General features: G+C 32.4%; 3 protein-coding genes across 10 annotated transcripts in view; 1 reads left to right on the top strand and 2 right to left on the bottom strand.

The window, feature by feature from the left end:
- The window catches only part of LOC111613115 (venom protease-like), a 5440-nt gene extending 4303 nt beyond the window's left edge, over positions 1-1137 (bottom strand). Inside the window, exons 1-4 of the mRNA XM_023354437.1 lie at positions 1016-1137; positions 738-937; positions 330-444; positions 1-42 (exon numbers count right to left, since the gene is read on the bottom strand). The exon at positions 1-42 is cut by the window's left edge and continues 32 nt beyond it. Of these exons, the coding sequence (XP_023210205.1) occupies positions 1-42; positions 330-444; positions 738-937; positions 1016-1103 (445 nt within the window). The 5' untranslated portion in view covers positions 1104-1137. The remainder of the gene's footprint in view (positions 43-329; positions 445-737; positions 938-1015) is intronic.
- A 24264-nt stretch (positions 1138-25401) lies between these two features.
- LOC111613113 (TELO2-interacting protein 2-like) lies at positions 25402-71450 on the bottom strand. Of its 8 annotated transcripts, none has more exons than XR_002754719.1 (9): positions 71225-71450; positions 67204-67344; positions 66808-66920; positions 58918-59000; positions 55771-55844; positions 55377-55463; positions 50189-50316; positions 48863-48904; positions 25419-25524 (listed from the first exon to the last, which is right to left on the bottom strand). XR_002754719.1 is itself a non-coding variant. In XM_023354433.1 (7 exons), the coding sequence occupies exons 2-7, from the start codon at positions 67300-67302 to the stop codon at positions 50239-50241; spliced, it is 534 nt and encodes a 177-aa protein (XP_023210201.1). In that variant the 5' UTR covers positions 67303-67344; positions 71225-71449; the 3' UTR covers positions 49466-50238. The 8 variants fall into 8 exon arrangements, 3 of the variants coding, with proteins under 3 accessions (XP_023210203.1, XP_023210201.1, XP_023210202.1); XR_002754718.1 differs by lacking the exon at positions 25419-25524 and adding an exon at positions 46455-47951 and having other exon boundaries at positions 71225-71449; XR_002754722.1 differs by lacking the exon at positions 25419-25524 and adding an exon at positions 48745-48789.
- On the top strand, positions 33245-42006 carry LOC111613112 (limulus clotting factor C-like). The gene is made up of 7 exons (XM_023354432.1): positions 33245-34140; positions 36028-37191; positions 37314-37429; positions 39006-39097; positions 39185-39462; positions 41525-41679; positions 41748-42006. The coding sequence occupies exons 1-7, from the start codon at positions 34059-34061 to the stop codon at positions 41910-41912; spliced, it is 2052 nt and encodes a 683-aa protein (XP_023210200.1). The 5' UTR covers positions 33245-34058; the 3' UTR covers positions 41913-42006.
- Positions 71451-72089: the final 639 nt, after the last annotated feature.

Here is a 72089-nt window from a genome sequence, read left to right as displayed (position 1 = left end):
ATCCTCCTACGATTCTAGAAATCGTCTTGCTAATTCCGCATTCTGCAAAAATAAAAACGAAGTTGTAATCGAAAGATTTGAACTCACACAATTAAGTTCTCTCTTGAATTTTTTCAAAAATCTTCTATTTATTTTATCGAAATGGCTGAAAGGTTGTATATTTTCAAATTCATTCCGGCCGAAAAAATCTGACGAAGTCATATTGAATTAAAGAAAAACGCCCATAAACCTAAAATCATTTTGTTTCTCGGCCGGAGAAAAGACTTAAACGTGTCACGGATCTATCTTTCGGCCATTTAATCAATAAAAAGTAAAGGAACAATACATACGTTCTAAGGCCGGAACAGTTACGGGTTGAAATGCGGGTGGGTAAGTAAAGATGACAATCGGAACGGAAGTCGGAGTGACCGGAACAGGAGTCGATTGCACCAGCGAAGCTTTTGTCTAAAATGTAAGTATATAATTTTTAACCATCTGATCGTTAATTCAAAGATAAATTTCACTTATGTAAGCCATTCTTTATAGATTTGGCTAATTAATCCGAGCGAAATCTAAAAAGAAATTGTAGCCTAAGTCTCATAACGTTTTTAAAACACGATGTAATTCGCTTATAAATACAGAAGGTAATTTACGAATATTCAAATGGTTTTATAATAAACGGCAGAAATTATCGTTACGAAACTGGTAATTTAGAAATTTTCCTAATAAAATGTTTACCTTTCTTTTCCTAATCTTACCTGGTTCTTAACGGGACAACAGACTCCCGGAATGAGGTAATTTCTCAAACAGAAGGCCCTTCGCAGGTCGAATAACATAAAAGTGCATCTGGCTATGTGGGAACATTCTCCCAACGACCCGTCGACCATTCGACATTCGTTTACTCTTCCGAAGACGTTGTTGACTAGTTGATAAGGCGGCCTCCTCCTGACGACGAAAACTGATAATGAACAGTCAGTTAATGCAAAACGTCTTGGTGGTTTCGTTTCTCTTTAAAACAAAAGACACTTTTACTTACGTTGACGTTCACGGACCGTTTCCGATGACAACGTCGACGTCATTAAAAAGCTAACGGCAACTAGGAGCAAAAAGAGCTCATGGAGCATCTCTTCTTTTTCAAAGCTAAAAATGCAATGCGAAGGAAAATAATTCTATGTAAAAAATAAAACGTTAAAAAAATAATCTGTACGAGACAGCGTTGGTCCGGTTCGATTCGGGGTCGAGGAGTACGGGAGGAGGAGCAGGAGGAAAGGAATGTTTAGTTAAAGCGTTTCGACTAATAGACAATAAAATGGAATCCTATGTAGCGTGCTTTGCTTCGAAACACTCCGGGTCATCGAACCACCTCGACGACGCTAACAGCGAAAATCGAGAGGACCCTACATTTTTTCCTTTTATTTTATTTTTTAACCTTCGAATACACCAGGAGTGGCGAAAGATGATAATCGTCTCGTGTAGCTTTAAAAAATTTTCTCTTAACTTGAATATATTAGTATATTATATTAAAAAAATTAAATTTCGTAAATGTTAGATACGAGAAAATGAAGAGGAGCGACATACCTTTCTCCCAATTCCGTCCACTGTTCGACTTAATAGTCACTTTGACACCGGCAGTGATAATCCGTATTAAAAAGTACTTCTCTTTCTCTTTCCTACAAACGACCGAGTGTTGACCTAGATGTATGCGGCGATGGATATCGGTGTCACTTCACATCTGATATAATTATAATCACGAAAATACAAATAATCTAAGGTCGTATCGAACGAAATTTTCAGTTTTACAATTTGTATAAATCTCTTCCCCTGTGAAAGTGATTAGGATGGAATTACGCACGCGAATAATTTTGGTAAATCGGCTGAAAAGTATATGACCTACCCTATTCGAAATTTTAACCTGTTAGGTTAAAATTTAATTTATTCATCCGTTCGATTGATTCTGTTCTAAAAAACAATACTAATTAAAAAGTCTTCCTCTTTCTAATAACAAATAAATAAGTATTTAAAAATTGGGTGACATATTTTTATATTCTTCGTTTTGTCGGTCGTTTAGGGAAATTCCTTAAAAATATTTGGCTAAATATAAATATTTAATTGATTTTTATATTTATCAGGCTCGGATTGCTTGTAAATAACATTTAAATTTAATATATGGCTTAAATATGTTTGTAACTTTAGTCGTCTCTTCCCTTCTTCAAAATTGCCGAATCGGTATTTTTGAATAATTTAAGAAATGAGGGGAATGTCTTTATTAAAGAAGAATACGAAATGGAGGGAAAGTCACTCGGATGGTGATATGAAATGTCGATAGCTTTAAGAAAGGTTAAAGTCGAAGAGAAACGAAAGAAAAAGGAACCATTCTTCGTATCCGTGATTATTCTTGCGATAACTAAACAAAAGCGAACTTTTCAAAGCTATTAAATAAATAAAAAAAATGTCTTTCGCTCGTAAGAACTTTTCATAAAATTTATTCGACCTCGACCGACAGGAGACGATTCAGATAAAAAGTCTAAGGAATATTTTCATGCAAAAAACAGCTAACAAATAAAGTGGAAAAGTAGAATGATCGACTGCTTGTCTTTTTTTAAACGACACAGTTTAAATTATTATTATTATTATTATTGCAGTATCGGCGAAAAAAATTATTCAGTAGTTTTTGAAAATAGAATTTAAATACTTTTAAAAATTAAAGACTCTCTTAAGTAGTAGTAGTAGTAGCAATTAACTAATTTCTACAATAATATCATTATTAAAAGAATAAAGAGTATAGAGTCTGGTATACGAAGCAATGGAGATAACGCTTTTCCGCCTCTTTCGTTCCGTCCGAATTTCATATTTTACTTCAAATAATTTAGATAATATTTCTGATAATTCTTTCTGCTTTTTCGAAAAAGAAAAATTATTATTATTATTAGATGTCGATGGTCATAGGAAACTTACGTTCTGTAGATGGTATCCTTGGCTCGAAAGATTGTTTCGACTCTGTTCCTAGGCTACTTATAAGCCTAGGAACCGAGTCGAAATGTGATCTAAGTAACCACGTCGTTCGAATATGCATCAGTACATTTTTTTTCTTGTTTTAGTTCAACAGTATGGAAGGATTGATGTTCCTAACTCGACTCCTTAAATCCACTATGATCCACTATAAATTATCAAAATGGATGATTTACATCCATTTTGATAATTTATCCGAAATGAGAACTTTATGGCCAAGCGGTATCTTCCAAATTCTAATTTTGTTTTTTTTGTGCGTGTTTTTATGGTATAAAAAACTTCAAATAATGTCTTAGGCTATTTCAGAAATAAAAAAAGTGATAATGTTCGGTCAATTCTTCGTAACCCTGAAGAACGTATTCAGGTGAAATTCATAATAATCTATATAAAAATAATGTCGCATGTCGTAAATACTTTCGAAACTTCTACGAGGATAAGGACAAAGGAGCCGAAATTTGCTTGTTTTTGTTACTTATACTAGATCGTCAATTACGAAATAGACTACTGTGGATTCACCAGTGGCTAAATGAATAAAGCCACTGAACCTTTTTTTTTTTACTCTTTCCGCTCTGTGGGCACTAAGAGGGCCTCTTTTTGCAAACACATTATGGGTTCGGCCAGGCTCACAATGGGGCTGCCGGGTGGTGAGGGACGGGGTCCGACATATCCGAACGGACCACCCCCGAAAAATTCCTGGGAATTTTTCGACCCATTCGGATTCGAACCCGGGTCCTCCAGAGCGGTAGGCTGCCACCTTGACCGCTCGGTAGTTAGTTTGTCGCGATTTCGTACCTGACCAACTGGCTAGCTACTACAGTTTTCGAAATTTTCTTCACGTGTCCAACACCTAAATAGGAGTCACTGTCCCGCATAAAGTCCTCCCGAGAGTCACACTTGACAGATCACGTGTTGCGTTGTCATATTCAGTCACACTAAATCAAAAACTTTGTGCAGTCGTTGGAGTATGTAACAAAATTAAATTAACATTTCGCAGCCGGGATGGCCGAGGAAGGTAAGACGACAGACTACCACTATGAGAGATCCTGCACCGAATCCAGGCGAGTAATACCAGTAATAATTCAAGTTGATATGTTCCAGACATGTCGGCCCTCGTTCCTCAGCCCCATTGTAAGCCTCGCCTAACTCACAATAATCATAGAAAAAGACCTCCTTAATGCCCAGAGATTATAAAGATAAGAAAGGGGAAAAATAAACAAAAACACTCTCGCGACCAATGTGACGTGCATATAGGCTAGTTTCTAAATTTAACTTCATATTATCAATTTTCTTGTTGTAAGTATCGTACCGATGATGTAAAGTATAATGTTGTATGATGAAATCATTTACAACGAATTAAGTAAGGGAAATCTTAAACTTAATCATAAGACACTAACGTGAAAGTTTACAATCTCCAATTTTTATGCTTTTCTTTAAATGTTTTAAAACAAGACAACTGTAGATGTTATGTAAGTCCCATTGTTGACTCCTTCTCTGGTTCAACGAATGAACCCACTAATGCTTATGCTTGCACTAATGTAAAACACGAAAACATATATGCTATCGCGTTATTTATAACCATAAACTGCACAGATATATCATCTGTCATCATGCGAGCATCAAGTTTTTGAAGTATGAAAGAAGAGCGCGTTGTGTTTCCACGTTAACAAATATGTTTAGGTCATGCTTATTTTTACATTTTGAATATTTATGACTTCTTAATTTTTTCGGTAACTTTGTTACATTATTGTTATGTTTAATTTTCATTACAAATGGGCATTTAGAGAATACATTGTTATTTATTAACAGAAAACGCTCACTATTCATCGAACTAATCAACGCTTGCATGTTCTCTGTTTCATCGCCGACCACTATATTAATATCTCATAATATTAAATTATATTTTAATTTTATTCTTTAAAGTGCAGTATCGTCCCTCTAGGAATTTCACACGCACTCACTCTATTTAATTATTTCACACGATTCAAGCATTCTTCAACACTTCAAAGTAATTCCTGAAAGTTTTGATAGCGATTTTGTAAATCAAAGATTGTAAAGTACTTCATATGTTTAGGAGTAATACCGCTGTTTGTTACTACGTTTTCATTAATTAAAGGTTCTTCAGATTGTTTGTACAAATGTTGCATCTACTGTAGCAGCTGGTAAATCTAAAACAATTTCTTCCTCTTGATCTTCAACATGGTATTATTTTATTCATGACTGCATTGGGCTTTCGACCAATTCCTTTTTTGTAATCTGCAGTTAAACTATGCTGGNTGTTTTATTGGTGTGGACGGATATGCATTTCGGGCTTAATGCTTCTCTTCAGTCTCTTCCTCTTGATAGTGACAGTCACTATCTCACAGCCCGAAATGCATATCCGTCCACTCCAATAAAACAACCTTTTTCCTCTGAAAGTGTTCCTGTGTGATATGTTCTCAACAGCAACATTGTGCTAAGAAAAAACATATAATAGAGAACAACAAGCAACCAAGATTTATCAAATTTCATGTTGGCTTTCTAACACAATCTTTATATTCTTTTGTTACTGTTTCCAATTTGTTCTTCCACACTTATTGAAATTATGTACTGTACCTTTTAAATATATCATTTAATGAATTTACATTAGTGTCTGAGGCAAGGGCACACAAGTAGCTCTGCTACACTTCTTAAATATCTTTTATTAAGGCGTGATTGAAGGGTATGTCGTTCTTATAGTGTTAGTAATTTATAGAATTCTAATGGGTAGAATTACGATGCGTTACAAGACTCTCTGAAGACAATTAAAACATTTTAAAGTATCTTAAACTAATCTATAATTCAGTGAATCACAAAACTGAAATATTTTTGATAATTTCAAAAAATAACGTAAATTTTTTATTAGGACATATCGCACAGTATCCTGCAAAATAAGTTGGCCCGGCAGTCTGGAGGCCGGATCTGGGCAGCCACACTGTTTCGTAGCATCCATCTAGTAACCATTAGAAACAGCTAATATCCCAAATATAAACGACGATCGATAGTTTGCAATCAATCTGTTATTATAAGAAGAGACTCGTACCTCACTTTTGTTAACTCGCGAGTTTATAGATTATTAGAGAGTTCGTGAATATTGTAATCTATAAACTAGTGAGTAGGGTTTCTCATTTCCCGGTCTTTTGCTTGTCCCGGGATCCCGGGAAATCACGGGATAGAATTAATTATTTTTAAGGTATACAAAATATACCTTAAAAAAATTCTTATAAATGCACACTTTTCTCTCGACAGTTGACTGGTCTATCTGTTTTACCCGGGAAATTTTTCAAAATTTCCCGGGTTAAAAATACAACCGGGATCCCGGGATCCCGGAATCCCGTTTGAGAAACCCTACTAGTGAGTTAACCAAAGCCATGTAGAAAACCTGACGTAATTCATTTCTGACTTTCTGCTTTTCACGCTCCTCAGATCTGTTACCTAATTTTAAGAACCATAATGTTCTCATCAATAACTTAAATCGATATTATTTTAAAATAATTTTGTTTTGTGCTTATTGCAAAATAAATATTATTGAATTTTGAAAAAAATGCACTCTCGCTAATCGAAAAAAATTTAGGTACTTCTGGTATGTTTCAGCCAAAACAATCGCAGATTGTTAAAAAAAATGACAATTTTGTAAAAGTAATATGTACTGTACAGTATTTTTTAACATTTGTTTAAGTACACTTATTTATTTGTAGTCCTTTTTGACTTCCTTTTCTTTACATAAAACACATAAAACATCACTAATTTGAATTCTTCAGTGCATTGAACAATACCACACAATAGCCTAATTAATTATTGTGTAGTATTGTTCAGTATTACAATTTTAGAGGGTTCTTTCTCTCAAATGTATTCCGAAGACAACCAGTTAGGACTTGTAAAATTCGAAGTTCTGGCCCTTCATTTTCTTACGTTTGCCACAGCAAATTGAATATCGCGGTGAAGTGCTATGTACTAAACCTTTGTTTGGAACAGTATAATTTTAATATACGGTTCCAAACAAAAGTTTAGCTTACTTATTACAGTTGTCCATTTTCAAACCTTAGGAAATCAATTATAAGAACCGCTTTTAATGTCCCCTGACATTGATAATGATAAAAATCACTTCAAATTAAAAATGTTCTGTTTTCATGTTAATAAATGTAAGCAATATAAGTAATAATTTTTGATGAAAATCTAACAATATTTTTAAGGAAATTACACTGGAATCTCAGGCTGCTTGATTCAAATTAAACTTTTCTAAGAATTAAATTGGCCATACCCGGAATAGGGAAGATTCTGTTAAATGCATTTCCATTAAAGAGAAGAGATCTTCGTGAGAATATCTGGCATATCCACAAAGCATCTCGTCTTTTCTTACATTAATTTCCGGTCCAATTCTCTCTTCAAGAGTCCAACATTAGACTCTTGGAGCTTCATTACATATTTTGATACACGAAGCTTTCTCTTCTATGTAATATTTGTATTTTCTAACCGTTCTTCTATATTCTGTAAAACGCATAAAATATATTTTCTAGTCGATTCAACATATAAGTTATAACTTCTTTCCAGTACCGTAACGAAGGTTTTGCTATGAAAGATGATCTAAGAGGATGATTCTAAAAAATATAATCAGAATGAAGAAAAATTAAATGTCCTTACCTCTCGCTGCCGACAAATGAGCGTACCTTATATACCCGCAAGTCACATGTTCTAGAATATTCCGAACTATGACTTTTCTCCTGGAACAATCCACAATCGCGTGATGATAAACCAAGCATTCATATTTTAATCACTTTCCAGGCTGTTATATGTAACAGAGTGAAAGTATGTCGATCGGTCAAAAAACAGTCTCCCAAGATTTTTACATTTTTGGACTTAGGGAACCTTGAAACGTCGAGAAATACAAAAAAATTTGAGGTTTTTTACTGTATGTTGGACGTTAGTATGTACAGTACGAGTAGCCTATATTGGGGGCGATTTTGTTTATCCAGTTTGAAGCTTTATAACTCCTACGCCTTTTATCCAAAATTTGTGAAAATTTGCAGGGAGATTTCTGTATTACAGAGATTAATGCTATTAAATCTTGGTTTTTAAAGGTTCAGGAGATATGACAGATGAAAGTCATCTGTCGTATTCTCCTGAACCTCCTGTCATATTAGTATTTACAATTTGTTTTCTTTTTTTTCATTTTTTTAAAAATAAAAGTCATCTCTACCTTCAAAATTAAGCTTTTTGCTATTTTATAATAATTAATAATATAAAAAGGTTTTATTTTAAATAAAATATCATAACAGATGGAGCCACACAATTTTATATGTTTTTGTCAGAAAAGTTACATAACTCTGCTGGATTTTATAATAATTCCTAAAACCTATGGGAGGTATCCAACACCTCCATCATCCCTACACGTAAGTATGCCACACTTCTTTCTTATTCTGATATGGAAATCGAAGTCTGAGAATTACAGGGACTCCGAGAGCTTGTATGGGACCCAGGAGTTTAGCGGGCCTTTTACTTTTTTTCTGAAAAAATGAAACATTCCAGGAAATGCTAGAACAGAAGTGCACTTTACCTGGAATTTTGTTCCTCAACGGTTCTGTAAAAAAGGCTTAAATAAACAGAAATTTGTGCAACTCTAGCAACTGTTTACTAAAATTGTAATACAGTTATTAGACAATTTAAAATTAGTTCGCATTTTAAATTCCAAACTGAAACTTCTTTATAATAATTGTGACGAACCTAAAAGATTTTCTAACCTGCTAACAGATGGAGCCACATTATCAGGCGTACACTCTACATATATTTCTTTACTCTGTGCACTGTTATGTTTCGGTCCCGACAGTTGGCGCTGCAGTCATATCTTCCATTAAATGGCTATACAATGAATCAAGAATTGAAGATTTAATCGTATTTTTTAAAATTTTCTATTCAATTTTAGTTGTTAATATATATATTTTTCATATTCGCGATCCGTAATTTTCGCTTCTATTTATTTAAAAATTTATATGTAAATATTATTTAGTTTCATAAAATTGAATCGAGGCTTTTATGCATTGTCCCAGGATGCAAAAGTGGATACTACAAACGTAATAAAACTCGGCAGAAAATCGCAAAACGGCATTTTTTTTTTTTAAATTTCAGAGAAGGTTGTTGAAATGATGGAACGATTGATTCCAAGAAAAGAGAATTTTAGTTTCGAAAGATTACAAGTGTGATCTTATTTCGATAACAATAAGCAATATAAAGTGAATATCAAGTCTTCGAAGAAACTTGCACGTTTGCTGCAGTAAAATCCTTATGGCAATTCTAATTTTATGTAGTGGCACATTATACAGTAGGAGAAAAAGATGTTTGCATAGAACTCCTAATTGTAAAGGGGATCCGAATGATTTTCGATTTGACTAATGCCGCCTGTTAATGCATAACTGTATTTATTATAAAAATATAATTATTTGAACAGCTGAAAAAGCATAATATTTATTAAATTTTATGCACTCGTATCTAGCTTTTTATATTTTAATGTTTTTTTTTTTATTATTTGTGTACTTTCATAATAATTTTTTATTTATTTGTGTTTTGTCTAACATTGTCAATAGAGGAAAAACAATAAAGTTTTATCAAGCTTTCAGATGTGTGACAATTTCAAGTTTAAAGTTGTTTTGATTGTTATCCAAATAAACCAGTACTCTGCAATTTGTTAATAATACAAAAAAGTCTTGTTCTAGACATGATTAATAGCCTATATGCAGATTCGTACTTTCACACATAGCGGAAGCTTACGTTAACCCGTGGCTATCGTCTTTAATGTCTTGACGTAAATATCATTATTAGTATTAATTTTAAGTTAACGAGAATCTGCATTTTAAGATCTGTATATATCTACATATAGAAAATGTAGGCTTATAACTTGATACTGGTATTCTATATTATTCAAAAGAACAAAGTAAAATAAACTAGCATTTATTACCAAATTGTTTGAAAAAAGTTTAATTTCATATAATTTTTCATTTATATGAGGTGTTCTCAAAAGAGGTAAGTGATTGTATGTAAGTGGTAAAATATTATTTATTTTTATAGAAAAGAAAAACACTTAAAGTTACGCATATATCAAAATATTTTACAGTAAATTTACTACTGTAAAATATTTTACAACTACTATCAAAATATTTTACAGTAGTAAATCTACTGTAAAATATTTTGATCGTTACTGTTTTACTGTTAAAAAATGTTTTTATATAAGTTTTCGAGCTGGTTTATTATTGTTCTGAGCCTTCATGTGTCGAGATAACACTATTTAACCATTGATTAACTGACCTTACGCGCTGTTTTGGAAGGGACATTACCGATTTTTGCTCTATCCCACTGTTTTAGTAAGATTTTTACTTTTTCTCCTTACTTTGAAAAAAAGCACTGTAGTTTGTATATTGTAATCCCATAAAAAATCGGTGGAATCAGCTTAAAAAGTAAAGCTCGGCGAAAACATTTAAATAAAGGAAACCTTTGAAAGTTGTGGCATAAGAATACCGGAACCAGATTTGACAGTGAGATCCAACATTTGAATACGTTACATTATGTCGACTACAACTACAGGAAGTTTTGGATGAAGCAATGTCACCGTGATAATAAATCAAGAAAACAAGCATCGTCACAGGAAAAGCTTTACTTTGTGTCTTAAATTTCATTCACTAATATTGCTCAAAGATGCTCTAATAAGATGCTCTTCGGTCAAATTATTTTAAGTGCAATAATTTTAAGGCACAAAGTAAATATCGAAGCGTTTTTCTATGACGATGTTTGTTTTCAAGATTTTTTATCATGGTGACATTGCTTATTCACACAAAACTTCCTGTAGTTTTAGTCTGTGTAACATACTTCATGTTAAGTCTTATTGTCAAATTTGTTCAATTATTCTTATGCCACAACATCCAAGTTTCCTTTATGTAGATGTTTTAGTTGAGTATTACTTTTCAAGTTAGTTCCACCAGTTTTTTTATATGTTCTAATATGTTAAAATTTTTAAAAATGGGCTATTATTTTATACATACTAAGTATTTTAAAATAAACCTTCAAAAGGATGAACAGGAGGTGACCAGCTCTCTAACAAACTATTAAGCATATGCAGGCTCCTAGAATGTTCGGTTGCTAATCTCTATCTTTGTAAAATGCCGACGAGTAAGTACAAAACGATCCAACGAAATTATTCAAAATTTAAGACGTTAACAATACTTGTCATGGATACTAAATGATTTAAATTTCATCCACATTGGTGTATTGGTCGTGGAGATGTTAAGGGTTAAANAAATCCACTATAATCCACTATAAATTATCAAAATGGATGATTTACATCCATTTTGATAATTTATCCGAAATGAGAACTTTATGGCCAAGCGGTATCTTCCAAATTCTAATTTTGTTTTTTTTGTGCGTGTTTTTATGGTATAAAAAACTTCAAATAATGTCTTAGGCTATTTCAGAAATAAAAAAAGTGATAATGTTCGGTCAATTCTTCGTAACCCTGAAGAACGTATTCAGGTGAAATTCATAATAATCTATATAAAAATAATGTCGCATGTCATAAATACTTTCGAAACTTCTACGAGGATAAGGACAAAGGAGCCGAAATTTGCTTGTTTTTGTTACTTATACTAGATCGTCAATTACGAAATACTTGTGGATTCACCAGTCGCTAAATGAATAAAGCCACTGAACCTTTTTTTTTTTACTCTTTCCGCTCTGTGGGCACTAAGAGGGCCTCTTTTTGCAAACACATTATGGGTTCGGCCAGGCTCACAATGGGGCTGCCGGGTGGTGAGGGACGGGGCCCGACATATCCGAACGGACCACCCCCGAAAAATTCCTGGGAATTTTTCGACCCATTCGGATTCGAACCCGGGTCCTCCAGAGCGGTAGGCTGCCACCTTGACCGCTCGGTAGTTAGTTTGTCGCGATTTCGTACCTGACCAACTGGCTAGCTACTACAGTTTTCGAAATTTTCTTCACGTGTCCAACACCTAAATAGGAGTCACTGTCCCGCATAAAGTCCTCCCGGGAGTCACACTTGACAGATCACGTGTTGCGTTGTCATATTCAGTCACACTAAATCAAAAACTTTGTGCAGTCGTTGGAGTATGTAACAAAATTAAATTAACATTTCGCAGCCGGGATGGCCGAGGAAGGTAAGACGACAGACTACCACTATGAGAGATCCTGCACCGAATCCAGGCGAGTAATACCAGTAATAATTCAAGTTGATATGTTCCAGACATGTCGGCCCTCGTTCCTCAGCCCCATTGTAAGCCTCGCCTAACTCACAATAATCATAGAAAAAGACCTCCTTAATGCCCAGAGATTATAAAGATAAGAAAGGGGAAAAATAAACAAAAACACTCTCGCGACCAATGTGACGTGCATATAGGCTATAGTTTCTAAATTTAACTTCATATTATCAATTTTCTTGTTGTAAGTATCGTACCGATGATGTAAAGTATAATGTTGTATGATGAAATCATTTACAACGAATTAAGTAAGGGAAATCTTAAACTTAATCATAAGACACTAACGTGAAAGTTTACAATCTCCAATTTTTATGCTTTTCTTTAAATGTTTTAAAACAAGACAACTGTAGATGTTATGTAAGTCCCATTGTTGACTCCTTCTCTGGTTCAACGAATGAACCCACTAATGCTTATGCTTGCACTAATGTAAAACACGAAAACATATATGCTATCGCGTTATTTATAACCATAAACTGCACAGATATATCATCTGTCATCATGCGAGCATCAAGTTTTTGAAGTATGAAAGAAGAGCGCGTTGTGTTTCCACGTTAACAAATATGTTTAGGTCATGCTTATTTTTACATTTTGAATATTTATGACTTCTTAATTTTTTCGGTAACTTTGTTACATTATTGTTATGTTTAATTTTCATTACGAATGGGCATTTAGAGAATACATTATTATTTATTAAAAGAAAACGCTCACTATTCATCGAACTAATCAACGCTTGCATGTTCTCTGTTTCATCGCCGACCACTATATTAATATCTCATAATATTAAATTATATTTTAATTTTATTCTTTAAAGTGCAGTATCGTCCCTCTAGGAATTTCACACGCACTCACTCTATTTAATTATTTCACACGATTCAAGCATTCTTCAACACTTCAAAGTAATTCCTGAAAGTTTTGATAGCGATTTTGTAAATCAAAGATTGTAAAGTACTTCATATGTTTAGGAGTAATACCGCTGTTTGTTACTACGTTTTCATTAATTAAAGGTTCTTCAGATTGTTTGTACAAATGTTGCATCTACTGTAGCAGCTGGTAAATCTAAAACAATTTCTTCCTCTTGATCTTCAACATGGTATTATTTTATTCATGACTGCATTGGGCTTTCGACCAATTCCTTTTTTGTAATCTGCAGTTAAACTATGCTGGTTCTTAACTCTTGTTTTAAATACACGACGAGAATCGTCATGTATTTAAAACAAGAATTAACAAACTAGAAACAAGAGTTAAGTGTATGACATATTTTTATTATATAATTTATATTAAACATTAATTTGTCACTTATACTGGTGTCCGGCTCCTTTGTTTGGAGGCTTCCGTAACGCAGTCTTTTTGTTATATCGTTAACAGTTTTGATTATTGTTTATAATATATCAATAGGCAACGTTTAATCCTTATCCTATATACTGTGTCATTTACTTGTGAGATCACATTCCGAGAAAAGACAAAAGCTGTTCGTTAACAATAACGAACAGTTGTTTCAATCTGCCATTTTCTCTTTCATCTCGTTTCCTTTCAATTTCAGACCAGGTCAAATATGCAATAAACAAATAATAAAAAATACGAAACGAAACATAAAAATTCTTATAAATGCATTTAAGAATTTTTATATTTTGCGCATTCAAATTTATATTTTATTTTATATAAAATATAAATTTGAATGCGCAAAATATAAAAATTCTTAAACGCATTTAATTTCATGGTCAACATCGAATTTCATGTATTTTCTTAGCATAATGTTGCTATTGAGAACATATCACACAGGAACACTTTCAGAGGAAAAAGGTTGTTTTATTGGTGTGGACGGATATGCATTTCGGGCTTAATGCTCCTCTTCAGTCACTTCCTCTTGATAGTGACAGTCACTATCTCACAGCCCGAAATGCATATCCGTCCACTCCAATAAAACAACCTTTTTCCTCTGAAAGTGTTCCTGTGTGATATGTTCTCAACAGCAACATTGTGCTAAGAAAAAACATATAATAGAGAACAACAAGCAACCAAGATTTATCAAATTTCATGTTGGCTTTCTAACACAATCTTTGTACAGTATTCCTTTGTTACTGTTTCCAATTTGTTCTTCCACACTTATTGAAATTATGTACTGTACCTTTTAAATATATCATTTAATGAATTTACATTAGTGTCTGAGGCAAGGGCACACAAGTAGCTCTGCTACACTTCTTAAATATCTTTTATTAAGGCGTGATTGAAGGGTATGTCGTTCTTATAGTGTTAGTAATTTATAGAATTCTAATGGGTAGAATTACGATGCGTTACAAGACTCTCTGAAGACAATTAAAACATTTTAAAGTATCTTAAACTAATCTATAATTCAGTGAATCACAAAACTGAAATATTTTTGATAATTTCAAAAAATAACGTAAATTTTTTATTAGGACATATCGCACAGTATCCTGCAAAATAAGTTGGCCCGGCAGTCTGGAGGCCGGATCTGGGCAGCCACACTGTTTCGTAGCATCCATCTAGTAACCATGTAACTCTGCCATTAGAAACAGCTAATATCCCAAATATAAACGACGATCGATAGTTTGCAATCAATCTGTTATTATAAGAAGAGACTCGTACCTCACTTTTGTTAACTCGCGAGTTTATAGATTATTAGAGAGTTCGTGAATATTGTAATCTATAAACTAGTGAGTAGGGTTTCTCATTTCCCGGTCTTTTGCTTGTCCCGGGATCCCGGGAAATCACGGGATAGAATTAATTATTTTTAAGGTATACAAAATATACCTTAAAAAAATTCTTATAAATGCACACTTTTCTCTCGACAGTTGACTGGTCTATCTGTTTTACCCGGGAAATTTTTCAAAATTTCCCGGGTTAAAAATACAACCGGGATCCCGGGATCCCGGAATCCCGTTTGAGAAACCCTACTAGTGAGTTAACCAAAGCCATGTAGAAAACCTGACGTAATTCATTTCTGACTTTCTGCTTTTCACGCTCCTCAGATCTGTTACCTAATTTTAAGAACCATAATGTTCTCATCAATAACTTAAATCGATATTATTTTAAAATAATTTTGTTTTGTGCTTATTGCAAAATAAATATTATTGAATTTTGAAAAAAATGCACTCTCGCTAATCGAAAAAAATTTAGGTACTTCTGGTATGTTTCAGCCAAAACAATCGCAGATTGTTAAAAAAAAATGACAATTTTGTAAAAGTAATATGTACTGTACAGTATTTTTAACATTTGTTTAAGTACACTTATTTATTTGTAGTCCTTTTTGACTTCCTTTTCTTTACATAAAACACATAAAACATCACTAATTTGAATTCTTCAGTGCATTGAACAATACCACACAATAGCCTAATTAATTATTGTGTAGTATTGTTCAGTATTACAATTTTAGAGGGTTCTTTCTCTCAAATGTATTCCGAAGACAACCAGTTAGGACTTGTAAAATTCGAAGTTCTGGCCCTTCATTTTCTTACGTTTGCCACAGCAAATTGAATATCGCGGTGAAGTGCTATGTACTAAACCTTTGTTTGGAACAGTATAATTTTAATATACGGTTCCAAACAAAAGTTTAGCTTACTTATCACAGTTGTCCATTTTCAAACCTTAGGAAATCAATTATAAGAACCGCTTTTAATGTCCCCTGACATTGATAATGATAAAAATCACTTCAAATTAAAAATGTTCTGTTTTCATGTTAATAAATGTAAGCAATATAAGTAATAATTTTTGATGAAAATCTAACAATATTTTTAAGGAAATTACACTGGAATCTCAGGCTGCTTGATTCAAATTAAACTTTTCTAAGAATTAAATTGGCCATACCCGGAATAGGGAAGATTCTGTTAAATGCATTTCCATTAAAGAGAAGAGATCTTCGTGAGAATATCTGGCATATCCACAAAGCATCTCGTCTTTTCTTACATTAATTTCCGGTCCAATTCTCTCTTCAAGAGTCCAACATTAGACTCTTGGAGCTTCATTACATATTTTGATACACGAAGCTTTCTCTTCTATGTAATATTTGTATTTTCTAACCGTTCTTCTATATTCTGTAAAACGCATAAAATATATTTTCTAGTCGATTCAACATATAAGTTATAACTTCTTTCCAGTACCGTAACGAAGGTTTTGCTATGAAAGATGATCTAAGAGGATGATTCTAAAAAATATAATCAGAATGAAGAAAAATTAAATGTCCTTACCTCTCGCTGCCGACAAATGAGCGTACCTTATATACCCGCAAGTCACATGTTCTAGAATATTCCGAACTATGACTTTTCTCCTGAAACAATCCACAATCGCGTGATGATAAACCAAGCATTCATATTTTAATCACTTTCCAGGCTGTTATATGTAACAGAGTGAAAGTATGTCGATCGGTCAAAAAACAGTCTCCCAAGATTTTTACATTTTTGGACTTAGGGAACCTTGAAACGTCGAGAAATACAAAAAAATTTGAGGTTTTTTACTGTATGTTGGACGTTAGTATGTACAGTACGAGTAGCCTATATTGGGGGCGATTTTGTTTATCCAGTTTGAAGCTTTATAACTCCTACGCCTTTTATCCAAAATTTGTGAAAATTTGCAGGGAGATTTCTGTATTACAGAGATTAATGCTATTAAATCTTGGTTTTTAAAGGTTCAGGAGATATGACAGATGAAAGTCATCTGTCGTATTCTCCTGAACCTCCTGTCATATTAGTATTTACAATTTGTTTTCTTTTTTTTCATTTTTTTAAAAATAAAAGTCATCTCTACCTTCAAAATTAAGCTTTTTGCTATTTTATAATAATTAATAATATAAAAAGGTTTTATTTTAAATAAAATATCATAACAGATGGAGCCACACAATTTTATATGTTTTTGTCAGAAAAGTTACATAACTCTGCTGGATTTTATAATAATTCCTAAAACCTATGGGAGGTATCCAACACCTCCATCATCCCTACACGTAAGTATGCCACACTTCTTTCTTATTCTGATATGGAAATCGAAGTCTGAGAATTACAGGGACTCCGAGAGCTTGTATGGGACCCAGGAGTTTAGCGGGTCTTTTACTTTTTTTCTGAAAAAATGAAACATTCCAGGAAATGCTAGAACAGAAGTGCACTTTACCTGGAATTTTGTTCCTCAACGGTTCTGTAAAAAAGGCTTAAATAAACAGAAATTTGTGCAACTCTAGCAACTGTTTACTAAAATTGTAATACAGTTATTAGACAATTTAAAATTAGTTCGCATTTTAAATTCCAAACTGAAACTTCTTTATAATAATTGTGACGAACCTAAAAGATTTTCTAACCTGCTAACAGATGGAGCCACATTATCAGGCGTACACTCTACATATATTTCTTTACTCTGTGCACTGTTATGTTTCGGTCCCGACAGTTGGCGCTGCAGTCATATCTTCCATTAAATGGCTATACAATGAATCAAGAATTGAAGATTTAATCGTATTTTTTAAAATTTTCTATTCAATTTTAGTTGTTAATATATATATTTTTCATATTCGCGATCCGTAATTTTCGCTTCTATTTATTTAAAAATTTATAATTTATTATAATATGTCATAGAAAATATTATTGAAAGTTAATGACAAATATTATTTCTGCATGATTCGTGTGTTTTACTTTTGCGATCTTTATTTGAAGAGGAAATATTCCTTTTTTGATTCTCGTTCTTGCGCAAGGAATTTTCTGTTTTCTTCACGCATCTAATACCTAAATACGGTCGAGTTTCCCGCAGAAGTTCTCCTTTGTATTGAGTTGGGTTATCTCATCAAACCAAATCAAACCAGAGATAAACTACACTACAATGAAACAAAACGCAGTGTTGAATTCATGGATTAAAAGAAAACCACATATAGGCCTATATAAACATGGCAGACCAAGCGTTGTGCATTGGCATTCTTTATGAAGTATGATCNCATTTTTTTTTTTTAAATTTCAGAGAAGGTTGTTGAAATGATGGAACGATTGATTCCAAGAAAAGAGAATTTTAGTTTCGAAAGATTACAAGTGTGATCTTATTTCGATAACAATAAGCAATATAAAGTGAATATCAAGTCTTCGAAGAAACTTGCACGTTTGCTGCAGTAAAATCCTTATGGCAATTCTAATTTTATGTAGTGGCACATTATACAGTAGGAGAAAAAGATGTTTGCATAGAACTCCTAATTGTAAAGGGGATCCGAATGATTTTCGATTTGACTAATGCCGCCTGTTAATGCATAACTGTATTTATTATAAAAATATAATTATTTGAACAGCTGAAAAAGCATAATATTTATTAAATTTTATGCACTCGTATCTAGCTTTTTATATTTTAATGTTTTTTTTTTATTATTTGTGTACTTTCATAATAATTTTTTATTTATTTGTGTTTTGTCTAACATTGTCAATAGAGGAAAAACAATAAAGTTTTATCAAGCTTTCAGATGTGTGACAATTTCAAGTTTAAAGTTGTTTTGATTGTTATCCAAATAAACCAGTACTCTGCAATTTGTTAATAATACAAAAAAGTCTTGTTCTAGACATGATTAATAGCCTATATGCAGATTCGTACTTTCACACATAGCGGAAGCTTACGTTAACCCGTGGCTATCGTCTTTAATGTCTTGACGTAAATATCATTATTAGTATTAATTTTAAGTTAACGAGAATCTGCATTTTAAGATCTGTATATATCTACATATAGAAAATGTAGGCTTATAACTTGATACTGGTATTCTATATTATTCAAAAGAACAAAGTAAAATAAACTAGCATTTATTACCAAATTGTTTGAAAAAAGTTTAATTTCATATAATTTTTCATTTATATGAGGTGTTCTCAAAAGAGGTAAGTGATTGTATGTAAGTGGTAAAATATTATTTATTTTTATAGAAAAGAAAAACACTTAAAGTTACGCATATATCAAAATATTTTACAGTAAATTTACTACTGTAAAATATTTTACAACTACTATCAAAATATTTTACAGTAGTAAATCTACTGTAAAATATTTTGATCGTTACTGTTTTACTGTTAAAAAATGTTTTTATATAAGTTTTCGAGCTGGTTTATTATTGTTCTGAGCCTTCATGTGTCGAGATAACACTATTTAACCATTGATAAACTGACCTTACGCGCTGTTTTGGAAGGGACATTACCGATTTTTGCTCTATCCCACTGTTTTAGTAAGATTTTTACTTTTTCTCCATACTTTGAAAAAAAGCACTGTAGTTTGTATATTGTAATCCCATAAAAAATCGGTGGAATCAGCTTAAAAAGTAAAGCTCGGCGAAAACATTTAAATAAAGGAAACCTTTGAAAGTTGTGGCATAAGAATACCGGAACCAGATTTGACAGTGAGATCCAACATTTGAATACGTTACATTATGTCGACTACAACTACAGGAAGTTTTGGATGAAGCAATGTCACCGTGATAATAAATCAAGAAAACAAGCATCGTCACAGGAAAAGCTTTACTTTGCGTCTTAAATTTCATTCACTAATATTGCTCAAAGATGCTCTAATGTTCGGTCAAATTATTTTAAGTGCAATAATTTTAAGGCACAAAGTAAATATCGAAGCGTTTTTCTATGACGATGTTTGTTTTCAAGATTTTTTATCATGGTGACATTGCTTATTCACACAAAACTTCCTGTAGTTTTAGTCTGTGTAACATACTTCATGTTAAGTCTTATTGTCAAATTTGTTCAATTATTCTTATGCCACAACATCCAAGTTTCCTTTATGTAGATGTTTTAGTTGAGTATTACTTTTCAAGTTAGTTCCACCAGTTTTTTTATATGTTCTAATATGTTAAAATTTTTAAAAATGGGCTATTATTTTATACATACTAAGTATTTTAAAATAAACCTTCAAAAGGATGAACAGGAGGTGACCAGCTCTCGAACAAACTATTAAGCATATGCAGGCTCCTAGAATGTTCGGTTGCTAATCTCTATCTTTGTAAAATGCCGACGAGTAAGTACAAAACGATCCAACGAAATTATTCAAAATTTAAGACGTTAACAATACTTGTCATGGATACTAAATGTTTTAAATTTCATCCACATTGGTGTATTGGTCGTGGAGATGTTAAGGGTTAAAGTTGGTACTTTAACATTATACGTGTGGCTGAGCTTCACTACAGAGCTCTACTGCGCTCTTTGATCTGTACTCGTGACTTATTAGAAAATGTTTATTCTATATTGATAAGATTCCTAATTTAGAATGGATATTGCTGAGGAAGCTGCCTGGGTGGCAAAAAATGAAGAATATTTTCAGCTAATTTAAGGAACATTTTAACTAAACGAACAGAAATAGATGATTGGTTAATGGTATAAGACAGTGTTTTCAACTTTTATTATCTCACGGCACACTTGAACCTATAATTAAATTTCCGCGGAAAAATCACATGATTTAAAGTTGTGTTTGTAAACATTCTATCGCCATATCACTTGCCACTTAACTTAATTCTTTTTGTCTTTTGTCTATATTTTTTTGTAAATTAAATAAAACAGTATTGCTGTTCTTTAAAATAGCATCGGGTTAGAACAATAGTTATTTGAATTAATAATTTTCATTTACGTAAGAAAAACAATTAACATCAAGCCTTGATTTGAATTTAAAAGTGGCACGATAATTGCCTTTAGAGACTTGCCCAATGTCCCGCTATTTCTAAGTTAAAAAGTTAATTTGAACTAAATATGGTCAATTATAGATACATTTTTGATTAAAAAAATTCATTTTAAATGTAATAACTCGGTGTTATGCACATATAATTTTGCTTATAAATATATATTTTTTACAATAATATCTATACGTTTATTTATTATTACAGTGAAAAACTCGTATAATAAATTTAATGGGTTTTAATTTTGAGTTGCGCACTTATTGTTCTTTGGGTTTCTTTTCAAAATAATTTATTTAATAACTTTCAAACAAGTTTGCGGTACACCTAGGATCCTGTCGAGGAACACCAATGTGTCGCGGTACACTGGTTGAAAAATCATTGGTATAAAGCATAGGCTACTAACAGGTGTGCCGTGAAAGCCACAAGCATGCCGCAAGATGAATAAAAAAAAAACAAACTTTAAAATTTGTAAAAACAATAGTAACAAAATGTAATTCTATAGAGTATCGTAGTCCCAAAATATTGGGAATTACTGGTATAAGATAATGCAGCATGTGGGTGATCTTCCAAAATAAAGATACCTCTCGGGAGGTCTTTTATGGAAAAAAATGACTTCTATTTGGGTTTTAGACAGGCGAAAAACACCCGAAAAATTCTACGCAGCAGCTCATTGGCGAGGCGCGAATCCATGACAAACTACCCAAATGTTCGATAGCTTTATCTATACTGCCGACGATGGACATAGAAACAGATAAAATTCGATTAGTCCATCAATGGGCGCTAATAAAGACAATAATAACCAAACACTTGGAGAAATGGGATGAAAAAAAAATTGAGGTAGCTGAAGAACGAATCAAAATATTTACTGAAATACAGTGGTGCCTTGATTGAAAATTTAATTCGATGGCCGTTCGAACTCTGAATTGATGGAAATCTGTTCCCAGACCCTAAACAATACTAATTTTGATAAAACTTAAACAGCAAATGAACATGATTAAATAATCAATTAAAGCATGAAAAGAATAAATAAAATACACAAATACTGAGTAATGAAAATTGCATTCCTGGTCGCACACCGTCGACTTCGGCATCTTAAATATGGCTGCTAGATTCACTACACTGTACCGCTTTCGTACTTGGTGATAAGTTCCTTTTTCACCTCGATAGTCGAAACTAAAACCTTCCTCTTAGACTTCGTTATTTCCACACACTTCTTGGATGCCATGTTTAATGGGTAGGGAATATAAACATTATGAAGTTTTCATCTAAATTTCAAGATACAGTATTTTGGTGAAATAACTGGAAACATTTACTTTCGTTTGTCACTTTTTATGTAATAGAAAAATAATAAATTCTTGTTCATTTAATTAAACACTAAAATTTCTTCTTTGTTAATCCAATCTTCCTTGGAAAGTTGCAGATTATCTTGCTAAAGTGAAACCTTCAATTTTTTCCCCACTTTACCCATAATATAGATAAACCCAAATTTTAAATTTTGTTCTTGCTTCATTCATTAATTTCTGGATTAGGTCAGCTATATCCGCTTGTGACTTGGTTAAAGTGCGCTTTATACGGATAAAGTTCAACTTAATAAATCAAAATACTTGGATACAACATTTATCAAGTCAATCTTAGCTAAACTTGATTCATGGACTTTTGCCGTAGCATAGGCATATTGAATGTCATTTAATACGAATTTAATACGAATTGTTCTGAATTTTTTGCATATTACTCTTTCAATTCGTTAGAAATTAAATAGCAAATTCATTCGAATGACTGAAATTTCGCTTATGCTTCAGAAGCTCATAAACTATTTTCTGGTAAAATTTCGACAGAATGAATCAGAAAGAGAAAATCGCAAGTGAAAAGTGAAGTTATTTTCGCTTTCGCACGATCTAAACAAAAATAAAGATTGAACCACTCGAAAAAATTGGGTATTAGTTACAACTGATCAGGTTTTGGTACAGCCAATATGGCACACCCAACGCTCTCTTTCTCTTCCCTCGTTGGTCCATGTTTATGGACCACTCGCGTATGTCATAGATAAAAATAGAAAGCCAAAATTTAATAGTAAATAGCAAATTCCAAAAAATATACAATTTAATTTTTATTAACTATTATTAATATATTTTGTTTGCTGACAACAGCCTGCCCGACTGGCTGATGTGGCAAGATATATGAGATATTCAAGATAACAAGATATGCGCCACAAACCAGAAGGATCAGTATACAAAAAGTTTTATATATGGCCCAACCTCTATAACAATAACAACTAACGAACGGTTGCAACTGTCTACTTACAGATATGCGGGCATTTAAAATGAACCGGAAATCTAGAGAGCATTCTTCAAACTAGAGGATATTTTCTGGGAAATGCTGAAATATGGGAATTTCGAATATCGGCGCCCCAACAAAAACTAACAAGACAAAGGGACAGGGGTCAAAATACGAAACGGTCTCGTACAATATCGCGCGCCTGGTCATGTCAGGCTGGCTTACCGGATCTTAACGTGTAAGATCCAGTCTTGCAAAGAATGTCGCGAGAGGCCAACAAATCGCGTCCATTTTTTTAATTATCGCGAGGACAAGAGTGTGACTCACGTACAGAAACGAACGACTGAATAATTTTAAAAGTGTCAATCTTTGCCGTCGCGGAAGCGATAGGATAAAGATTACCCAAACAAGAAAGCCGTTTAGTCCATGTCACAAACATCACGCAGGAGGATAGCATTTAAACTATGGCAGGTTTGTTGTATTTATTATCCGAATTTGATATTAACTTGTCAAATTTACAGCAAAAAGTAATCGTAATCGTATAGTTATACTATAGACACTAAAGTTTTGGATATCCCTTCAATCTATTTAGAAATATTTTTTCTCACCCAAATTCGCCTCTATTCGTTCTCGATTATATTCGCTGATATAATCGAAAGTAGAAAACGAAAATTCAATTAATACACATCATTTTTATTGACGACGACGGTACGTTTCAACTTTCCGTAATCCGGATTCCGCCTGTGGGTGCATTCGATGCGGAAAGACGAAGGAACGGCAATTTTACAGCTAACCGTTTCCTCACGAGAATATAGGCCCAACGGATGCCACATACTATTATTAGTCTTCGTTTTACGACGACGGCCTGACTCACGATTTCAATTTATTCGAAACCCTCGTCTACTGTTACGTATGTTAGTAATAAGACTGATAATTCCGTTAACATTACTCTGTCAAATCGCCACTAATATTCATTAAGCTGTGTTCAGAATAGCAAGGTTCGTGTAAGATACAGTCGACCCCCCTATAAAGCTGTAGATACATTCCATTTTATAAGAATTTCGCGTTGTAGGAATCCTTAAATATTTGAGCCAATCACAGCCCGGCACGTGTGCAGTTTACGGACTACGGCTGTTTGAAAGATTTTCTTCTATAAAATTAATCGATTCTAGAGTAATTTGACTCAACATTTTCAAAACACATTTTTTCGGAATAATCCGTATAAACTATGCTATAAACAAAAAATTGTAGGATTACTTACCGAGTGTGCACCGTTCGACGACGCCATTGCTTAAGATTGTTTCTGTCGCGGAGCAGCGCACTAAACGGTGGGCGCGTTTTCTGATAAGTTATTTTTCTGCGAAAAATTCGTTGAACTTTGGAGACATCATTAATAGAAATAATTTTTATGGCCGTTCAATAAGAAATGTTTTTTTCACAAGAAAAATATAAAATTACAGTACTTTATTAGACTTACAGTATCTAATTTATATACTGTACAGACGATAGTAAACTCAACTTACCCGCCTAAACTCTCCGTAGGGTGTAAGAAGTTCGGCTGCTCGTCAACCATTGGTCCATATTCGAACAATCCTGTCGCGACACGAGTCGGCGATCGATGACGTTTACCGCATTTTACGAGTCCCTTTTAGTGTCTTTATACGAATACGGTCGCAATTTTTTCACCGCGATTTACGAATCCGCATTATATGAACCCGCGTTATATGGGGGTCTACTGTATTTATGATTTTGAGAAATGAAATTCGAATTTAAAAAATTACTTCATTGCTAAACAATTTATTTCTCTACTTAACTGAAATTATAAAACACTTATTTCTTATTTCGTGTTAATTAATGGTCTGGTAAAATCGCGTAGCCTATTGTCGTACAGACTACGCGATAGCGGCAGTATGACGCCAGATGAGATTATCTGAAGCAACTTTTGTCACATAGTGTTCTTCTTACTTGATCTTCAATGAATATTTTATTTAAGTCGAAACACAAATTCCTCATTTCTTATAGTAAATCGATCGTTTGGAATTATTCTCTATCAAGCTAGGAAACATTTTGAAAAACAACCGCGTATCGATATTAATATACAATCGTCCATCTTGTTTAATTCTCTGTATTTCAGAAGAAAGACGATTGCAGATTTCGTAAAGATCCTGTATTCCGGAGAAAATACATTACAGAACTGCAGTTTTACATATAAATAGATCACCGAATTTTAAAGCAATCGGCACGTAGCTCGTGACGTAAGTCTTCTCTCTCCTCTGTCAGAGGCGACAAGTGAGGCTGAGGTTGTCTCCTTGGCAGAGGCTGTCGGAAGTATCGGTCGTCGATGGACCAAAATACAGTATATTCAATTTCCTGGCAAGAGTAAAAATAGTTAAATTAAAAATAATGCATGAGAATTAGTTTCTTCGGTAAAAAATAAAGTATTTTTTTTTAAGAGTGAAAACTTTTATGGAAAGGAGCCAATCGAGTTGAAACTGACGACGTGTTTCAAAGAAAGCTGCAGATAAATTATTTTTCGTTCTTAATCCCATGATTCCGACACCGTTGGATATAATTCACGCTTCGTAGGTCCAAACTGGATTATATTTTATTAATAATACATGAGACTTAAAACACTGTTAAATCAAACATTGACATTTTTCTGACATACTTTTATCTATTACAACAACAACTATAACTATTTAAAAATTTATAATTTATTATAATATGTCATAGAAAATATTATTGAAAGTTAATGACAAATATTATTTCTGCATGATTCGTGTGTTTTACTTTTGCGATCTTTATTTGAAGAGGAAATATTCCTTTTTTGATTCTCGTTCTTGCGCAAGGAATTTTCTGTTTTCTTCACGCATCTAATACCTAAATACGGTCGAGTTTCCCGCAGAAGTTCTCCTTTGTATTGAGTTGGGTTATCTCATCAAACCAAATCAAACCAGAGATAAACTACACTACAATGAAACAAAACGCAGTGTTGAATTCATGGATTAAAAGAAAACCACATATAGGCCTATATAAACATGGCAGACCAAGCGTTGTGCATTGGCATTCTTTATGAAGTATGATCGATCAGGAATCACGGTAGTGACTCCCCGCCAAGTAAAAAAGTCACTGACTGACTATATATACAGGAATCAGAACTGCCGATTTTCGGGGATCGATTCTCCGTCCCCAAATAGCTGATGTTATTCCGAATAGCTCGTTCCAAAGAAAATTGTTTTCCTAGGTAGTGTGCAAAATTTCAAGATTTCCTGTAAAGCGGTTGCCGAAATATAAGCAATTGAAAAGTGCAAAAATAGCCAAAAAAGCTGCATTTTCTTCTTTTTGTTCATCTGGCACTGCATACGCTCGTAGCATAAAAACTAATAAGTCTAGAAAGCTCAAATTTTAAACTTAAACCTTTCTCGTTATCAGTGAGGTGTTAGCCAAACTTCCGGGTCGATAGGTCAAAGTTCACGGGAATTTCTCATAGAGATAATTCAGTTTTACGACTTAATTTTATTCTTATAAAGATAAAATTGCATGAAAGCAAATTAATTTTTTTTCAAAGTGTTATTCAGAATTACAAAAGCTCAAATTTATGCCAATTAAAACTTTTTATAACAATTTTTCTAAATGACGTATCGAAAGCGTTCGATTGGCAGCGCATTTGGTCAGAGACTCGTTCAGTTGCCGAGTGCCGACTGAATCATATGTCATCGTCTTACGTCTTGATGTAATAATACAATTATTAAACAAACACAATTGATATCCAAACGAACACATCCGAGATGTAAAAAAAAACACAACTCCATATAAAAATTTATTACAATTTGGCAGGCAATTTAGACGACGGTCAAAATTTTTCTTTGGTAAAGATAAGCTTGGAGATTGGAAGCGATACCCACAAGATTTTCACCCAAACTATCATTTTCTATATTTCACCTCCAAGCGCTAAGCTTATCTTTACCAAAGAAAAATTTTCACTATCGTCTAAATTGTCATAAATTTTTACTTGGCGTAATTTTTTATATTTCAGATGTTTTTGTTTGGATATACCCGTACGGAATTCATTTATTGTATTTACAAAAAGAAAAAAAAACACTCAAATTACTGATCTTGTTCTCGATTTACAGTAAATTCGATGAAATGCTTCACGCATTCCACAATTCCAAGCCATAATGTATGATTTTCAGATCTTTGCATTTGTGACAGTACTAACTGTTTTAACAACTCTTTCTGAAATAATGTCTTTTCTTGACTATAAATTGGTTTTGCGTTAGTTTGATTGGATAGCGCAACGCGATATGAGGAGACGATCTACCAATGGAGAACTATGGAAAACTGGATCCTATTTATATGTGAAGAAAATCCTAAAATTCTACGGGGCCAGCCATCAGTCAGGCGCGAACTCGTGACCAGTGCTCGTAGTTTTATTCACTCGGATACCGGTATCCCGATTATCTGTCTTTCTCCCCTCCTTATTTTCGTCATTGAAGGCAGTGATCTGATTTAAATAACAGATTCATTACTCGTGAAAGTGTGGTCATATTATTTCTAAAACAGAACAACGAAGTATAAACTGTGAGATTTTTGAATGGTTTCATTTCTTCTGGAATATATTTTATTTTGTCTAAACGATAAGTTTTTTTTTTTTTTTTCAAGAAGTACATAACTTTTACGCTATGTGCTTTAGATTTAGCCAAAATTAGGAAATTTTCTGTCCTTGCCCGATTCCATTCTTAGGTGAAGACAGTATTGTGCCGGTGGCTGACGTAAACAGTTTGCTGGTTCAAAAAGTATCCTCTGAAATAAACACAGCCAAATGAATCGAAATCTATCTGCCAAAATAAATATGGCAGCATTTTTGATGCTATTTTGATGCAGTTGATTAATTAAGTTGATTCGAAAAAGGAAGTTTGATCTATGAGACATCGTAACTTCAGAAAAAGCAAAATCACATTTAAATATATAATAAAATCAATGATACGGAAATAAAATAAACAAAAATTTTAGTATCCATATAAAGATGCTGCAACACAAACGAAAAAAACTACAACTGATTTTATTCTTTACATCTTTATAATTTAACGATGTGAACAGAGGAAAGTGTCAAACGAGTATCTTAATTTACAAAAGTAACGAGTAACGAATAGTAATAATATTGAACCTATTCGATTGTCGTCAACTAATTTTTATTACATTAACATGTCATTTAATAACCGTATCAGCGATTACAAAGAACGTCAAATTTCTAACTTTAAGGAAGTCGAAACATCTGTTCATTTTATTAATATTTCGGTACATTTAGACGAGAAGACACGAAGATTATAATGAAGCAGGCGGATTTCCCTCTCGTCCTAGATTATTTCGAACAAAGAAAAGAATATAATTTATCTTTCAAAAAGTATTAAAAGTTGAACAAAGAGGGTTCGGAGCCAGTTTTTCTACTAAAGTCTATTCCCACGCTAAGACGCGGCTTACAAAAAATACACCCAAGCAAAAGTTTTCCAGACATTTAAAAAATTACAAAGCACGTTACGTTTATCTTTCAAATTTTTCTTCTTTTCTCTCGAAGCTAAAAGAAAAAAAAATGTAAGAAATAAATTCGACTAACAGAAACAAAATATCATACCTAAACAATCAGATATTTAGAAAACGATAGAGAATATGTACTGTACAGTTCTTTACACAGCGTATATAATCAGTCATTGACATTGTAAGCAGTTTTCAATTTTAAAGAAGAAAACTTAGCAGCTTGGAATTTCCTATCACTAACAGTCGGCAGTCTACTAGAGTGATAAATAAGAACTTCGTGAAGCTGCAAATTTCGCGAATAAAATGAAGCAGGAAGAAAAACTCTGCATATTAACAGATTTACCATATAAATAACACCGAAAAATATTTACTGATACTGCGAAAGCTGCCTTACAATTAAACAATGCTTTAGTTATAAGTATAAGCCTAAATATTTAAAACACTTTCTTATACTTCTTCAATTAATTAACAGATTTTAAGTAAAACCCTTTTGTTCTTTATAATAATTATTTACATATATAATGTGCATCTTTTATTTAGTGCAGAATTTGTATTATATGAATGAAACACAAATTCCACCCTTTTTTAAAATTCGTATTANCGCTGCAGTCATATCTTCCATTAAATGGCTATACAATGAATCAAGAATTGAAGATTTAATCGTATTTTTTAAAATTTTCTATTCAATTTTAGTTGTTAATATATATATTTTTCATATTCGCGATCCGTAATTTTCGCTTCTATTTATTTAAAAATTTATATGTAAATATTATTTAGTTTCATAAAATTGAATCGAGGCTTTTATGCATTGTCCCAGGATGCAAAAGTGGATACTACAAACGTAATAAAACTCGGCAGAAAATCGCAAAACGGCATATTTTTTTTTAAATTTCAGAGAAGGTTGTTGAAATGATGGAACGATTGATTCCAAGAAAAGAGAATTTTAGTTTCGAAAGATTACAAGTGTGATCTTATTTCGATAACAATAAGCAATATAAAGTGAATATCAAGTCTTCGAAGAAACTTGCACGTTTGCTGCAGTAAAATCCTTATGGCAATTCTAATTTTACGTAGTGGCACATTATACAGTAGGAGAAAAAGATGTTTGCATAGAACTCCTAATTGTAAAGGGGATCCGAATGATTTTCGATTTGACTAATGCCGCCTGTTAATGCATAAGTGTATTTATTATAAAAATATAATTATTTGAACAGCTGAAAAAGCATAATATTTANCAGATTTTAAGTAAAACCCTTTTGTTCTTTATAATAATTATTTACATATATAATGTGCATCTTTCATTTAGTGCAGAATTTGTATTATATGAATGAAACACAAATTCCACCCTTTTTTAAAATTCGTATTAAAATCTATTATTCTAGAAAGCTGTTCTTTATTAATCTCTCCGTAGAATAGTAAATTAACAAATTACAGAATAGAATTAATATATATATAAATGAACTCTTTTTTTCTTAACTGCATTACACCGAAATGCAGACATTTTTAATATTCCACAGAAGGATAAAAGGCGAAATACTGTAAACGGGAATACTTTTTCATTATAAACTAAATAAGAAAGTGCTTCAATCGTCGACGTTACTCGAATTAGTTCTTTTTAAAACTTAACAAAACTGCTGACACCACATATAAAATTAAACACGTTTTAATCGTCTAGTTTTAATTATTTTTAAAAACAGAATAAAATTTAGCCTTAGAATGCGAGAATCAGATATCAATTAACTTATGTATAAAGTAAAGGCAAGGTTTAATTTTAAGGAAATTTTTATGCGACTACTCAACTTCGCTCGACTTATTGAAATTTTATCTTCTTTTACTTACTTATCTTGAAACAATGGCTAATACTTTCTCTTTAGACAATGGGGAAAAAGCGCCTAGGGAATATTCTCGCATCCCGTGCGATAAAATTCATCACTGATTTAAAGAATTTTCTAATTGTAAATTATTATTTATAAAACGATCTATATCGGGATAACACGTATTCGATTAACAGGAAAATTATTTTTCCCGTAACAAAAAATTGCGACGTTTACAAATGAGAATGAAATTAAATAGATTAGAAAATATGGTAACAAATATTAATATAAAGTAACAATTAATTCCAATAGTTCCCATTACATTTTCAGAAACGAAGCGCCACTATCCGAACGGTCGAAAATATTACACACGTAGTACTCCGTGCGCTGATAATTATAAGGACCGATAACCCACGATAGAATACGTCAAAGAATACCGCTTGCCACCGATATCCATCATTTTCAATGATCCCTTATCAGCGAAGTAATCATTCTTTCCCCAACATCGTATAACAATAGCGTGGTCTTTAATTTCCAGATGCCGTCCGTACATCGAGAAACCAAAGACCACAAAGGTTACTCTGTAATAAACCTAATCTGGAGTGTCTGGTTTAGAACCGAGTTAGTTGCCTTCGTCTGGTTCTAGTTTACGCTCACGTACAGTACATCTTGATAGATTTACAACTTTTGCTTAACCCGCCGCAGCCATATTATTTCCAAGCTGGTCGAAGTGCGTTACGTAATTTCCACTCGATTTTCCTATCGAAGGGATTTTAATCGTGACGGTAAACGCCGAAATTATTAAATTTAACTCGTAAACAGTTGGTAAATCGTCTCTGCTAATTAATTCAGAAACGCTTCTTAATGTTGTGCATGGATTTCGGCGAAATACTAGAAAAAATAAATTAAAGAAGCGGAACGAAAAGATTCGATTCGTTTGATCGATGACGAAAATTAATAATTATATCATCAATCTTAATAGTTTATTGCAATAAATATCTTGCAATCTTAATAAAAAGATTCAATAATATGTCATACTAATAGCTTATTAATATATTATCAAAGTAAGATCCTTACATTAACCAAGCGTTTGGATAGAGAAAGGATATAAATTCTCACTTCTTCCATCAAGGAAATACACCGAGTTGGATCGGGTTACCGGTACAAAATGTCCGAAATAATAAGACCGGGATATCGCGAAAACTAACAGTTTAAACTAAAATACTAGAGGTTTATTCAGCAATCTAAGGAAATGGTGAAATACCTTAAAACAATTGTATATTTTTAAATAAGTAAGGAACGACAGAGAATCTTGGCAGTTTTATCAACGTTTCCGATGGGCAAATGCAATGACGTCAAAAACGAATCGTTTCTACTTGCGTAATTATTTAATCGGACAAATTAGACAGACATTCGCCCGGTTGGCAGACGTTACTTCGGAGCCGGAGGTCACAACCCGCGTATAGCGAATAACCGTCAATAATAGCGGAGCTAAGACATGGTAGGGAATTCAAAACGATTGTCTATTCTTTACTCGGCTCTATAATTAGAGGTAGAAGAAGTAGTCGTATAGAAAGAGGTGTAGGACGGAGAATCGCGGCGAAGAAGAAAAGTCTTTTGAATGAGAGTTACTCCGTTTGCCAGACGGCAGAGGCAATGACCCAATAGCTAACAGGTTAGGTTAGCCGAAGTAGACGGCTTGGTGATGATCCTCTTCTTTTTGTTTCTTGTTCTACATTCGACCGGACGTCAATGAAAATCGTAGCGCATTCAACGGTTACTGGCGATTCTCTTTCTATTCCCCCATCGTCATCAATGACGACTTTCAATCCATTTTACTCCGAAGTGGTCAATTAAAAAAATATAACTGGGATCTACACAGATAAGACGTCTGTTTTCAACACTAATAGTTTCCCCGGCCGCTTACTCCAAAAATATTTATAATTTAATTAATAAATGTGCGTGTAAAATCAATTTCTATAGTAAGCGCACTACGCAGGTAAGCAGTCACTCACGTAACAGTATCAGAGTACCGTTCGATTCGTATTTCGTTTCTACCTCTTCCTGTTAATTTACATGCATTACGTGACGTGACGTTCACGTTTCCAGGTAACCAAATTCGCCAGATAAAAATACGATTTTTGCTTTTAATATTTGACAAACAATCACTAACGTATTAATTAACATTCCCTTTTATTAGTACTAAATATCTCGCCTTATAATTTGAAAAAAATCTTCATACAATAGTTAGCAGTTCCCTGAAAATTAGAAAGTAAATACATTTCTTTCGTCATCAATAGTTAAAAAAAATGCAAATATTGCATTTCCGGTGTTTTTATTCTTTTACGATCTTCGACAATTACTTTTACAAAATAGTTCGATGCAAAGTCTCTAGCAACAAGGCAAAATCAAGACCGTTTTGTTCAGAAGAAATGATTAGATACGGTTCAGGATAAGCCTTTACTGTATGTCGGGATAATTCGACTAATCTTAACAGAGTTGTTCGTTGCGTGTGAACATAAATTCTTCTTCTTCGTTCCGTTTTATTCATTAAATCTCCGCGAAAAAAGACTTTACGGGTCGCGCAGAGACGGCCGAGAATGGCGAAAAAGATAGAGAGTAACGAAACTTCCCATTGGTCGACGGGCGGGTGAGCATGTCGACTTCTCGGACCCTAAATGTTGACGCGGATGGCTTTACGGGTCCGATTTTAAACCGTGGTCCGGGACGTCGCTCCAGTCCTATTTACGTTCTTATCTTCTCCTTAGTTTTTCGACGTTCCGTTTCTACGCTTGCCCCCCAATTTTCCATGCAGTTTATCCTCCTCTCGTTTTACGTCTCCGCCACTTAGCATCGGGCTGTGGCAATTTCACAATCAGAAATAATCCGGTCCCGTTGCGAAAATACGGATACTTCCGTATGTAAATTTCCTTCTACTTTTTTGCGCGTGCTTGGTAGAATGGGCAAATGGCGTCCATTTCCCGTGAGAAGAGTCCAGATGTTCCACCGTTGGAAACATCGCTCGGCCTAAAAACTTCTCTAAATTATGTGGACGCGTCATGCAATTCGATTTAAAGAATATTTAAATAGAAGACGCCGCTTCCGACTTTTATCCCAAATTTAAATATTACAAACCGCGCCGGTCTCTACCCGTCTGAACAAAATGAAAGAAAGTGGAGGAAAATATTATTTTCCGGCCGGCCGTTTCCCCGGGGTAAGAATTCCCGTAGTACGTGGTACCACGGGCCACATCAGACCGGAGCATCCAAGGAGGGGGCGGGCGTAGAACTGACAGAATATTCCAATTTCCCGCCGGAGACCCATTTCCGACTTCCTAATGGGACGCGGTCGGCCGAATCTCTACTCAAGTCATCGACGGTGGCACCCGACGAGTCATCGACCCGGCTGGTTACCGCTTTCGACCCACCGATGCTAAGCACGTGATGTCGACACAACTCCGTATATATAGATGATCCGTTAAATCACGTGTTAGGCTCGGGGTGGCGCGTCTTCCGACTCGGTCTCGGTTGGCGACTTGCGTTCTTCGTCGATGCCATGATCTTGCCACTGCTCCTGTTGGGTATCGGCTCGTCCCTACCGGCCGGGTACGGCCTTCGAGGTCCGCAGCTTCCGCCGGGTGAGTGTCTTTCGTCTCTTCTATCTTTAGTGGCCACCGATGCCCCGGTCGCGTTGAATTTCCCTAAAAAAAATCTCATCCAGGGATCATAGTTTAGGGAAGCGCCGCTGCCAACCCGAAGTGATGGAGTTTTCGAGGGATGATCGGTATCGTTCCACTTCCGAAAGTGTCCCCTTATAGGACGGGGATGCCTTCTTTGGTCTCTCTCTCTTTCTTCCACCTATCCATAACTTCACTAATTCGGCCTTTAAAGACTAAAGTTAACCCCGAAGACCGGTTATTTAATTAGTGTATTTTACTCGAGTAGTAAAATGAAAACTTGTGATACGGAGATCTCTTACCAAATTCGTTTCGTCCATCGTCCTTTTCTAAAATTAAATTCTAGCAAGTTTTATTTGTCCATCGAAAATTATTGCCGTCCATGTTAATCGACTGTTCCATTCGACCCCGGTTTGGTCTTGCGTGCGATTGGCGCGTTAATCCGGTAATTCCGGGAATTTAGGTGTTATAACAAAGAGGCATCTTCGGTATCGCGTAAGAACCGACAAACGATGTCAAGGTCTAATTCTCCCATTTTTTCGGTTCCGCTCCGTTGCTTTTCTTCGCCGGATTTTAGCCTCGCCATCGACCTTGCCATTATTTGAAATGGTCTCTTTTAAACCTATTTTATCGTTCGTCGACGTACAACCGTAACGAACGTTTCGGGAGAAAATTTCCAGCAAATTAGCGTGTGACCGAATTTTAAAAAATTCCAAGTAAATCCAACATATTCCCCCCTTGCGTTTCTAAAGCCTAAAACCCGTCCTCCGCTACTTTCTTCTACCAATTATGAATTCTTTAATCTTGGAGTAAGAACTAAGATTTTTACACAATCCATTACACGTTCTAAACCGAAAAACACCTTAAGCAGTGAGAAATCCGACATAACTGATCGAATTGGATGTCCCATAGGGAAATTGGATTAACCCATACTTGCCTTTTTCACTCCGTCGACCGTTTGTCGTCTTTTACAATTACTTCGCTCTTTCTTCGCCACATTTGAGAAAAAAAGTATATTTTAATATTCCGGAAATTGGTCCCGCGGCTGAATCTCATATATCATCCGGATCCATCTGGATTCTGATCGACGGAACCCACCTGCCACCTTCGCCTGCGCCCACTTTCTATAGATCTACCCACGTGACCGATAACGACCATTTCTTTATACCTTTCTTAAATAATTTCAGCGCCGGGACAGTAATATTAATTCGGAAATATTCGATTAAACGTCGAGGAGCATTACGCGTGACCATCTTCCTCGAGTAAGAAAGAAAATATGAATGAACACAAAGTAATGTTAAGTCTCGAAATAATACTCGTTCGTCGCGTTTTAACGTTAGAGTGTCTTAACAGGGGAAACCACTAGTAAACCTTTCTTTAAATTATTTGTGTGTTTTAGATATTTGAAATTTCATTCTCGAGTTCACTTACGCGATCGATGAATCATTGGGATATATACCATGCTTCTCACATGTACTCTATCAGTCCTGGGAAAATGAGGTTGAGGAGGTTGCAAGACCGGATACGCCTCTTTCATGACCACATCGTGCCCGAAGCTAGCTTTCTCACAATTAAGTAATTACGAATCAAACCACGATTCAGTCATCAGAAATACACGTGTTAGGTTAAGACATTAATAAACTGGCAAAAGAGAGTTTCGACAAATTTTACGAAATAAATAAATGTTTATTAATTAATATTTAAGCAAGCTCCTTCACAGTAAAATACAGTAAAACGCCATCCTACCTTTTTAAAATATCAATTTACATACAAAGAAAAATTGGGTAAACTTAACAATGAATTATCGAGGAATATACTACGTTAATTGATTTTTTTTAATATTTATAGGTAATGTAACCATCTGTCCGGGAGAATGTGTTCACAGCTTGGCTGCCATTTTATGCGATCATATTATAGAAGAACTGCCTTGCAACGAAGTTTTTCTAAAATGTTGCGTTTCTAAGGATTTAAAACTTGGAACACCCGTCGAGACGTCTCCACCTCTGCCCGAAGATTATATGGAACCCACGAGAGATCCGGAAGAAATGAATGTAGATCTAACGACTTCCGTATCGGAAGCTATTTTGAAAGAAACGAATGTAACAGATCCTCCACCGTTAAGACAGACTAACGTCACATCGGAATTTCTTTCGGACAGTCCTCTAAACAATCAACGAGAACCGTGTCCGGGACACTGCATAGAAAAACAATACGCCAGATTTTGTAGTAATTTGCTACGAGACTCTATTTGCGAAAGTGGCGTGTGTTGTTCGGTGAGTCCGACTACATCCACGCCTTCAACGAAAACAACGGCTACTCAGTCGTTTCCGTCCAAACAAACGTCCGTATCTTCGACTTCCGGACCTACGTGTCCGGGTAGCTGCGTTTCGCCGATTTTTAGTCTTTTATGCGACGAAGTAATGGAAAATTTCCACTGTCCGAACGAGGGCAGATGCTGCTTAAACAAACCCGAAACTACGGAACAACCGCCTTTTAGACAGTGTCCCGGATCCTGCATCCCTACTTTTCTCAGCGGAGTCTGTAATAAACCTTCGAAATTAATTTTACAAACGTCCGACTGTAATGCCGGAACCATCTGCTGCTTTACTTCCGATGTCAAAGATTCGCCTGCAAACGGACAAAGACCTCCTCTTCCCCCTCCTCCTCCGGTTCGACAGAAACCTTTCCCGCCTCACAGACGCCCGGTTAACCACGTCCCGTCTCCACATCATTCGATTCCTCATCTCAGCACTAAAAACCCGCAAGGCAACGCGGAATTCGAAGAAAATCCGGCAACTTCCAGACCTCTAGAACAACCATTCTGTCCCGGACCCTGTATAGCGTCGTTTTTAAAATTCACGTGTTTCGGTGCTAACGTCGTCCACGTCGGTTTTTTCTGCGCGAAGGTCGGATCCGTATGCTGCGCACCCCTGTCCGAAATACAAAAGTATGAACATCTCGCTCACGCCACCAATTTGCAAAAAGAGTCGAATCCTTCCGAGACTTCGAATCGTAAGTATCGACCGGGAAATTGATTATTGAATTGAAAAAAACCATAACACGGTAGAATGTCGCGAAAAATGGTCATTAATATTCATCAGTTCTTTTTAATGCGATTATTATTATTATTATAGCTCTCGTCGACTTGCGACCATCTCCCTACGTATGTGGATTAAAAGGAACTGAAAGAAGAGAAACCCCCAGGGTTATTGGTGGAACCGATTCTATTCCCGGAGAATGGTGCTGGCAGGTATAAGCATAAATACAAAGCTAACAATTATATCTGTAAACAAATGAAAAGAGGATTTTTCCGTCCTTAAAAACTACGATAACTCGTGCCCTTCTTTATTTTCGAAATCCCATAACTCAAGGAATTAATTTTTTTGAATTTGTATGGAAACTTTTAATCTTTTTAATAGTAATCTGTATGTAACAATTTGCAACGAAGTATATACAAAGTAACGGGTAACGAGAATAATTTTACCTTTATAATGATAGAAATCTTTTAGAACCACTTTTTATAAAAGGAATTTCAAACGTAGGAAACGTAATACTGCATAACAAACTTCTAAAGCACCTTAATTGATACAAAAGCAAATTAAAGTAAACAAATAGGAAGGAACACGATTATTAGTAAATCATTTACAAAAATTTGAATCTCCAAGTATTCGGAAACTAAATTTTACATAAAATTGTTATAAGCATATCTAAAAATCATTTAAGTTATAACTTTTACATGAAATTTACTGTCTAGATAACTAAGCCCGGGACATCTAAACACTAATAATTATTGATTAAAATTAAAAATTGTCGACGGTATCTACACTAAAATATAAATTACATAAAAATCATACGTATCTACACGTCCTAGCCTTAGTTATACCGTATATAAAGTAACTTCATTTGTTTTTCAATCTCTTCCAAAGAAAAACAATTCAGTTTTCTAATTAACAATCATCACAATCAATATTAAGAAGGGGAAAAAATATAGACTCAAAATTGACGTCTACAAACATCCAGGTCAGAAAAAACGGTCGGTAAATATTACATCGAGCGTAAATGAATAAATAATACCATTCGTACGGGCGGATTCTCCCCACACCCAAACGCAATACAAGTAAGTAGAACGAAACAATGTCCTATATCTTAAGTCCCGAAGTAAAGTTCTTTTTTCTTTCGAAGAAAGACTGACGTTTTTAAATAAAAAAAAACAACACCTTTCTTTAAAAAAAATTAATTCGTATTTGAATTATTCGGTACTTTCAAATATATATAAAAGGTCGATAACTTTCGAATGCCGACTATCGAAGCCTATAGATAATGTTCGAGAGAAAATTCCAAGGATCCTATAAATACCCTTAAGTGTCTTTAAAAACTGGTCGGAATGAAAGAACAATAATATACGAGTAGAGAAAGAGAATACAAAACTTCTAAGAAAAGAGGATTTGAGTTTTTTTTTAAAAAACACGAAACAGAAAATATATTCGTATTCTGTTTTTATTCCAAGTCGATTTTAAATTTCCGAGATCCTACAATTAACATTAGTAAATCGAAACATTTTAAAGGCAATAAAGTTTATTTACATAACGAATATACACAAAAATCCACCCTAAATATTCCTTTATTTAGGGTGGATTTTTATGGGTTATCCTTTTCTATTTTAATCCTCTTTTTCCAACCAAAATGTCTGTTTTAAAAGCGAGAATCCAACAGTTATTAAGTGAAACTTAACAGAAGTCAAGTCATTAAGTCATATTTTTTCTATATATTATTTTAAAATAATTTAACACACGTTCTCTTTATAAAATGTATTCGTTTCGTTACAGGTAGCTCTAATTAACGCTCAGAATCAATACCTGTGCGGAGGTGCGCTCATCGGAATCCAATGGGTTTTAACTGCCGCCCATTGCGTCACCAAGTAAATTCGTTAGACAATATTCCGTTCGAAATAGTGGTAAATTCATTTTTAATACTTCTCGAATAACGTCCTAATTTCTCTCCACAGTTTAGTCAGAAATGGGGACGTCATATACGTCAGGATCGGAGACCACGATCTTACAAGTCAATACGGAAGTCGAGGAGCTCGAACGCATCGAGTAGCCACCACTTACGTCCACCACAGCCACAACAGCCAGACACTGGACAACGACATCGCTTTACTCAAGCTGCAGACATCCGTCGACCTCGACACCAGCGCCTGTCTAGTATGTTTACCAGCTAGAGGAGCCAATCGACAGGCTGGAAAAAGATGCATTGTTACCGGCTACGGATATCAAGGCGAAAGTAAGACTCGAATTTATCTTTTCTTCCTTTTTTCATAAATTCATTCCTTAATAACAAAGGAAAGTGTGAGTCATCAATACTAATCTATCAGGCCTTATTTTAGTAGCTCTGTAAATGAATACAATGAACACGATTATCTTGGGTTAATAACTACACGAAGGGTACAATACGAAACTGATTTCGAGACAGACGAAGCTCATCTCGATCAAAAATTTGCATTTGTTAACAGTGAAAAGTTTCCTGAGATTTTTGAGTGGGAATTAAATGAAATCGAAATTAAATGGACTAGAAGAAGGTATACATTGATTTAGAAACTTATAGCAGAATTTTATATCATATACATGCATAATCTTACAGGTGTTCCAATCAAGGCTATCAAACAGCAAACCCGAGTTTGTCTGACGATTAAAACAGACTTGATTATAAGACAAACTTGGATTTACTGTTTGATAGTCTTAACACCTGTAGGTTTTCTGCATCTATAATATAGGATTGGAAGGCATTCTATTACATAATATTCATAAAAAACTACCGGGGCTCGATTATTCGTTTATCAGAAGGACTTTTTAAATCTCCGTATTCGAAAAGAATTCCACCTCATTCAACCACTAATAAACGAAATAACCTCGTTGAATTAAATTCTCCTTCCATTGAACAAACGGAAACAAAAATCGGAATTAATTAAGTAAAATTACAGCGACGGTAAATAGTCCGTTATAATCAGCAATAACGAATACAAAAGACTCGGATCCTCCTGAGAAATAATGCCAGAGGCGGAAGACGAGAAGAAAAAAATTTGATGGTTAATTGTTATTGGTCGATGCTTTAACGGAATGGGCTCACCCGTCCTAATCGACGTTACAAAGTATTTTTGTAAGTAATTCGTCTGGCACGATAAAAGTCAATTATTCTCCGGGAAGGCGGAGGAGGATGAGAGTGTCGACAGTCACGCCCGTCCTTTTATTTTACCGTCCACCTATATGTAATTGACCGGCCAAAACAGAATCATTTCTAAACTGACCGACTTTTCTAACAACACTTCGACTCATAACGAGAGGAAACAAAGAGGAAAAACGGCGGGGCCTATCTAACAAAGGTATCTAACCAAGCTTTGACATCTTAGATTTTGCTGAAAATTTAATAGGTTTATTAAACCCCTTCCACTAATGCGCGGTAACACAACTCGTGCCTTTGAGCAGTAGTTTACAAGAAAAAAAAATCATTGTTTAAACCTTGCCCTTATACACAGAATTCTATAAACGAATCGTAACGAGCAGGCGTAACGAGTGAAGTAAGGCTCGGATTGAAAAGTTCGACTCGACTAGCTGATTCGTCCTTTTTTTTTCACAATTTTTTCTGAAGTGTGCTATCCAGCGAATTATTATAAAATATACTCGGCCCAAAAATACTATTTTGTAATTGTTAATATCCTTCGCATATTTTAAAACCAACAACCGTGAGTAGCAAATCAATACTTTTCATACAGTTGTTGGTTTAAAAACATGCGAAGGATATTAATAATTACAAAATAGTATTTTTGGGCCGAATATACTTTATAATAATTCTCTGGATAGCACACTTCAGAAAAAATTATGAAAAAAAAAAGGACGAACCTGCCAGTCGAGCTTTTCAACCCGAGCCTTACTCACTCGTAGTTACGCCTGCACGTTACGATTCGTTTATAGAACTCTGTGTATAAGGGAAGAGTTTAAACAATGATTTTTCGTAAACTGCTGCTCATTGGCACGAGTTACGTTACCGTGCGTTAGCGGAAAGGTTTACTAAAACCTATTAAAATTTCAGTAAAATCCAAAACGTCAAAGTTTCGACGTCTCGTAAAAGTACTCAGCGAGAAGTGAAGACCGTAAGTAACAATAAAGTATTCTTGGCTTTCAAACGATTTTCTTCCGTGACAAAGGCGATTGGCCAGTTATTTGTGATAAAAAATATCCGCCGAACTTTATCAAGAGCTCGGGCGAAGCTTGTAAGACAAAGAAATCAGATGAAGGACGACGAAAGAAACAATTTCTATTTATTTTATTTTATTCTTTTGTTATTTCAGACGGACCGATTTCGTTAAAAATTCGTCAAACCGAACTTCCCATCGTCGACGACCAAGAATGTTCCGTCAAGATCAACGCGGTAACGGAGAAACTCTTCATCTTGCCAGCGGGTAGCTTCTGCGCGGGGGGAGAGCGAGGAAACGACGCCTGTCAGGTATGTTCCACGGCGCCCGAACCTGAACAAAATGGCGCAACGTTAATCCGACCTTTTCGTTACTTCAGGGAGACGGAGGAGGACCTCTGGTGTGCCGGACGGACGACTACTACCAGTTGACCGGACTGGTTTCTTGGGGTTTCGGATGCGGACGGGAAGACGTTCCCGGAGTTTACGTCAAGGTTTCCGCTTTCGTCGGATGGATCAATCAGATAATTAGCGTCAACGCTTAAAAAGGGAGCGGCGGTCGCCGTCTTCCACAATTATTAACTGAGGGAAATGGTTTTGGTCTTTAAGCGAGACGACGTCGGAAACACGAAATTAACTTCGCCCGATTCTTACATCGTGGACGGATCGAGTCGATTTAAGAATCGGCGATTTCCTTTCGTCTTTCTTCCCTTCTAATTAGGTTCTTCGACCTGACCGTCCGACCGTCGTCCCCACCGCATTTAAATCCCGATTATCGACTGGGCGCCCGACCAAACAGTTCAATTCCGACTCCGAGTTGGAAGATCCTTCTTTTCCGATATTATAACAGACCAAAGATTTTCGTTAATAGTCCGCGAGAATATTTATATAAAGTGGGCGCCACAAAACCTCGCCCTATTTCTATAACGACGCAATGTTCGGACGCCATCGTCCTCCCAATAATTTATTATCGATTCCCGTTTATTTCGCATTCCTTCAATTCCCGCCTTCGCGTAAACTTTGGTTTAAAAAAAAGAAACGGATTTCGTAATTGGTGAAACACGCGCGTAACGCGTAACGTTCCAGATTACTTTTATTTATCGTGAAAGTTTCTGGAATACAAAAATATTTACGTAAATCGTATTTGAATTGTACGTTAAAATAAAGAAATGTAACTTTAAAAAAAATGCTAAATCGTTTCTGTCTTTATCCATAGTTATGGTTTTATTTTATTTTATTTTATTTATTTTTAATCGAAGTTTCAGCTTAAAGTTAAATAAATCAGAGAAATGGCGCTTTTATTAAAAATATGAAGAAGAAAATTATTTAAATCGTAATATTTTCGTTCACTTATCAAAAGAACTATCTGACTTATAAACGGGGCAGCAAAAACGAATACTATATAATACTAATAGGCTACTACCGAATATTATAGTAGCTTCAGGTTTGCGCCTCTCAATGGAGTTTCATGCGTGTTCTTAACGTGTCTAAAGACAGTTTTGCACAGTCAGCGATTTAATTAATTTGTCCAATCGCTACCAAAAGCAACTTTCAGCGATGAGTGCGAAGCGACGTAAAACTGTCTATATAAATTGATCTCTACGATCGTTACTTGTCAAAAATCTATGCCAAAATACAGCAATGGAAATTATGAATGGAAATACGAATAATAAATAAAACTATAATTTGAATATTTCTTTTATTATTGAAGTTTAAATAAAATCATTTTACGTTTTTATGTATCTATCCATCAATAAATGAGAAACAATGAATGGCGAAATGTTTCTGAATACTATTGAGCAGGATGAATCCGCCATTTTTTTTTAAAATAAGTTATTACGTCAGTAATTGTTAGTATTAATGATTTTGCATTTAAGATAGTTTGTAATGTCGGTTTGTTAATTTTTTGTTATAACGCCTGGCGAGTATTGTAATATGATAAACTTTATTGCTATTTTTAGCAGAATCTCACCACTGCTTTTATCTCAAAAATACAACTCTATTGAAGAAAATGAAGAAAAATCTTAACTGAATGAAGGCTATTTTTCCATACAAAATCCTCACGGGAGTCGCTAGGGACCAATGAGCAAATTAAAATACATATTACATATGCATATATAATATTTTAATACTTGTTTAATTTAGTAATTATAATCATTTAAAAATTCTTGAAAATATTTATATCGTCATTTTCAAAATTTTACAAATATAAAAATAAATGCATTAAAAATAATCGATAGGAAAAAAAAATTTCTTAAAGAGGTCGTCGATACGTGAAGAAGATTATGAGCCCGAGTTAGTGTATTTCTACGTTTGGATTTGCTGTAAAACCTTTTAAAATTTAAATATTCCTTCGTTTCTTCCAAAAATAAATCACGTAAAAACCAGCTAAAACAAGATTAACAGAAAACCTGGAATTGGATCAGTTCCATACTTTGACACTTTCATTTTCGATAATTCTCATCACTTTTTGGACAACGGCTTTAAAATCCATCGTAAACGACTGTTTTTAGATAATGAAACATACAGGATCTTTATGTACAAGATATACATCAATTTCTTTAAAAGTTTTACACTTGTCAATAACCTAAATGCTGAGTCAAGAATACCGATACTGACATGATTAACTTCCTAAATTAGGAAATTAAGTACGACATCCAAGTTTATTTATGCTAACTTTACATTAACATAACATATCAATAAATTCCGCAAAAACGAAGAACTCCATCGATTTAAATGAATTTAATTTTTAATATAATATTGTATTCATCTGCTATTTTGTTTAAATAATGCGAGAACAGAAAACTAATTAATAAAGGAATTGAATTTCGAATAAATGGTTTCTTTACCATAATATCCGCTTTAATTTATTCGGAATATACAGAAATGGGGAGGGGGAAACTGAACGGACTCGCAAAGTCCCCTTGATAACAACCGAAGCATATTAAAATGTATCAAACTAGAAAAATAACATTGTAAATATTTTAAAAAATGGACTGAGAGTACGCTAATCCTATCTAGAACTGTAATATTTCTAATCTTGCTATAAAAAGTATTGTCCTTTCATCTATTTTTCAAAATTAATTTGTCGTGTGATAATCATTTTTACTTGATCAATATCATGATGAAACGGCTTTGCAAAAGCAAGGTGTAATGATCATAAGATTCATTAGTCAAAAAAGTAATAAATTACATGACTTCTTTAAAAACAACTTTTATTTTGATTCGTCCATATTTCTTTACCATGAATTCTCGAAGAACTCCAAGTGTGAAGTCTCGAGAAAAACCTTAGGATTTTTTTCCCGATATTCAAAATACGATATTGGAGGAAATAAAACCCTGATACAGTTGAGGACCTCGATACGAGAAACATCTGAATCTCGAGTGTTTTAAAACATTCAGTTATAACCTTAATTGAATACTGTATGCGTGGATATGTTTATATGGCACAGATGAACGTTTGAAGTGTTTCCAATTAGCAGCACTCGCACGATGATAGGCCTGTTACCGAGATTTGGATTCATAAAAAAGGGCATCGCAGCACATGGCCGATCTACCATGGGCTAGCTTTCTATGGGAAAGCCCTACTTAAGTGACAACTTAGTAAGACAGGTGAAGAAAACCTGGAAGATACTGGGTTGATTAGGAGCGAACTCACAACCAACTGAAGAGTGAGAGAGAAGATCTCCCATTATTATATATATTCTTAATACGCTACAGATTTTCGCTTAACGCAGTACTTTTAAAGAACGTATCTTACCACGTTAATTGAGGACTGCACATACTTATTCTTGATAAATTTAATTGTAGAATAGTTTACACATTAAAATTTTGTCATGTTTTACGTTTTCTTCCTCCACGAAATCATTCAAAAGCTCGGTTCAATTAGTTATCTACATGAAACAAATTCCAAACTGAAAGACTATGAAATGGTTCTGAAAATTCAAAAAACTTAAAGATAGCAATTTAGAGTATGAAACAAACATTCTTAATTTTATCATCGTGTATCAATCCAAAGAATCAAGAACTTATCATAAAAACTGAGTCGGATCCACTCCTCCATCATTTCGACTACTTACATTGTGAAGCTAATTGAACCCATAATTGGCATGGAAAATTATCCTGTTACTGTCCGGAGGGCGAAATAATAAAAATTGGAAAAAATATTTAATATCTTTATCAAAGTTATGAAAATAAATTTACAGAGTAAATTTGCTTTCGTCGGCCGGTTGGAGCGATACCCAAAGTACGCTCCAGGGCCAAATCCGATTCGTGGCATACTTTAATTTGACCCTTAAACATATTTGACAGATGACTGTTTGTTCTGGTAATTTGGTTCGCCAATCGAGATGTTTGGACACCACCGCGGTACGGTATCATTCTACAGCCATATAAAATCAGGATTCGAATCTTCCGGACTTCATAAGTTATCGTCTGTAAGAATCGAGGCGCCATACTTCGTTCCTTCACCCATATTGGCACCCGTTGCGAGTAATAGACGAAATTATTGCGGCCGTTTAGCCTTAATGCGATGCAACCACGCATTGACTGGCGATCGATGGAGCATAAATTCCATTTTATGATACTTTCACGCAGTTTCTGCAGCCTTCTGTTATTGGGAAAGCACATTCATTTAGCATTTATTAAAAAGGTTTATTTTTGATACTTCTGAAGCAAATATTTATTTGATTAACGAATCCATGAAGTTTTCAGCATTGAATGTGCAAGCATTTTGCGAAAATTATAACTATAAATAAAAACATTTATCAAGACACGATTTATTATGCTGTTATTACGTAAATGTAAACAGAATTTATCGTATTAATACCAATATAAAACTGATCGGTACTTCTTAATAATATAGAAATTATTATTAAAATTAAAACGGCAAATACATAATAATTACAGAACAAAAATTAACGAATTACTGTACTTTAACAGCAATAGTATAAGCCTATTAATAAACAGTCTTAAACTTTTTAATATGATAATGCTTATGCTCTTTTATTGATATTTTGAATGTAAAGGAATTGCAGTATTTGATTAAGCGAGTAATTAGTAATTTATTCTTTCGGCAAAACTGTCAACTATCTAACGGAACAGAGTGAATTTTTGATGCCTAAGCTACAAATTAAATATATTTTAAACGATATATGTATAAAAAAAAGACAAAAATTAATTAATTTTATTACGAATTGGATCAGTTTTATGTATAAAATCAATATTCGGCAGTGACGAATGCAAACTAATTATAATTAATTCGTATTGGTATCTATCTATAATTTAAAGAGAATTCCGATTATTACAACAGAAAATTGAAATTTTCGGCATTTCTTATTTTAATTGGAAGCAGAAGGGTGAATGACTTCCAAGTTCGTTAAGTCAAAGCCAAGGTGTCCGAAAAATCCGAAAGGACAAAGGATTTTACGCTTAGTCTCAATACCTAAACGTATAGTGAGCGGATCATTACATATAGTCGTCGTCTCTGTATTTATTATCGTCATCAGAAACAAGGCTAGCTTATTTTCTGCTGCCCTTAACTGCGTGTACGGTTAATTAAATTCTAGGAACATAATTCCACCGAGGATGTTACATACCATTTCGAACTTAATAAGGAAATCACTTCCTAATGTTGGGTGTCGGGGATTCCCCGATCGACTGTTTTATCTATCCGAGAATCTTGGAAGCACCTTCGCGGCTCGTTACATTAAAAGCCACCTAACAAATCTTTTCCAAAAAAGGAACGCTTTCCTTCAATTATTCCCCGAGTTTCTTTGAATGTGAACAATACACACTTTATATTTATTGCACTCTAATCCTATTGTAAAATTTTCACAGTAACGAACTAAAAATATAATGATCCGATAAATTTCAGTTCCGGATTCGAGGGTGGACCAAATATGCGCACGAAATCATTCCGAAATTCTTTTCCAAGAAATTAAATTTTATATTGGGATGATATTCCAAGTTTATAATTAAAATACATCGAATTAATGGGCGAAACCCATAAAATGCAATTTATTTCTTGTAATAAATATCACAAGAAATATTTGCATAGATTAATTATCGAAAGTCTCCTTTACATACGAAAAATGGATTTAAAATCCGATTTACTAGAAAACAATATTAAAATTTTACAAAATTAATACTCATTTTTAATTCAACAGCTGAAGTATTTCTTATACAAAAATATTTTAAAATATTAACATTCTGATTAATTTTTCTCTATCAAAAAGAACATATTATTTTGTTCAAATTTTATTTTATGACAAAAACTTTCCACATTTAACTGAGAATATGAACCAATAGGCTACTTATTTGAACTTATTTTTAAAATCAAAATTTGTCTTAATCATTGAACAAAATCAGAAACTTGAGCTATTGCAGTATTCTGTAAACCCTTATTGATACTAGCTAATTTTGTCTTTTGTGTGTTAGTCTGAAGATTGCTTGTTTGCATTTTCTGTTTTTATATTTTTGTTTTTGAAATTTCTTTTTGTGATCCCTTTAGAGGTTGAAACTTATATCTTGAGTACCCTTGATTTAACACATACAGCTTTTTAAAAATGATCCATATATAAATCCTTCAAAAAACAAAATCTTATGTTACTACAAGAAATAATTATTAAATTCAATGGAAAATACAAATAAAATACCTTTCTATAAACTCTAAACTAAAGTACCTTTTACAGTTTATAAAAAGGCATTGTACTTCTGATAGTAATATGTCATTACATCATAAAAGTTTTATTAAAGAACTTTATAGTCCTTATAAACTAAGAATTAAAAATAAAGGAGTAATAACCTTCTCCTTTCTTATTGAAAATTACTTATTACTTGCATAATAAAGATTCTTTATTACAAAAGTGATTACACAAGATTATCCTTGACTATAAATATTAATAGACTGCAAAAAGAATCATTTAAAATATTTAACATCAAATATTCTTAATATTATTAAAAATGAGTAAAACATAACATTAACAGTTATTATTTTAAATTTTTGTTTAAACCATCAACTTTATTTTATTTGTATAAAATTATTTATAACATATAAATTAAATTAAAATTAATTAATTGGACATTTGATAGTTACACAATTCATAAAAATTATTTGTTTAAATCTATAAACAAATTAAAATTGAACAAATAAAAAATTAAAATATTTTACAAAACAGAAATTTTATAATCTTCAGTAGATACTCAAATAAGAACAATCAATAAGTAGTTAATTATTGATTGTTCTTATTCTGAATATTTTATTTTAATGTATTATTATAAATTAAAGTATAATATCACATAAAGAATTAAAAAAAATATAGTAGTACTTTCTCAATAAGAAGAGAATATATTCTATTATCTTCGTTTTACAAACTACTATAATCAAATATTAAATTTTTTATAGAAGAATCATTTCTCATTCTGGAAATTCATTTTTGGAATGTAGACTTATGAAATAATTATTGTTCAAGTTAATACAAATTGTTTCACTTACCAAACTTGCATAAAAATTACTGAGGATGTAGAAATTATATACCTAATAAACATATAATAAATCAAAATCCACTTTTTAACAGCTGAACATAGCTTAATTTTAGCTGTAAATAATTCTGCATTTAGATAAGTTTTAATTTAGCTTAATTAATTAAATTATGAAATTTGGTGTAAAGGTAGATTCTTTTTGCTAAGATTACCACACATTAACATATAAATTGCTTCATCATGTAAATTAAAATATCTTTTTAAAATTAAGAATTGTCTTATGTGATGAGTATAAAATGTGAACCTTTATTGTAAATGGTAAATAAGTAGAACAATGCTTGTAATGATTGCTATGAACCATTATCATAATTCTAGTTGGCTACCTCAAATATCAATAATTCCTTTTAAAACTTAAGTTTAGTAAACTTATTTAACTTATATTAATCTGTGCTAAATTATGAAAGTTTAGCATAAATACTCTCCAACAGCTAAGCTAACACATCAATCATATATTATTGATTCTATATTAAAATAGAATATTAATATAAAATAAGTGATACTATAAGTGTTCATATTAAAATAGAATATTAATATAAAATATGATACTATAAGTGTTGATCCTATTTGGAAGTTTAATAATTGTATTTTTACATTTTATTTTATTTTAGTTTATTTATTCTATTTTTGTAATATTTTCGTTATATTTGGTTTACTTAATTCAATTTCAATATATTACATAAGTTCTAATTTATTATATTTAAATTTGAACCTGGTGTTCAAAGCGTTGTAGATTTGAATGTCTTTAATCTGAAGATGGCCCATAGAGTGGGTTGAAAACGTTTGTTTGGAAGAATAAATGAACTTTCTCAGTAATAAGGTGTGTTGATTGTATAATATCAAAGAATCTGAGTATAAGCAGGAGTGTATTAATATAAAATCATTTTCATTCATTACATCAGTATTAGTAATAAACTGAAAAAATCAAATAATAATCTAGAAATATTTATTTAATTTTAAACAAATAATATAAACTCTTGTGATAAGATTTCTTATATAAGAAATCTTATCACAAGAGTTAAAGGAGAAAGAAAAAATAAAATTCATATTAATCCAATTACATAAAAAAATTTTGTATTTCTTACAAGAAAAATAAATTAAACTAATTCAGAACACAAACAAATAAAAATATTTCAATAAAAAACATTAAACTGATTGCTCCATTTTTTATTTCTATTTAGTAAGAGAGAAGAACTGAACAAAATTACACATAATGTACAACAGTTTCCTATACAAGTGTATCACTCAAATATCTTTCCATAAGACTTAAATAGAAATATACCTTTAAATTACCAGAAGATTTATATCTTGATGAAATTTTTCATATTTATTTTACTCATATTTGTCAAGTGATTTAATCATATCAATGACTGGTAAAGTTGAATCAGTTGGAGCACTCTTTAAAAACACCTACAAAAATATTTAATTACCTTTTATTAAGTACATATTCATATTATAAAAAATTTTTTAACTGTAATGTTAATTACACACTAAATACATATAAAACCAATCAGATTTTGGCTAACTCAGGTTATGTTCTGTATTCGTTACATATGTTAATCACATAGAGAATAGTTTTAAAAGATTAATAAAAACAGACTATTTTAGAAAAAAAATTAGCATTAAAACTTGACATTTCTTTTTTATAACTTATAAATAGTACAGTGTATTTTGCTTTTAATGTATTATGTTGTCAAAAATAATTAGACAATTTATCATACAAACTAGTATGTATGTTAATGGAATTTTCCATATACAATTTTACAAACTTCAAATGCTGTAATTATGAAAGATTGATAAAGTTTATGTGTTTGACAAATTTACACTCCCATTCAAAAAATAAACAGGAAAGTGAAAATCAGGCACAAATCAGAAACTACTGCAGCAATTTATTCAAATTTTACAGTAATATAGAAGAGAATTCTGACTATTGTTAGTGTACAAAAAAAAAGAGTTTTGAATATATCAATATAATGTGACATTCAGAACAAAATTAACAAAAAACTGAACAAAATGACAGGTCATTCTTGTGAATGAAAAATGTTTGTCAATAATGAATACACTTCCACTAATGCAGAGTGCACAACGATGATTCACAACCAATTGTAGTAGCATAAGGTTAAACATATGAATTAATGATTTTGTCCTGATATCTTTGGCTCATTAACAGAGATCAGAATGTCCACTTAAGGAAATCCCAGCCCATACAAGGACATCACCACCAGAAAAAATGCTACTAAATGACATTAATTGGTTGATACTGTGTAACAGTCTCTTCACACAAAAATCTGTCAATCATCTGACTGCAAAGTGAATTGTGACTCATTAGTGAACAGGATATTGCTCCAATTGTCTATACTCTATAGTCCAAGTGACATTCCTTAAACCATTATAAATAGACTGCTCTCAGCCTTGCAGAGAATGAAACACAAATGTTTGCCCTTCATACATAAAAGCCATGTGTGCGCCATCTCCTTACAGTAGTCACAGAGACAGCCTCCTTGTAGCTGCAACAGGGCTTGAACCTAATGTAGGTGCTGTTCACTGAGTATTGAATATGACCAATACTCCAAAACCAATAATACTAAGTAGTGGTCACAAGAAGACTCAATACCAATCTGAGTTTGGCTTTCTGCTTTCTGTTCTGGTGATATGAATTGGGTCCACGGATATGAAATCACAGAATGGTGGAGTCTGAACAATTAAACAACTTCTCCAATAGATTGATTGAATTATAACTTATCAAAGCTTCACCATTTTTGATCATGACCTAAATGTCTTCTTTGGGACATAGTGCACAAACATGGTATTTTGGAATGTCACCATCACATCTATACTTAAAGTACCAAAGCACAGAATAAAACACCTGTTTTTACCAATAGACTGATTTGCATATTTTGAACAGAAACAATATATATTTTATTTGTGTTTGATATTTAAATTTACACTATATGAATACTGGAACTTGTAACCAACCCTTTCAGAACTTTTTTATTTCCAGTAAGGTACTATATTTAGATGCAAAAACAAGCGTTTTCAAATCTCTATCGAGATATGCTTCAGGTTCAATGTTGTTCTAACTTTAGAATGTCCAGAGTTCAAATTTTAAACTGCCAATTAATTCAAGTGTTCAAATTATTTAATATCAAATATTTGGCTATTTATGTCATTCTCCAATATGTAGGCTCATCATCCTCATATTAATTTTTTTGCCTAAAATTCTATGAATAAGATGTCAACATTATTGGGGATCCTTATCATATGCATATTGCCACACATACGATATTGTGTTGTTATCCTTGTAATTTATGCAGTTCACTGCTCTGTTGGCTTTATATTTTTCTAGTTTTTCCAGTACCCTTATGTGATCAGTTTGGAATGACTTCTTTATAAGAGAAGCATTTGATATTTACATCAAAATATACAGGTACCATCCAACAAAATTCACAAATTCACTCCTTACATGAGAATTTGCATTTTCTTCTTATTTTTTGGATGGGACATACTTGATGATCATGTTCAATAATCTAAAGTCAGAAGTATCCAAATGTCATGCATGTTGTTTGCACAGACATTGTTATCCACATATAAAATTCCAAAATATCACTTCTGTAATATAGTCATCAACCATTCCTAGCAAGTTTCTATTCATGACAAAAAACAGACTCCGAAGCCAAATATCATCTCAAGAAAAATATGGTACAAAACATTTAAATTGTGTTGTACTGTATTTAATATTCTTGGATGTGAAACTAAATATGTACTACATATTAAGTCAGGGTAGTTTACCTTCTTTCAATTTCAGGACCAAACTGTACTTTTGAGCTTTAGTAGTAGTAGAAGTTATGAGTATTAGGAAAACAAGACATTTTAAATTCTTGATTATATTACAGAGTATAGCTGGACAACAACTATACATTAATTTCATTCACAACATAATTCAGTAACATAAAACACAGTCAAATATAGCAACTTAATAATTAGTGCTTTCCTCATAAAGTGTCAATGAACACTTACAAATAGACTGTCTCCATAAATACTGAATAAAAAATGCCTGAGCCTATTAATTATTAAATGTACAATTTTGTGTTGTAAATGACATTGTTATCATCAAATTATATGACTTACAAACTTTGAAACTTAAAACTTACATATAAGTTTTAAGTTTCAAAGTTTATTGCACATTATTTATTGCTCATTATTGCACACACAATTCTTATTGTTTAAACTACATCAATTTAGTGCCAATTTCAGAGGTAAATAAATAATGGTGAAAACCAAGGTTTGAATGTACAGCTGTTCAAAACAGCAAATCTACCCATTGTAGGAATACATCAGTCACAAGACTTTTAACAAAGTAAAATATTGATGAATGAGGTATAGAATCAAAAGTCAAATCAAAACACATTGAGAAAGATTTTCCTGTCAAAAGTAACAAAGTCTGAATCTATATCACTGTAAATATGGATGCATGTCCAAAAAATGGCAGTTTTATGTGCAGTATTTTGACAAATGCATCAAAATATGACTGTTTGGCTCCTACAAGGTGCAGAGCAAATGTAAGGATGAGCAGAATACAGCAGTGAAATTCTGCTTCAGCTTACAAAAAAAAAACAGCTGAAGAAGATTATATAATGTTAAAACAGCAATATAGTAAAATTATTCTTTTATGATCCACAACATTTCAATAGTTCAAGTCATTCTCTGAAAACTGAAATTTAGTTTCCAAGCAGATGTTTCAAGAGACAGGTTAATCAGAATATTGACTGAAGAAAACATTAACATTGAATGTCATAATCCAAGATGACTGCCAAATTGATGAATTTAAAAACAGTTAAACATTTTTCCTGAGAATACACTCTACAATTTTGTGTGAGCATCTGAATATGAAATGTTTTGTTCTCAATGGGTTCCTTTCTTTGGCTTCTGATACTTGAGCAAAAGCATATTTGGATGAGTCACCAAAACTTGTAACATCTGATGGCCAAGCTTCCCGTAATAAGTTGTGACTAGTGATGAAATATGGCTACATCATTTCAACCCTGAGAGCAAACAAACCAACAGTATGAAAATAAAAATCATCTCCCACCCAAGGGCAACAAAAGATGAGAGTTATTCTGTCAGTTGGCAAGATAATTAGCACTATTTTCTTTGATTGCCAAAAAGTAATGTACACCCTGACATGTACCACCATTGACAATACTCACAGGACAGTACTGTATGTCATTTCTAGTGCTTATTCACATCCACAAGAAACGTCCCAATCTCCATGCCAATAGTTGGAGGTTGAACCATGACAATGTATCTGCAAACTGTTAACTTTTTTTTAGCTATTATAAACATCTCTTGCATCCCACATCTATCACACAGCTCAGATTTGGACCTTGCAATCTTTCTATTCCCCCACACTAAAGTCAAAGTTACAAGGCATCTCTTTCTTGTCGGCAACAACAATGCTTAATCATTTCTGTTGCAATGATCATTTTTACAGCATTACAGAGAATTCTGAAAAACATCTAAGTATTGACATCTTCAAGAACTGGCAACATAATAACAGAAGTGTATTGAATACCATTAGAAATACTTTGAAAACAACCATAATCACTATTCTTCAGAATAATTATTGGGTGAGGGAAAAAAAATCAGTATTAATTTATTTTGACTGTCCTTGTATTATGTAAACAAACATATACTGGTAGATAGACATAGATACTGTATGTATTACAGCTCTAAGATATATTAGATTCCTAATAACACAGAGAAACTAAATAAAATCTCATCACTATTGTACATTGAAATTCTAAATGTAAAATTTAAAATAAAATAAGTATAGATCANCATTTTTTAAAATACTCAAAATAAGATAAAAAGTACACTATAATAATAATCATAAAATAATAAAATAAAATGTATGTTAAGCTATACAGAATCTATTAATAGTTTTCTTACTATTTTTATAAGATACATTCTATCAAGTACAGGTAGCAAACTTGCAAAAAGTGATAAAGTAATCAACAGTAAAGATGATATAAGATATCTATATAAGAGGATATGTATATCTGCTCTAATATCCAAATTAAGAACCCACTTCTATATTCCTCAATTACCACTAGATTATTCCAAAACGTTTTTATTTCTTGTCTCATGCCCATTGTATAAATGAAGTACAGTAGAGCATCGATTATCAAATCAATTGGAAACTGGGGTTGTGTGGAAAATCGATTTTTTGGATAACCGATTATGTACGAAAAATATATTAGACTAGCCCATGTTGAAATTTGTTCAAATTCTGGCACATCCTTAAACAGGTGACTAAATATCCAGATAGCACAACCATTGGAATAAAGACACATTTGTATGTATTGTCTTAGAAGAATCTTTTTAAAGATTTTTTTGTNATTGTACAAATTAAACATTCTGTACATTATTACAAAAAATATTTAAAAAGATTCTTCTAAAACAATACATACAAATGTGTCTTTATTCCAATCCAGTCCTTTCAAATGCACATTTGAGGAATAAACAATTTCATGGCAGAGTTGACCTTTCTTTACAGGCTGTTCAATAAATAAATGTCAAACAGTTAAAATTTCTCTCTCTGACAATGGCACTTCATATAAAATTAAAAATATACATTTGGTAAAAATATATTCCTCAAATGTGCATTTGAAAGGACTGGATTGGAATAAAGACACATTTGTATGTGTTGTCTTAGAAGAATCTTTTTAAAGATTTTTTTGTAATGATTAATTCATCCTGGCCATATATTTTTACATTCTGTACATTATTTTTGAAGTGAAATATTAAAGGATTTGTTTTTGTTGTTATTTTTTAAAACTTTATTTTAATTGTATTAATACTTACTTCAAATTTTTCAGGACATGCTTTTTTCATATATAATAAACAATTTCTTGCTTCATTCAAAAGTAATGACTTTACTGAAATGCAAATATTAATTTTTAAATAAATAAATCTGTTTTATTAACCTTTAAAATTATTATTAATAACTAAAATATTCTAATAAGTACAGTTCGCTCTTTAATATTAGTACAATAGAATCTAGTTATCATAATTTTATACAGTGTTTTGGGACTGACTGATTAATTATAAATAATCCACTTATTATAATGAAACTTTAGCTATTATCACCAATTGTGATAATTACACTTGGGAACAAATAAGAATTCTTACCAAAATATATATTAAATCTATGTTGTATCCTCAATAAGTCATGTTAGCATACTTGTGAGGTATCATCAGTTACTCCAATAGTCTGTGAGAACTGATAAAAAAATTTTTTTTCCTCACATACAGATAAACATGACAAATACATTTTGGACTGAAGTTTATATTACAATCTTTCTTTAATATCTTCCTGTATATTAAAGATACCATTAATTATTAGAATACAATATGATCTTATGTGAAGAAATTCACTTAAAATAAGTTACTCATACTACAGTCCTTTAAATGATAAAGTACAAATTTCATAAATCTATTAAAAGACTTACTAAAAACATTCTGAATTACATTTTGTTAAATTTAAATATAAATAACTGAACAAAAATATACATAAATATAAATAAATTTATAAAAGTTCTGGTGGAAAGCTTAGCATAAGTGCCTTGTATGCTTAAATTTATTTTATGATGTCTTTAATGACATCACGTCATTTACTACTAATTTGAATACCTTCAGGTAGATTTAACAGATCTTTTGGTGTATATCTATAATTATTAAATTCAATAAGAGATGGCACCTAATGCCTACCTCTACTTCCAAATTAATTAAAATTTAATTATTAATACAGTAGAGCATCATTATCCGAATACCAATCAACCGAAACATCGATTAACCGAAAGCGTTCCAGTCAGCAAATTCAAATTTCCAGAAATTTGAATTTGCTGACTAGAATGCTGTGGCACTGCAATATTTGACTATGTCTTGGGTTCAAATATTATTTTTGTTGGTGTGCATGTTTTAGCTGGCAGCACTGGTGCGACCACAAGAGGGTACTTAAGGATGCACCAGTATTTGAACGAGGCTTTTTTCCTCCCATGTTGAGTGGTGAGTTTTGCTCGTTTTGTGTGGTGTTTTTCTGAGCACTGTGTGTTTGGACATATCGTGCTGAATTGGAATGTTTTTGATACTAGATTAACTTTTAAAATATAATTTTTTTGTTTTTATATTTTTCAATATATTTATTTTATTTGTGCAAAATAAAGAAATAATTTTTAATGATACAATAACCAAGATTATTATTTAAAAAAAAATTTTGTTAGGCTTAACATCGATGCAAATTCAATGCGAAGCAACACACAACAGAGAAAACTTTCAACATTGGATAAATTAATATATTTTTTTGTACAAGATCAGTTGTCCGTAAAATCAGTTATCTGAACAATCCCAGTCCCGAATTGTTTTGGATAATGCTCTACTGTAGTAGAAATAAAAGAGCCTGATTCATTATGTCAATCATCTGGCTTTGACATGGTTTTGAGATGTTTATATGTATATATATATTAGTCATTCATTTTTAGGCTCGACTACTTTTGAAAAAAAGAGTGAATTGCTGAAAGAATGTATATCTATATTATGAAAATAAAAATTTCACACCCCTTATGTCTGTTTTTGCATTATATTAATTTTATTTTATATAAAACTAGTGGGCGTTCTTTACAAATTTCCATGAGGCACGGTTCCTTTGACTTTTTTGTTCCTATCAATATGCTCTACAGCTCTGTTAAAGTCTGAATGGTAAGATTTACCCTCTGAATAAAGAGGTGGCAACCTCCCCAAACCGTAGACCCCTGTACTAACAATAAAGTCAAAGGAACCATACCCCTACTCGTGACCTTCGAGAGATATAAGCCCCTGAAATAATAAATTCCTATTACAAATATACTGAATTATTTATATTGTTATATTGACCAAATGAATAATAAAAATTTATATTGTTAATTTAAATAAGAATTAAAATTGTTAATTTGAATGTTTGAAATATGACACATGATAGGGGCACCTCTAGTGTCCGTTATCAAACAGTTGTGGGACAGATAGATACCCGTCGAATGGGTTATATATATAGATATGATGAAATTGAATTAAAAAATATCAATATAACTATAATTCTAAAAATTTTTAAAAAGTTAAAATGTAGAATACAGTCTCTGAATTAAAATACTCAATCAGTACTAGTTATATGTTTAATTCAATTTTAACTAAATAACAGATCCCATTAAATAATTTAATTTTAAATTTTAAAATATAGTGCTTTTTAGTTTTTAATATGTACAATAATTTAACTATTAATTAAAAAATAATAAAAAGGAGTTATAAACATTAATTTGTCAATTCATTGCCATTTAAAAAAAAACTGATTTTATAATACATTTCATATATAAAATTTAAAAGTTGATGTTCTAATATTCCATATTAATTGTATTCTATTTTGAAACTGTTTATAACTGATGTTCAAAAATGTCAGCTGAGGATTGCCTATACATTAGAATGAAAACATTAGTGTATAAGCAAATAAATGTGTCTCAGCAGTCAAAGGTGTTTAGTGATGATTTTAGTACTTATATATAAATTCTTTTATTTATATATGACTTCTTTTACTTAACTGTGAGAAATAATTATAAATATTGATATATATCATTTAATGAAAATTTCAATTTGTGTCAATATTAATGACATATGGACAATTACGAGAAAAATCTGCAAGCAAGACTACAATAGCTTCAAACAAAACCAAGATAATATCAAGATGCTTAACAAACTGAAAAACTTAAAACTTTGCATATAATGCAAGCATTCACAAAGAAATTTTTATTTTTGCCTTATGTTGTTATGCATGTGTGTGTCACTAGCATATCAAGAAATATATACTTGACACTATTCTGCAGCAAACAGCAGTTAATTTGCAAAATAAAAATGAACAACAAAGTAATTGTTTGAAATGTACTAAATAAATTTGAAATATGAATATAGCATAAATTGCAATCATACCTTCAATAGATATATCTTCTTCTTCTACTTCATATATACAAATAAGAATATTTTTCATAATTTCTTCCCAATGATAAGGTATTCTGAAATAATAATATATCATGTAACAACTGATGGTATCTTAAACTATTAAATATGATGAAATAATTTAGCACTACATATTTTGCTAAAATTGCTATTATCCATTGCAATCAACAACATTTACAGAAATATGTATTTTAAAAATAGTTTTCTCATCAAATAAAAACCTAAATATTGGTAACAAGTTATCACAATTGTAGTGATATCAGACCTTCTCGTCCTCCCTCTCTGGGTGATTTCGTCGGGGCAGATGCAATCCATCCATCGACACACGCTAACGAGAGGCCGTTAAGATCGGGGAAGAAAACGCGGAAAGAAGGAATTTTTCAGAGAGAGGAATTTGAGACACAAGAGGGAAGGGAGTGCAAAGTAGTGGTCCCTGAGAGTGGAATAAAGTTTTTTTGTGGAAATATTGGACTAGTTGATTAATTAGTGAGACGAACTGACGGGGCGGAATCCGCTGATTAAGAAGGGGTTCCCTACATTGGCGCAGCCGACAGGATTGTGAAGTCAGATCGACAAGATTCGATCTGTGAAGAGAGTGATTACGAACCAGAATAAGGAGAATGGATTGAAAACTGAGCAGAGTGGGTAATTGAGCACAGAGCAAAGGTTTGAGGAATATACAAGATTTACACCAGAGAAGAGGTAGGAAAATTTTGTACTTGTCGGAAACGGAATTCACGGCGGAATGCTAAGCGTAAAGGGAGTTAAGAAGGAAGATCTATGGGTCGTGATGGAAGAGCTTTGTGGCACAATAGACGACAATCTGAGAGTATCAGAGTTAAGGGAACTTATTACGAAAAGTGACGATTTTGCTAGTGACCCAGATTTTGTGCTGGAGATTTTGACTTCCACTGTTGTGGAAAGGAAACAGAAGAAGGAACAAGAGAGCCTAAAAAGGGAACAAGAGAGGCTAGAAAGGGAATGACAGCACGAGTTAGATTAACTCGTTTACTATTCAACGCTACTATTCAAAGCAGGGCGAGTAACGAACAGTCTTACGGACAGCCATCCAGGTGATGGGCCCACCAGGAGTATTGAGAAATTGATTACGAGTGTGAAAATGTTAACATTGCCAGTCCCAACTAAGTCCGAAAATTGGAACCTATTTTTGTATCTATAGTGCGAGCGTTCCAATCGAAGAATGTGCCGGAAGAGATAAAAGCGAAGATACTGATCAATATTCTGGGAGAAAAGGCCACAAACATTTTGATTTATATAACCAGAGACAAGTTAAAGGATTACTCAAGCATGAAGAAATTAGTGTTACAAGAATACGAACCGTCCGCCCAATGTTGCCTGGAAAATTTCCGAAGTGCTAGGCCCGACGAGACTCACATGCAATTTATGTCGAGAATAGTGTCGTCTTGGGAATACTATTGCGAGTTGAGGAGAGTGAAGGACTTGGAAACTGCAAAACAATTAATCGTGGCAGACAGATTATTTCAGACGTTGGATGCTGACATAGCGGCCCATATAAGCGTACGTCAGGGCGAGGGGTGGTTTAACCCTATCGATATGGCAACAGAGTGCGACCTATATTTCGAAAGCAAGGGAAAATCTCTAACCGAGACATACAACGAGTTGCAAGGGTTGTGGCGTCTTCCAGAGTGCCAGGGTACTGGCCAGGAGTACGATCCCCCACCACTGAGGAATGAGGGACAGAACGACACAGTAAACTATCATCAGGAAATGAAACAGAGGGAGTGCTTCATCTGTGGATCAACGCAACATATTTCTAGATCCTGCCCGCAGAAGATAAGGGATACACCCTTAAACGATAGTCGCACTCAACCCTCGACCAGTCGGAGATGGAACGACGTCGCGATAGTGGGGAGTGTGAGGTCAGAATACTTTGATGAAAAAACGAGCAGCCATTTGAAGTCAGGCCCTAGTATTCAATGTTTACAATATGTTACGGTCAACATAGGTGGGCAAGATACTGAAGCTATCGTAGATTCAGGCACCCAAGTCCCAGTCTTGCACCCCGAAGATGTTACCAGCTCGAATGACAGGGACTAGGGAACAATAGTTTTGAGCTCAGCGTTTGGGGAGGAGATCAAGGCATAGACAGTAAAGGTCCCTATGGCTATTAAAGACCGTTGCAACCAAACTTTATTACCCCCTCGTAGAAGTCACGGTGGCACTGACTGAGAAATTGAAGGGCCCTCATCTCATGCCGCCCAGTATTCTCAAAGTGTTGGAAGGACAAGCTGGTGTGTACAGACCTCCTCACCTTCGTAATTGTGGGAGTGGAACAGGTAGTTGTGAACCAACTGATTGGGACCGAAACCGGTACTCGGATACGAGTGATCGATATGTAGGTCTTCACGATAAAGCATTGCTTGAGAGAACTGATAGTCATAATAGAAGCTATCTGAGCCAAAAAGATTCTAGTAGTCAGAAATACAGTGACCATGAAGATTTTGGAAATGTAAGCAAGTGAGAAAGCAGTCATAAGTGAGGAGAAGCAGATCTCTCTAATTTTAGAAAAGGATATCTAAAAGTTTGCCCTGATAGCTACATGTCATACATGACAGACAGCGAATGTGATCATAACTGGCGAGGTCCGCATGCTCCAAACGATGCTCCAAGGAACCGCTGTTGCGCCAGCGGGTCCTTGAAGCATCATTTGGATGTAAAAGTACACATCGCAGATGATTCCAGACACATTCACAGAAGTAAAAGTGTCTGGAATCATCGGAAAGGTAGTAGATGTTCCGAGTACAACGACAATCGGAACAGGCAAGATGAACAAAAGACCAATAATTGAAGTAAATATTTAGAGGGTCGAAGTAGGAGGTACGGCTCCAGCGGCCTCCAATCTCGTGGTTATCGTCCGTTCGGCCGTGATCGAGGCAACACAGATCGCATTGCAGTATCAAATAAATACTCATCTTCTGCTGTTGGTTACGAAAGAAACAACTATGATGTTCAATATAAAGGAGACTATGGTGGAAGTTACGGTCCTGCCAACAACTGGTGGGGTAACTGAGAACTTTCGTAACGTGTTGGCGACAAAGGCAGCAGTGGAGCCATTTTGGAGGAATTCACGATACTTCCGGTTCAACAGCATATTTGTGGCATTAAAAGTGATGTTTGTTTCGATGTGTAGTGATGAGAACTAATATAATTTGTGTAAAAGGAAAATTGTGTTGTATATCATCTGTATGAACTTTTTGTATTCAGAAACTAAGTTTTACTGTAACCTTTATTTTGTTCGAAAATTGTAGTTCAGACTCGTGTTTGGGTTAACACCCTAACACTTGTCTTGCGGCGGGGGTGTAGTGATATCGGACCTTCTCGTCCTCCCTCTATGGGGGGGTTTCGTCAGGGCAGACGCGATCCATCCATCGACACACGCTAACGAGGGGCCATTAAGACCGGGGAAGAAAACGTGGGAAGAAGGAATTTTTCAGAAAGAGGAATTCGGGACACAAGAGGGAGAGGGAGTGGTTCCTGAGAGTGGAATAAAGTTTTTTTTGTGGAAATATTGGACTAGTTGATTAATTAGTGAGACGAACAGACGGGGTGGAATCCGCTGATTAAGAATGGGTTCTCTACAACAATATAAAATTAAGTATATTGTGATTACTTGTTACCAATATTTGATCAGTCATCAGCAGATCAAATATCTTACCATCAGCAAGCTGATGGCTTCTACCAGAGTATGAGAAATTTGATCTTTAAAAAGGATTTCGATTTAATTTGATTACTATAAAGATATTGATCTTTGTTATAAATCTTTAGAATGTCTGTATCTGACAATAATTGACTATATGTATTTTTATTTCATTTTCAAGTCAATTAAAGCAATTTATTTCATCATTAACAAATAATTTTCTCTAAGTAAAAACCTTCAGAATAATGTAAAATACTATGACTATATAGGAAAAACATCCACAATACTTCAATGCTTACTGTTAAGCTGACAGAATATCAAAATGATATTTTACACATCAGGTAAAATACCCAATTATCCTATCTGTTTTAAATTTGTAATACTATAAGAAACTTGGCATCATGTTTAAACAAATAAAAATTTATATTTCTGCTAATTAAGAAAGCCACAAATGCTTATTTTGAGATATGTTTTTGACTCTGTTTAAGTCAGCTTCAGCTCTGATACATTAATGAAGAGTATAAAGAACACATTTTTAAAATAAACTAACATAAAAAGAATATTTTTAAAATTAATATAAAAGGAACATGTGTGATACATTTTTTAAAATACTCAAAATAAGATAAAAAGTACACTATAATAATAATCATAAAATAATAAAATAAAATGTATGTTAAGCTATACAGAATCTATTAATAGTTTTCTTACTATTTTTATAAGATACATTCTATCAAGTACAGGTAGCAAACTTGCAAAAAGTGATAAAGTAATCAACAGTAAAGATGATATAAGATATCTATATAAGAGGATATGTATATCTGCTCTAATATCCAAATTAAGAACCCACTTCTATATTCCTCAATTACCACTAGATTATTCCAAAACGTTTTTATTTCTTGTCTCATGCCCATTGTATAAATGAAGTACAGTAGAGCATCGATTATCAAATCAATTGGAAACTGGGGTTGTGTGGAAAATCGATTTTTTGGATAACCGATTATGTACGAAAAATATATTAGACTAGCCCATGTTGAAATTTGTTCAAATTCTGGCACATCCTTAAACAGGTGACTAAATATCCAGATAGCACAACCCGCTCATTGGTCAGCTGAATGACATCAACCCACCGAAATAGGAAATGCTGATCAATTCTGTTTTGCTGATCAAATCTAAGAATTAAGTTATGCCAGAATAGATTATTTCCTTTAGTTGTCATAATATGGAGTGAATATGAAGTGAAAATACAGTATAAGGTTTAGCTTGGAAGTTTTCTTAAATTTATAGGAATAATTTTAAAATGGTTTACTTAATAAATTATTATTATTATTTTATTATTTTTTTTTTTGAACGAATTTTAACTTCATACTTGATCTTTATGCACCTCTGAACCAAATCATACACAATTGATAATTTCAATAGTGTGATAGTGTTTTAAATTTAAATATACATGCACAGATAATAAATAACAGAAAATTTATACTTTGTTACAGATATTATTCATAAAAAGTTCAAAAAAGGATGAAATTTATAATTAAGGCAAGTCGGAATACTTTTTGAATTTGTCGTATGCATTTAATATAGTTAGATGAAACAATAAAATTAAGTAAGTTTTGTATACCTCTGAAAGAGAAAATTTTCACAAATCTTGCTTAACAAATTATAAAGCTTAAATGTAAAAGTTATTGAACAATTTTCAATAATGAATATTCTCCATAGATTACTCTTATCAGAAAAATCTTTTAATGCTTTAGTTGGGATTGATAGTTCTTTCCATCAATAGACAAGACTGTGCTTTTGAATGTCAGTTCAAAATCAGTGTGTTAAGAAACAACACTTTTCAAATTTATAGAAATTTCATATATCTAGTTCCATAATAGATATATCTGTAAATATGTTTAATCAAATCTGTATTACTATTTTTCAAATTAATTAAAAGTATAGAATTCTTGTATAAATTATCGAACAATCAATAATAATGTAAGTATTTAAATTCCTTTGAATGTAATAGTTATATATGTTTTAAATAAGAATTTCCATACATTTCATCATGAAAATTGTTTATCAATATAAGTGTCAGGAAAAAGTAATGTTGCATTTGTATGTAATGTTTTCATAGTAAGCTATTTTTTAAACATTTGTATTTTTTATTTTTTGTTAAAATAATATTACCATACTAATGAATAACTATTTCTAGATGCCTTGTATGTGCTGTATACTGGCTGCGTAGGAAAATATAAAGTGAAGTGACCTGCAGTGTCTATATTTAAGTTTCCACAGGATTTGATTTAAAAAGCAAACCAATAGATTAGTAGAAAAAATAACTTATTAATGTTTTAACAATTATGCATTAAAAAGTATGAATTATGTTTAGGTGATATATATATATAAATTAAATACAAGTTTCTGTATGGTTAAAAATACTGTATGTCTAATAAAGAATGTAAAAAACTTAATTTGCAATTTACATATGTTGTTTCTGATTATTTTAATTATTACAGTAAATGTATAAAAAAAGCTTTATTAAATACAAATCAGATAAAAGTTACTTCTTGATATTTAAAAATGTCTCAACATTAAAATCTTTGTTTAATTGAAAATTTTGCAATAATTTTAACATTAATGTCAATACACACAATCAAGAGCTAGTGAAATTATAAATATGTGCCTTTTATCAAGTTTTAGATGAAATGTCTATAAAAACTATAGTGTCTGCATGCTCTCATAACAACAACAAAACAAACTTTAGGCTAATCGATCAACATTTCCGATATCAGTAGGTTGACGTCATTCTGATGACCAATCACCATGTCGTGCCATCTAGATATTTAGTCACACGTGTCTTTAAGTACCCTCTCATGGTTGTGCCAGCGCTGCCAGTTAAAACATGCACACCAACAAAAATAATATTGGAGTAGCCCAAGACATAGCCAAAGATTGCAGCACCACAACACCAGCGGAAATTTAAATATGCCGACTGGAAAGCTTTCAGTTAATTGATGTTTCGGTTGATCAACATTAGAATAATCGCTGCTCTAATACTAATTTATGTACTAATTTATGCAGGGCCATGGGTGATCAAATAGCATGCTTATTTTAGATTCTATACTTAAAACTCATTTGGATAGACATGCAATTTCTGCAACCTTGTTCAGATACTGATTTTCTTTTATATTTGGGAAACTACACAGTTTGACATCAAACCAAAAGATAAGCCCATTCTAATTCTCCTGCATCACTGGATTGTCTTGTATGAAGTTCTAATAAAAAAAAATTTTAATATTTAAAATTTGTTTATTTTATTATAAAATTAAAACTTTCTTCATATTATTGTGATTATTTAAATCTTTATGAATACGATTGTATTTTGAAATATACTTGTATATACTATATACACTACACCCTCAACGTTCATGAACATCAGTGTTTGGGAATTTGATCATTCATGATTCAAAATTTATGTACTAAAATTTCAACTTTTGTGAAAGGTTTCAACCTTTCAGGAAATGGAAGATTTATGTACTGCTATAAACTAGAGCTGGTAACTGTGCAAACTAGATGTTCTATCAGGCACAATGCTAAAAGATCACTGCTCTCACTCATTCATATGGTGTCTGTCATGTTACAGTTTTGTTTATTTTTTCTTTTTGGCTTAAGTAAAATGACTTTTGCAACACTACAAACAGCAGAACAGAATATTTATTTAATAAAACCATTCATTTTGCTAAAAGTTTTTTAAAACAGCAGTAATACATAAAGTCTTGAAACAATTACAAATTTAACATTGAAAATGGAACTCAAAGTATGAGAATTGTATGTTCATGAAAGATTGCTCAGTCCTAATTAATCACAAACCTAGGAAAGTCAGTGTAAATTTGTTTAAATTAACTTATTTTGAAATTCAACTAGTTTAGTTCAATATCTAAGGACAATAAGAATAATTTTATCACAACTACTAGCTAGCCCTGTATGTTGTGAATTATAATTATTATAATTGAAAACTTAACATCTAAAGACAAGAAATTATTTTATCAATTTTGTTAAATATACAAATATTACAAATTTTACAATTATTATTTTCAAAAACAAACATAAAACTTAAAAAATTTTGTAATTTTGATTAATTTAAAAATATATTACGATACATTAATATGTATATAGTAAAAAAATTAAAACAAATACAATACCTTGGCCAAGCAACAGAAATCAACACTTTTAGTGACAGAAGTGCATTTCTTCTACTCACTTCTTCTGGTCCATCATATATTAATAAGTATTCTAACAACGTTCTTAAAGTTTGCTATTAATATAAAAAATTAATTTAATCATTTTCAATCAAATTAAAATATTTTTCAAAAAACTGACTTTTAAAAATTTAAATAACTAAGTCTACTGACTTAAATAATATTCAATAAAAAAAATCTTATATCAATATCCATATATCACTTAAAATATTGGATATAAAATGACTTGTCATTTCATATTCAATATTAACCCAATAATTTTTCTGAAAATAATAATATAACTTTGAAAATGAATTTCAAATTAGTTCTTTCAGTAAATATCTTAGTTAATTTGCTTACCTTCATATGATAACATACAGCTATTCCCATTGCATTAATATATTCAGGAATATAAGCAGAATATGCTCTTCGAAATAATATTTTTTGTTCATGCTCCATATTCCACAAAAGTTGTCCATATACTTCATCATAACGAGTTGACTAAAAATAAAAATAAAACAATCACTCAAACTGGTAAACTTGATAACAGCAGCAACCAAAACCAAAAATGAGCATAAAAAATAACAGAGCTAATGTTTTCACTTGTGTTAAATGGTCATAATCAGGCTAAATGATGTTGCAGCTGTTAAAACAAAGGGGAATTGCTGTACATGTGTCAAGAGGGGAGGTGATGTATGAAAGAGAGAGGAAGGGGAAGAGGATAGGAAGTTTACAGTTTTGTAGAATCTCATTGTTTTAACTGCTATGGGGTCATTTAGCTCCATTATTTTTTATGCTGGTTTTTGGTTGCTGTTGTTAATTAAATAAATATAAACTAAATAATTCTTTTAGTATGAAGAAATATATCAATAAACTATTAGAAATTGTTAATTATTATTGTGCAATGAAAACTAGTTTATTTTTAAAATTGATGCCTCATTTTGGTGAATTGCTTGAATCAAACAATTCAAAATTTATATATCATATTCCTTACTAACTGTTTTGTCTTATCTACCAGATATGTTTGTTTGGTTAATAACAAATGATATTTTCATTGGTTAATAATAATTTGATTCTTGAGATAAAGTTGTATGTCCTAAATAGAAAATTAAGCTATTACAAAAGTTTTGAAAAATGTTTTCAGTTATATACAATATATATTATCTTCTTAAAATATATAGGATAATGATGGATAATTTAATTAGATGCTTTCTTAGATAGTTTTACTTCATAAAATTTTCAAAAATTCCTTATTTGAAAGCTCTAAATTCAGAATGCAAATATGAGAAAAACAAGTTAAAACAATTATAATGTCATTATGTCAAACTTTTCACACTCAAGTGATTACAAGTTTTGAATACCTAAAATAACTGAAGATGGTTGTTTTGACTGCCATTACTAATTTATTGTTGAAATTGTAGGAAATAGTTTTAAGATATATAGGAATATTCAAAAACAACTAGATTATTATGTACATATGCAAAAAGTTAAGATTCACATCTCATTTGTTTGTTCCTTACTTTAAAGACACCATGCAAGTAATAATTACTTATACTTTTGTAAGTGACTGTGACAATATTTTACAATAGACATTGTCTATTGTCAAATAAAAATGTTGACAGTTGGATGGCCAAGGAATTAAGGTGCCAGCCTACCACTCTGAGAAACTCATGGTCAAAAAAACCTCAGGAATTTTTCATAAGTTGTCTGTCCCAGATATGTTGGACCCCATCTGTTGCCACCTGAGTGCCTCCATTATATCCCTGGCTGAACCCACAACAGGTATTAAACAAAAAGACAAACAAACATTTTCTTGGTACTCATAGGGCAAATAAACAAATAAATAAAAATGTAGCTGTGTCTCTGCAATCTTTCATAGAAGTGATTACTGGCATTAAAATTTTTCATAAGCAATTGGTGCAACTGATCACCTTATATATACTGTATACCATGTTCACCTGCATATAAGACAACCTTGCATATAGGACAAGCTGTGGCTTTAAAAGTCAAAGTAAAGAAAATTAGATTTATTAACACAATTTAATTTTATTTCGTTTAATCATAAATAAAATACCAAATGCACATAAATGCATACATTGTCCTGCAAAAATTACTGGCATTTTAAACTTTAATAAAAAATCTTGTAAAATTGACAACATAATTTGTTCATATAAAGTTGAACAATTGGAAACCTTTCTTGCCAATTCTTAACAGTCGAATCCACTATCTGTCAATTACACTTATCAGTTTCTTCAAATTCTGATTTCAAAATAATCATCTTTTTTTCGTGTGGGAATGGATTAAAACTTATATCAGGCACCTGTGTGATTTTGGAATTTCAAATTGAAATACAATTCAAAAGCTTTGCTTTTCCTATTGCTATTCATCTTTACTCATGACAACACACAATAATGATTGAAATGACACAGAAAAAATACTTTTGTTTTTAAACACTAGAGAATGAGCATTAGGTAAAAAATGCAAACACACGTTTCACAAAATTATTGCAAAAACACAAAGAATTTTTCGCTCACGCATATAAGACAACATAGGATTTTAAAGCAGTGAAAAATGAATTAAATCCTCATATTATTTGTGAGTATATACAGTATTTGTCATAGGCCATCTTGTCAAAGAAGGACATTGTTAGCTGTTTTGTTTTATCATATTCAAAATTTATTGACATTGCTTCTCTCTCTTACAGCTGATTTGAAACTAAGATTTTCTTCACTCAACTTAGAATTTTGTTTTTACATTCTTCAAAATGAGTATATATAAAAAAATAAGTCACTCATAACCTGTTTTAATTAATTGACGTCAAACAATTAGCCAAAATAAATGTACCAACATAATTTAATGTACCCAAAATAGCCAATAATTTGACTGGTCACTTAGCATTAACTTCTTAACTCTTCCAGAGGTTGAAAAATAAAGTTGTTGAGAGGTTTTTTTATCTGATAACTTCTTTACAGATGATCAAGAAATTAACTATTTAATCAGTATGAAATTTTGCTCTCATAATGTTAAACAATCTGTTGTCTATCAAACAGGACTTTTTAATACACTAGAGTGATTCAGATTTCATTCATATTCTTGTGTTTTGCTTATGTTAATCATGTACACAAAATTTACATTTCCTTGAAATATTCCTGTTATTTTGTAAACATATATATGCATTTTGTTCTTTATTATGCAGAATAAGTGATAATCAATTGAAGTTTTGTCCAATTTTATCTTTTTACTTATTAGCCAATCAAATAAATTAAGAAAGATAGCCACAAAATGCATTTTTAATATAATTTGTAAATTTTAAATGAATATTTATTCAAATTTTGATATTCAGATAGCTGATTAACCAAAATACATAAAAGTGGTAATAAAAAATTTCTATTTTACAGTCTTCTTGATTAACAATGTAAAAAGAATTGCAGAATATGGAGAAAGAAGAGAATTAGAGAACAAAAGTATGCCACAAGTGACATGTGAAGTGTTGAGTACTAAACTAATTCTCTGTCTTTTTCCTGTTTTTTTTTTTTTAATTTTTACAAAGTATGACTGACTAGCCCAATTTGTCATTAAGACTCTCAAGTTGATAATAATGTGTAGGCTCTCCTAATTAACAACATAACAACTGCATGTCTATATTATACTAGATATTTCAAACTGTAATGTTATATACCTTATAATATGTTATATTACATAGCTTATATTTATAAATAAGTTTAAATATACCTATCTAGTTTGATAATAACCATGCCTGTTTTTTTTTTTGTTATACTCATATCCACTTTCATCCAATTCTTGATCTTTACATATTTTTAATCATAGAGTTTCTCCTGGTAACTTTGCTATAAGTTCTAACTTCCATATTTATTCCTATAAACAACATATGGCCTAACTTTTTTCAACTGGCAACTGTGTTGTTTATTAGAGGGTTCTTATTTTATTCTTTGGAAATTTGTCCATTTTATGTAAAATGGACAAATTATGAAGACATTTATTGTTTATTTTATTTTACTGAATATTTTTATGCATTATATTTATATGTATTATTGTCATTCTGGCCATTTTATTAATTAATACATTTTTATAATTGTGCTGTCACACTGGAATTTTTTTCATTTTTACAAACTGAGGTGGAGAAGTGGCCTTCAATAAAAGCTGAATTTTACTGTAGAGACTTGTTTTCCTGGAGTTGTGTAAAAAGGATAAATTATGAAGACATGTACTATTTATTCTATTTTATTGAATATTTTCAGTTTTATTTAATTACTAAAAGTGTTCTCATGACTATTATTTATAAAAATTTGGGAATTATGTCTACATTTACATTAATATTTTAAAATACCAAAACAAATTAATTTTCTATAAAAATATTTACTCTGAAATCTACTGAAGAATTCTTTGGATTTCTTTCTTGTCCTGAAAGAAATTTCAATAGGCAAGGATGTAAAATATTTATAACTGGAAGTTCAGCAATATATAAGAGATGTTTCAAGGCATCATATACAACATCAGCTTTTCCATTAAGTTTTAATTCACTAGGAGGCTAAAATAAAAAGTATATATATATATATTAATATACTACTAAATTAAATAATAATAAATAAACTTCTAAATAGCTTTTAAACTGTAAACAAATTGGTTAAGCTCAAATTAGTATATAGTTAAAACACATTAATATAAATTTATCCTAAACTATGAATCTCTAAATTTATCCTAAACTATAGTTACATTCTAACAGAAATGACAACCAGAAATGTATTTATAAAATAATGCCATTATAATTTATACAACACACTTCAGATTATCAGCTTAAAGCTGCTATTTAAATAATAATAATTTTATAAACAAATTATTTTACAATACATTATTATAAATTCTAATATGTATTCATTAATTGTTAATTTAATAATACAATAAAACCTTGATTTAACAGANATGAATACACTGTGTACAGTAATTTACCTGATAAGACAGACCTCAGAAAAATACTTTATGAGAGCTTTTATACTTTTATAAAGCTGTCTATAATGAAAATTAATTAACTAAGGATTTTTTTGCCCTGCCAGGGTGTGGCCGAGTTATCCGGAGTGCTGGGTTATCGAGAGCCGAGTTTTCGAGGTTCTACTGTATATGTAGCAACATTTCTAGCTAGTTTTTGAGTGCAGGCAGACTGATATTTTGGTACATCTCTGAATAAATGTAGGTGTTCCCCTCAGCAGAATATACCAGAGACAAACTGA

Source organism: Centruroides sculpturatus, unplaced genomic scaffold (assembly GCF_000671375.1).
Source record: "Centruroides sculpturatus isolate CEXI.00-Female unplaced genomic scaffold, Cexi_2.0 scaffold1875, whole genome shotgun sequence".
NCBI classification, from domain to species: Eukaryota; Metazoa; Arthropoda; class Arachnida; order Scorpiones; family Buthidae; genus Centruroides; species Centruroides sculpturatus.
Note: the sequence above shows the minus strand (reverse complement) of the source record. Positions and strands in the feature narration are given on the sequence as shown.

Excerpts from the sequence above, each read along its gene's own strand:
- LOC111613112 (XM_023354432.1), top strand. The coding sequence starts at position 34,059 with ATGATCTTGCCACTGCTCCTGTTGGGTATCGGCTCGTCCCTACCGGCC. Across the intron at positions 34,141-36,027 it reads AGGTCCGCAGCTTCCGCCGG|GTAATGTAACCATCTGTCCG; the intron begins GTGAGTGTCTTT and ends TAATATTTATAG. Across the intron at positions 41,680-41,747 it reads GAGGAAACGACGCCTGTCAG|GGAGACGGAGGAGGACCTCT; the intron begins GTATGTTCCACG and ends TCGTTACTTCAG.
- LOC111613113 (XM_023354433.1), bottom strand. The coding sequence starts at position 67,302 with ATGGAGCATGAACAAAAAATATTATTTCGAAGAGCATATTCTGCTTAT. Across the intron at positions 55,845-58,917 it reads AGAAGATATATCTATTGAAG|TAAAGTCATTACTTTTGAAT; the intron begins GTATGATTGCAA and ends TTTGCATTTCAG. Across the intron at positions 50,317-55,376 it reads ATTGGAATAAAGACACATTT|GTGTTTTTAAAGAGTGCTCC; the intron begins GTATGTATTGTT and ends ATATTTTTGTAG.